The sequence below is a fragment of the Prionailurus viverrinus genome, chromosome X (genome assembly GCF_022837055.1).
Source record: "Prionailurus viverrinus isolate Anna chromosome X, UM_Priviv_1.0, whole genome shotgun sequence".
In the NCBI taxonomy this organism is placed as follows: domain Eukaryota; kingdom Metazoa; phylum Chordata; class Mammalia; order Carnivora; family Felidae; genus Prionailurus; species Prionailurus viverrinus.
In genome coordinates, this window is record NC_062579.1 from 109,141,754 (window position 1) to 109,213,842 (window position 72,089).

General features: G+C 42.3%; 2 protein-coding genes and 1 pseudogene across 8 annotated transcripts in view; 1 reads left to right on the plus strand and 2 right to left on the minus strand.

Moving 5' to 3' along the window:
• Positions 1–9,001, minus strand: part of LOC125157073 (cerebellar degeneration-related antigen 1-like) — a 14,900-nt gene extending 5,899 nt beyond the window's left edge. The window contains 2 exon segments of the mRNA XM_047843300.1: positions 6,857–7,050; positions 8,971–9,001. Of these exon segments, the coding sequence (XP_047699256.1) occupies positions 6,857–7,050; positions 8,971–9,001 (225 nt within the window).
• A 15,633-nt stretch (positions 9,002–24,634) lies between these two features.
• LOC125157425 (serine/arginine repetitive matrix protein 1-like) lies at positions 24,635–27,221 on the minus strand (annotated as a pseudogene).
• Positions 27,222–65,395: 38,174 nt separating this feature from the next.
• On the plus strand, positions 65,396–71,986 carry LOC125157398 (melanoma-associated antigen 10-like). Of its 7 annotated transcripts, none has more exons than XM_047844075.1 (6): positions 65,396–65,496; positions 68,043–68,118; positions 68,456–68,532; positions 68,891–68,994; positions 70,211–70,275; positions 70,352–71,986. In XM_047844075.1, the coding sequence occupies exon 6, from the start codon at positions 70,419–70,421 to the stop codon at positions 71,493–71,495; it is 1,077 nt and encodes a 358-aa protein (XP_047700031.1). In that variant the 5' UTR covers positions 65,396–65,496; positions 68,043–68,118; positions 68,456–68,532; positions 68,891–68,994; positions 70,211–70,275; positions 70,352–70,418; the 3' UTR covers positions 71,496–71,986. The 7 variants fall into 7 exon arrangements, with proteins under 7 accessions (XP_047700031.1, XP_047700032.1, XP_047700029.1 ...); XM_047844076.1 differs by lacking the exon at positions 65,396–65,496 and adding an exon at positions 65,893–66,118 and having other exon boundaries at positions 68,448–68,532; XM_047844073.1 differs by lacking the exon at positions 65,396–65,496 and adding an exon at positions 65,893–66,118.
• The last annotated feature ends 103 nt before the right edge of the window (positions 71,987–72,089 follow it).

Here is a 72,089-nt window from a genome sequence, read left to right on the forward strand (position 1 = left end):
GTCTGCCGCATACCACAAATGTCTTTCATTTGTCTTTTTCAACGTTTATTTATGGTGGTATTGCCCTAACAATCTCATTATAGAAATGGGCAAACATATTAATCTTTCTTTTATAGTTTCTTGGTTTTGTCTCATACTTAGGTAAGTGTCTGTATCTCAACATTATAAAAGTATTATCTTATGTTTTCTTCTAATACGTTATTTATTTTTTATTATGTAGTGCCTTAATCCATATGTCCATATGGAATTGATTTTGTGTGTGTGTATGGTGGAAAGTAAGGGACCTATGTTTATTTTTTCCTATGTTATTTATGGAATTATGTCTGCACTAATTTGGAATTCTTTTCTTTTTTTATCAGGAAGTATATGGGTATACTTATGCTTCTTTTCTGTCCAGTTTTGTCTTTTACTGAGCTGGTTCCTTTCTGCTTTAATTACTATAGCACTATAATATGTTTTGAAAACTGATGGGGCTGCTTTTCTTCCTCCATTATTCTGTTTGATTTTTCAGGATTTACTTAGCTATTCTTGTACATTTTCTTCAGATGAATTTTAGAATCAGCTCATCAACTTCTGTTAAGAAAAAAAAAATCCCTTGAATTGCCTCAGGCCTTTTGAGTAATGTGTCAAGAACTGATACCTTTATGACACCAAGTTTTGCATTTATCCTGTATCCAGGCATCATATTAAACTCTGTTCTTAGCCCTATGTTATTTTTCCAGTTAATTATCTTGAATTCCTAGGTACAGGAGCATGTCAGTTGTAAACAATGGCACGTTTGTCTTTTCTTTGCTAACGTTTGTATCTCATTTTTTTCCCCTTGTACAACATCGATAAAGATCTTATGACTTCTAGGACAATGCAGATTTATACTGATTCATAAAGAGCAAGCATCCTTCTCTTGTTTTTGACTTGAACACAAATACCTTTTTTCACTTTAAAACATGATGGTTGCCGTTGTTTCTGATAGATAACCTTTTTCCAGTTATGGGAATACTCTTCTAGTCTTGATTCCTGATTGACTTCTAGTTCTGTCAGGAACAGACAAAGAATGGTATAAAGTCTCTTCTGCATCTGCCAGGGCGATAATATGGTTGTTCTCTTTAATCCCTTAATGTAGTTAATTACACTGATAGGTTTCCTAATGTTGAGATATTCTTGCATTCTTGGAATCCAATTGACTTAGTAGTGGTGTTTTGGTTCTGTCAGTATTTGATTTCGGATGTAAAGCTCGATATTCACAAGTGCCTACAGCGCAGCCTCCTTACCTTTTTCACATGTTGGCACACTGGGGAAGATGGACAGGACTGCTCACGGCAGAGGCAGCTGGCTTCTCAGGCTCTGCCTGTTTGCCCCCAAGGCCTTAGAAGGTAAATTACACACACGCTTGTTGGGAAACTCTCATTTATTGTTTTCCTTTGTGTGATGTCCTTTTCCTGCTTTAATATCATGATTGTGTGTACTTGTGAATGAACTGGAATTTTTTTCTTATTTTGCAGTGTGCCTTAGACACAAGCTGTTCCCTTGAAAAGTTGGTAATACCCATAAAACCATTTCGTCCTGGTGCTTATATGGGAAGTGGGAGGGTAGAAATGCAAATCTCTCAGTTTCTTCCTTATGTGTGTGAATTTTTAGTTTTAAAAATTCATTTATATTTTTTTATTGAATTAACATGCGGTTTATATTAGTTTCAGGTGGACAATAGAAGGATTCAACAATTCTATACATTGAGATAAGTGTACTCTTAATTTCCTTTATTTCACCCATCCCCCCACCCCCCACCCATCTGGCAACCGATCTGTTCTCTGTATTTAGAAGTCTTTTTCCTGCTCTGAGGATCAGTTTATGCAAGTTTTCCACTTCTCCTTGGGGCAATTTGTGAAACTCTCCCATTTCATTTAGATTTTCAGATGTATTGATTAGAAGTTGTACATAATCGTCTAATGTGTCTTAACTTGCATATATGTGGCGATATCCTTTTTTTCTTTAATAGAGCTGTTCATAGATTTGTGTATTTTATTTTCAGTTTAACTATTTTTAAAAGTGGTTCCTTAATATCACTTTCTGCTTTTGTTAATACTTCTTTCTATATTCTTTGGTTCTGTTTGGTCTCTTTCTAGAATAATTAAGTGAATGCTTAGTTTATTTTTCAGTCTTTCTTATTTTATACTTACTGCATTTAAATGAGAAATTTTCCTCTGGATGTCTTTGACCGTGCCCCCAGTTTCCACATAAACAGTGTTACCATAAACAGCAGTAGCCAAAACGGTGTGACCTTTTTTTGGGGGGGGGTCACTTCATCTGTAGTTAGTTTTGTTTTCCTTTTTAGTCCAAGAGTTATTTAGAAGTATTCATCTATTTCAGCATGGTTACATTTTAGTTGACATTTTGTTTTTCTACCCTTTTTCCCCTCTTATTACTAATCCTACTGTCTCATGGATGGAGAATGTTTCCTGTGTGGATTATACGTTTTGGAAATTTTTTGTGTCCTAATGTAATAAACTTTTATAAATATTCCATGGGCAATTGAAGCAAATGTATGTTTCCTTTTTGTTTGGGTAATATTATATCATATTTCTACATATTAAATTGAATTGTTACTCAGATTTTCCCTTTTGATGTGCTCAATCTAAATTTTTGATGAGAGTATGTAAAATCTCCCACTTATTTTATCATAGTCTTCTATTTCTAGCCTTTTCTGCTTTGCAAATTTGAAATTCTTTTTCAGTGCATTAAATTTCATGATTATCTTCATTGGATTGTGTTAGTTCACAACATAAAGGTACCTTCTTTGACCCATTTGATGCTTTTTGCCGTGATGTTTCTTGGCCACCTTTACTTGATTTTTGTTAGCACTTGTCCAGTGTAACTTTATCCATTTCAGGATCTGCAGTTGTTTTGTTTTAGGTGTGTCTTTATCTTTTCAAAACGGTACATGATGATTTTTTCTTTGACTCCATCTGGAATGTTTGCCTTTTAATTCATAATTAAAATTTTCACATTTATTACAATTATGTAACCTTTATTTATAATTCTGTCATTATTTGAATTTGTTTCTCTTTTTGCTAAGCTTGTCAAGGCGCATGTCCTCCTTTCCTATAGTGGCTTAGGAGTTAGAAATATCACTTCTAGTAGTGGTTGCATATATACATATATGTGCGTACATGTATTCTTTTTACCTCGTGTACTTTTGTATCATTAAAACTTCTAAAGTGAGCACATAATACCTTTGTAATGAAAAAATAAAACAACACTGCTTTTAAGTGTGCCTAGAATATATTTGTTCATTCTTTACCGGTCTCCCGTCCCTTGCTCAGGCTGTCATCATCGAGATTATATATATCCTTCCACTGACCTCACGACCCCTCATTACTCCTGTCCATCCTGTTAATTGCTGCCAGATTATTGACTTAAAATACCATTTCCTTCCTAGAACTCAATTCCTAATGAAAGCTGAACCTCTGCGCCATGACTCCCCCATGGAGCCATTCCTGTTCTCCACTTGCCCGTGGACCTACTACAGCCACACTGCTTCCCTCGCCCCCTCATTTGTCAGCATTGGTTCCTTCTTTTGCTTTTGGTTATTTTGTCCTCGACTTTCCCTCTATATTTTCAGAGTCATGCCCAACCACAAAGAGTCTAGATAACCTGTCTCAGAAGATAGGTTATTCTTCTGTCCTAATAGTTTTCCATTATGGGAAGACATGCCTCTTCAGGGAGCAGGAATATTCTGGTCACAGGACTGTGGGAAAAGACTTCATTTTTGACCATGAAGCCTTAAAGCATTTGATGTTTATTGAAAAGGGACATTTGGACCATGTCCTAAAATGACTTAACTTTGAGACTGATATTAACCCCTCACCCCAAACCAAAGGTTTCTTTACGCTGTTTCCTCAATGACGATGCCGGTTAACATCACCTCGATTCAAACCTTTCCCCGGTTTCTGAATCCTCTCTAGCAGAGGATAGTCAATCTTCTATTTCCTTGAGAATTGTTTGGGGCCTATCAGAATTTAGTCGGTGCCTTGAGCTTCTCTGGAAGTTTCCATGAACTGCTCTGGGCCTGATGCCTCAGCAGAACCTGTGCTTGCATTTCAGTCAGTGTGGCCCTTCCTACCCTAGAGTGGAAGCTAAGAATGGGATGTAAGAACTCTAGGCACTGAGGAAGTATATTTTCGCCTCGATGCCAAAAAATAATCAGTTCTCTATTGCACTCCTACCCCAACAAGACAAGGTCTTTAGCATACTTTTTACTTTTATTTCCCCTACCATTTCTTCCAGATAACTCTGCCCCCAGAGTGCCTAGAAGGGAGTACAGCTGCAAGCAATATTTGCCTCATGAGATAGGGTTCCGTTGGATCAACAAAGCTGAATTCCTGGCGAACCCCTGCCCCTTGTCTAGACTTCAAAATATTTTTGGTTGCTTACACTATGCCTATATTTCTATTTTTAGGAAATAAGCACATTACCAGTAATTATGGAGACAATATGTTTTTCTGGTTTCATGGCACCAAGTCTTCTCCTTTCCTGTATGCATTTCTTATTTTTACTGAATAAAACATGTTTTCTCCTCCTAAAATGAGGAATAGAGTTCTTTTCCATATCTCAGCACAGCTTCTCTTGCATATGTAGGGTCCTTGGGAACATGTAACTGCAAAAATCCACTACAGGATGGGGTCCTGGCGCATCTGAACTCGTGGTACCACCAGGAGTACCACGGCACCCTATTTAGATATGGGTGTTACGTCATTCCGGAAAAACTCACCAAAACACATGCCTCTCTTTTGAGCCAAACTCAGCCTCAAAAAGGTCCTGTCCTCGTCAGCAAGGGTGAAACCAGATGCTCATGCAATATCTGCCCCCAAGTTCCTAGGTGAGAAAACTCACAGATCTAACACCCAGACTCAGGTGGTCCTGCTCCAGAGTTTGTCTCAGGATGGGAGTCACGCGTGCGTTTTACACAACTTGTATCTTGCTCACTTCATGTTGTCCCTCTGAGCATCATCACAGACATTTGGCCTTTCATAGACTCTACTGGTTCTAGGGAACCATGATCACTTTTTTTTTTTAACTTCAAATAGTTTTATTGAGGTAAAAGTGACACACAATTGCACATATTGAAGGTGTACAATTTTGATATGTTTTGATGTAATCACTTTTTTAATGTTCAAATTTTCACGGACCGTTAGGAATGATTTTACGCCAACTCTTATGTCACAGCCCAGGCGGCTTCCTCCCAAAAACAGAAGGTTCCAGGCTGATTTTAAAGTATGCTACTCTGTAAGGACCCCAATTTCTTTTTAGTGAAAAGTTGAGAGAGCCATCCCAGGAAGCTGCAAGTGGAAATGATTTCACATGAGTGCTTGAGGTGAAGCAGGTTAACACGGTGGTTGCTATATCCACTTTCATGAAGAATCAAAAGGATTCCTCTTTTCAAAACATACTGCAAGTTCACATTATTGCTTTTAAGTCACTGTTTCTTTTTACCTGGTTTAATGAGGGCTTTATTAATCCAATTTTTCTTTTGTGTTTTTGTGCAGCCAATTTTTTTCTCCTTTTCTAATGACTTTATTAAACCATGTTATGTGTTATGAAACCATATCCTAGTCTCCCAATTGAGCAGCCTTTGTTTTTCTATTAGCATATATTTCTTAAAATGGCTGCAAACTGTATAGCTCCAATCTCCATCACTATTCCTCAAAGCCCAGCTATCTGCAAAGAAAACTCTCCATCCATGGAATTCAAAAGTGCAGGACATAAGTAGTTCGAATAGAATATTGGGAAGTTATCTCAAAATTACCACGAATGCTTTATTGTTATGGGAGCTAGTGTTTTTTTCCTACTGTTGAGGACAACTTTAATGTTGAATCCCAGTTTATTAAAGACCTTTACATAAATATGGATATTTATTATCTTAGTACTATGCCAGTTTACCTTTGGATATAGCAATTAAGAATATCAGAAAGTGTAGCCAGTGTCAAAAATCGTCAGACTTAAATTTTTATTCAGGAAGTTCAGTGGGTTTATTTCTGTACACATGTATAATTAATATTTTTTTTTACCATACGCATCAACACAAAACACCAGAAAACTAAGATAACAAACTTCAATTGCAATTTTATGTTCAAGTTACACTTACTGTTCTTTTTCTCACCCTCCTTCCTGCTCTCCCACTCTCATCCAGGGGCTGACATTATTTGCATGTTTTCTTATTTAAAAAATCCATTTAAAATTTTAAGTCAAAGATCAACATGGATTAAGATGTCCCATCTCTGGAAGACCAATTTTGAATTTCATAGTAATTTAATGCCTGCCCAGAAAAGATACACAAAAGTCACTTCCTTCCAGGTTACGTTGTTGATAGGGCCTGTGCTGCTTCCCTATTGTGCTGTATCAAACCGCTTCAAAATTCACTGGTCTAAGTCAATAACCTTTCATTTTCGTGAGCCTATGAGCTGGACATTTCTTCTCATTTTTTGCTAGACTCCCTTATGTGTCTGTGGTCAGCAGTGGGTAAATTAGAAAGCTCTGTTGATCTTGGCAGGGCTCTCTCACATATTTGGGGGGTTGCTGGGATAAGCTGGCTCCCAATCACATGGCCTTTCATCTTCCATCAGACTAGCCCAGGCACGTTCTCATTGCATGGCAGAGTTCCAAGAGGGAGAGAAGTGTGCAAAGCCACTCAAGGCCTATCGATGGTGGATTCAAGACGTAGGGGGAAAAAACCCTTCATCTTTTAATGGGAAGAGCTACAAAGGTACATTGCAACAGGTATGGAGATAGGGCATCCATTAATGGTGGCCATTAGCTGTGGGTCACGCACATAACTGTGCTGCTCTTGACTGTGATCTCTCACATATTTGGGGGACACTAGCACTATGCTGCCCTTGGACAGCCCCAGCTGGGACAAGTGGGGTCTGTTCCACATGTTCTCTTGCTTCCCAGCAGCCTTATTCTTCCCACACAGCAGGAATTGAAGAGAAGATTTAGAAAGGACCATGATCTTGCGGCGTAGAGATGGAGCTGGCACATCATCACTTCCGCCACATTCTGTTGGCCAAAGTTATAGCGTGTAAGGAATGAAACTTTCCCCCAAAAGTCCTATGTTGAAACCAGATCCCCAGTGTGAGGGTATTCGGAGGTGGGGCATTTAGGAAGTGATTAGGTCATGAGGGTGGAGCCCTCATGAGTATTTCCATTCCTTCTATTTTCAATAGTCTCTGAGTTAATGATAATTGTCTCTATTCTCATGTTAGCAAGATGGCAAAGTAGGAAGTCCCAATGCTCATCTCTCCCACAAAACCAACAAAAACAATGAATAAACATCTATATGGCAGTAAGACTAGCGCTAAGAGAGCTCCAGTGTACAATAGAGAAGTGCAATAAAGAAGCTGAAAAAGAGGAAGAAAACAACTACAAGACAAAGCAGTGAACAAAATGGCAGCAGTAAGTTCTCACTTCTCACTAATTACTTTGAATGTAAACACATTAAACTTACCAATTAAAAGGCATAGAATGGATAAATAAACATGCTCTAGTGATATGCTATCTGCAAGAGAGACTGTATTTATTTATTTTTATTTTTTATCTTTAGAGGGATAGGGAGCACGAGTGTGGGACAGGGTCAGAGGGAGAGAGACAGAGTCCCAAGTAGGCTCTGTGCTCAGCACAGAGCCCGACATGGAGCTCGATCCCATGACTCTGGGACCATGACCTGAGCCCAAACCAAGAGTCAGATGCCCAAATGACTGAGCCACCCAGGTACCCCCGACAAATTTTTAAAATATCCATTTGGGGGCACCTGGGTGGCTCAGTCAGTTAAGCCTCTGACTTTGGCTCAGGTCATGATCTCATGGTTCATGAGTTTGAGCCCTGCATCAGGCTCGGTGCTGACAGCTCAGAGCCTGGAGCCTGCTACGGATTCTGTGTCTCCCTCTCTCTCTGCTCTCTCTGCTCCTCCCCTCCTCACACACACTCTCTCACTCTCTCTCAAAAATAAACAATAAGAAAATAAATAAAATATCCATTTGATTCTTTTAAAAAAGCAACAACATAAATATACATGTTTAAATAAACATGTTTTCAAACTTATTTTTATAAATAGTAAGTATAAATTCCAAGACAAAAAAAATAGAGTGGCATTGTCTCACATTTTTGTGAACGTATTTGTAAAAAGTTTCAACTAAGAGAGACTCACTTTAGAATTAAACATACATAGGCTAAGAGAACAAGTCCTTTCATGCAAATGGTAACCATGAGAAAGCAGAGGTGGCTAGATTTATGTTATACAAAATAGACTTTAAGTCCCAAACGGTCGGTCTCTAGAGACAAAGAAGGTCATTATATAATGATAAAAGTGTCAATTCAAAAGGAAGATGTAACAATTATAAATATATAAACACCCAACATCAGAGCACCTGAATTAATTAATTAGTTAATTATCCATATAAATATGCAAAACACAGCTGAAGGCAGAAATTGACAGCAATAAATAATAGTAAAGGACTTCAATACCCGCACTTAGAAAACCCAGACAGAAAGCCAATAGAGAAACAGCTGGCTTGGACAACACTGTATACCACATGGCAGGGGCGGGGAGGGGGTGGCTAGGTGTTGTGTTGATGATGAGTGTGACGGGTCTCAATCCAGCAGAATAACCTGGACCTGCGTGGCAGTCAGGGGTTTCAGGAATAGCAAGAGAGCAAGCCTTGATGTGCAAGTGCTTTTCAAGCCTCTGCTAATATTTGCTGACGTCCCATTGGTCAAAGCAAACAACATGGCCAACCCGGATGCAAGGAGTGGAAGGACAGAGTCCACTTCTTGATGGGAGGGTCTGTGGTATCCCACTGCAAGAGCAAGCATGCAGAAAGGGAAATGAGATGTGGTCACATTTGTACAATCGCCACACTCCTCTCATTTCATCCCCTATCCCTCTCCCTTCATCGCTTACTCTACTCCAGACAAACCAACCTCTTCCCCTTTCCTCAGAAATGGCAGACATGCTCTCACCTCAGGACCTTTGCATATGCTGATCTTACCCAAAATATCCTTCCATCAGATATCCATATAGCTAGTTCCTTTGGCTCCTTCAGGCTACTGGGTTGGCAATTTGGCCTGGACCCAGCCGGGCAATTTTTCTGTTCTTGGCTGAGATCTCTCATGTGTCTGTGATGATCTGGTAGGTCAGCAGGGTGCTAGGAAGGCTTCAGCTCTAATGGCTTGGGTCTGCTCTGCATTACTTCTCACCCACCAGCAAACAAGACTGGGCTTGTTCACATATTAATCATAGGGTTGGTTCCATGACAGTGTAGAAGCACCGTCAAGGCCTCTAGAGACTTAGCTTGGAACTAACACAATGTTACTTCCATCGCATTCTGTTGGCCAAAGCAAGTCAGAAGGCCACATTATCAGACTCAAGAGTTGAGGAAATAGATTCCACTCCTTAACGGGAGGAGCTTCAGAGTCACATTGCAAAGGGGCAGGAATGCAGGGAGGGGAATAAATGTAGCCATTCTGGCAAGCAGTGCACCATAATGTGCCATTTTCTGTATTTTTCTTCAAAACAATAGTCTCCAGCTTAAAGGAGTGTATCTTTCATTACTCCCGCAATTATGTTTGCCCATGTCTCCTTTCTCTTCTCTATCATTTGGAAGTTCTATCAGACAGACATTGACTCGCCTTTATGTGTTCTCCATACCTCACAACGTTTCTTTCCTAGCTTTGCTCTCTCTCCCAACACCCATCCCCAGTACGTTCTGAAAGTGTACTTTGTCATCTTCCAGACCTCTAATTTGCTTTCCTGCTGTGTTCCTTCTGCTACTTAGACTTTCGTTTGAGGGAATATTTTCTTTTTTAATCTGGAAATTATATTTATAGTGTTCACAAACTGTTTCCTTTCCAATATACTTTTTTTTTTTCATGGTCGCTTGTTCTATTCCTTTACGGATACAAATCCCCCCCCACACTTTTTTTTTTTGGTTTTGAAGTTTGTATTTAAACTCCAGTTTGTTAACATACAGTATAATATTAGTTTCAGGTGTAGAGTTTAGTGATTCACCACTTAGGTACAACAGCCGGTGCTCATCACAAGTGCCCTTCCTAGTACCCATCAGCCGTACAGCCCATCCCTTGCCCGCCTCCCCTCCAGCAACGCTCAGTTTGTTCTCTACAGTTATGAGTGTGTTTTATGATTTGTCTCTCTCTTTTTTCCCCTATGTTCATTTGTTTTCTTTTTTTAATGTTTATTTTTGAGAGAGACAGAGAGAGAGAGAGAGAGAGAGAGAGAGAGAGAGCAGGGGAAGGGCAGAGAGAGAGGGAGATACTGAATACGAAGGAGGCTCCAGGCTCCGAGCTGTCAGTACAGAGCCCAATGCAGGGCTCAAACCCACAAAGTACAAGATCTTGACCTGAGCCAAAGTTGGACGCTTAACTGACTGAGCCAGCCAGGGGCCCCACATTTGTTTTGTTTCTTAAATTCCACATATGAGTGAAATCATACGGTATTTGTCTTTCTCTGACTTATTTTACTTAGCATAATACACTCTAGCTCCACCCATGCCATTGCAAATAGCAAGATTTCATTCTTTTTGGTGGCTGAATACTATTCCATCATATATATATATATATGTACTATTATACATATGATGGAATACTATTCCATCATATATATATATATATATATATATATATATGATGGAATACCACATCTTTATCCATTCATCAGCCGATGAACATTTGGGCTCTTTATTTAGCTATTGTTGATAATGCTGCTATAGGTGCATGTATCCCTTTGAATCAGTATGTTTGTATCCTTTGGGTAAACACCAAATAGTGCAATTGCTGGATCACAGGGTAGATTTTGTTTGTTTGTTTGTTTTTGTTTGTTTACCTTTTTTTGAGGAACCTCCATACTGTTTTCCAGAGTGGCTGCACCAATTTGCATTCCCACCAACAGTGTAAGTAAGAGGGTTCTCCTTTCTCTGTATCCTGGCCAATATCCGTTGTTTCCTGTGTTGTTCATTTTCAAAATCCTCTTGAATCTGTCTCTTGAGGACATTTTCCAAAGTTTTCTTCTGTTTCCTGCGTTCAGCCTCTGGAGTCAGTTCCTCTGTTCAGCCTTGCATCACTTTTTCATGCTGTTCATCATCTTCAGGTAATGGGCAATTATTTTTCAGCTGCCCTCTTCTGAGCTGTTCAAGTTAATTATTAATGATCCTAATGTGAATACTGTCTCTGTTGTTACTCTGGATCACATAATGTTGAGTTATCTATTAGAGAAACAATTCAGTAGAAAATCCGTTATTGTAATTTGGAGTATCTGCTCTTGTGACTTTCAGAAAGGGGTTTCTGCTCAAGCGCTGTGTGATTTGTGTCTCCTTGGCATCTTAATGCATATGGGAGGGCTTTCCTGATTAGCAGTCTTAAAGGGCTCTCACTGAACCCCTGCTACAGCTGCTTTGAAGCAGATTTTTGTGAAGGTTTCCCTCCTGGTCCCCAAAGTGAAGCTCCTGTATTTCAAAAAGACCACTTTTTTTTTTTTTTTGAGCCAGACTATTGTAAACACACCTTACAAATTCGGTGAAAATTCATTCAGCCATTTTCATGTGATAGTGATATGTGTTGATAAATACTCGGCACTGCATTGGTTATAACTGCAAGTAATTGAAAACCTATTTGAAAATCATTTGGCTATATGGTGCACCATTACACTGTTTGAATTTTCTAACCATGTATAAGGTTTTAAAAAATGTCATCTGGAGTTAACCGGTAGTAGGGTTACATGGAATTTTTGTTTCCTTCCTTATACATTCAAAAAAATTTTTTTAATGTTTATTTATTTTTGACAGAGAGAGAGAGCATGAGGGGGGAAGGGCAGAGAGAGAGGGAGACACAGAATCGGAAGCAGGCTCCAGGATTCCAGCCGTCAACACAGAGCTCCTTCCTTATACATTTTAAACTAAGAGGAAAAAATTACTTAAAAAGCAAATTATGCAATATTAGCTCAACAATGTAAAAATGCATAGAAAAAAATAGCAGAAAAGAATGCCAAAATGTTATTGGTGGTTATCCTGAGGTTATGGATGGTTTTTAAAGTATTTTCTGTATTCTTCAAATTTCTTTACTGAATATGTAGTGTTTCTTAAGCAGAAAACAATTGAACAAAAGTAAATTTCACAAGATGAACAAACACATAGGATTTATGTATTATGCTTATACAACGTAAGTCATGAGTTTTTATCACTATAATGTTGGTGCCTAAAATCATTTAAATAAGGAATGGCTGGTGTATTTCTGGTATCGTTAGGGAAGACAACTGTGGCTTTGCTAAAACATATTGAGGCTTCAATGGAGACAATATATAGGTCCACACTCTGGCCCCAGGTCTCTCTTCTGAACTCTCGGAAGGTTTATTGAGCATATTACTCACTATGCACATGTCCTTTACTTCAGTATTCCCACGTAAGTGGTTTCCTGAAAGAAGGTTCATGTCTTACAAGTCACTGTATTGTCTAGAATGCCTAGCACAAAGCTGTCCTTAAGTAAGTGTTTACTGATATACACTATGTCAAACAGCTTGACAGATTCAGCAGGTAAAAAAACAATTAGCCCAGACAGATGTGAACAGTGTATTACTTACATAGACAGCAAAAGCAAGATCTTTATCCTGTCAGCTACCCATGTCACTTGTCCCACAGGGGGACCCTGAAATAAAAAGGGCCAGATAACAGACAATATGAGTAGTGGGGTACCTTGTTGCTGAGCGGCCAACACAACACCATAGCCAGGACGTGTTTATAGCCTGCGGCTAATCTCTACTCTCTAGATAAAACCTGGTGAGTGGGCGAGTCAAGCTCATTAGAGTAAGTGGGAGATGTAAGCGAAGAAATAGCAACAACTTCAGGTTTAGCTGGTAAGGCTAAGAGGCAAAATGCCCTGATGATGTGGGTGAGGAGTTTGGTCTCAGTTTATGGAGCATGATGTAAAGTTTTAAGGAAGCATTATGTCAGAATAGCTGTTGAGCCCAAATCAGAGAAAAAGTTTAAATGGTTATTATAGGATTATATTATCTGCTTTTGAGGGTTTAGGAGGATATATTGTAGCAATGGGCATCTATGAAGTCACTAAAAAGACCCATGCCTTTATTGCTTTGAAATTCCATTTCGAGATGATTTCTCCATTTACCTAGTTTCTTAGTTTGCCTAAAATAAATTAACTGGTCCAATTATCTTTAGAACGCAAGAATGAGTCTATAGATAATTTCTTAATATATAATATTGTAATATAAATCTAAGAAGCCACATGTGAAAAATTAAGTTTATAAATCATGGAAAATGCCTATCACGTGGAAGTTCTCCCTGATTGTATTTTTCTTGCAAATATGAATGTCATGGCTGAAGACCTAACATAAGTTAATATTCATAAGTGGGAAATTCTTGCAATGAAACCTGGTTAGATTATGATTTGCTTCAGAGAAAAGCCTTGGAATTAACCGACCTCAAACAGGGACAGTATATACTGAAGTGTGTGCGCGCACGCACGCACACACACACACAAAATCCTAACCTTAGAAGAGTACTAGACAAGGATCCAGAAGCCTCCTGACTCTAAGACTAACTCACTGACCTGAACCATTTCCTTGCCTTTGTGGGGGTTCAACTACTCGGTTTCTAACACATTTTCCAATTCTGACACACTGAATCTAAGACTTACATAATGTACCATGGTTCATTAACTTGTTTTTTTCTAATAATTCTTTAGAACAGTAACATATTCATTACATAATGTCCTACTGATATCTCCTTGTTGAACTGTAGTTGTTTATTGTTCTAATAGTGTCAAATATTGAGGAATACAAGACCCATAGAAGGAAATGCACGATTTGTGCAATTCACACGCTTGGGTAAATCTCAGTCACTGCTTCCTAGGAAGCAATAATGGCTGTGACAAACTAATAGGGCTTTAGTCCAAACAGAGAATCACGGTCTGTAATGAAATTATGTAAAGACTCCAATTAATGAGTTTGTTATTAAACATTTCATGTTTACAGATGTTAGCTCCCTGGGTTTTTATCAGTGATAAATATAAAAGTAAATGTGAATTTGAAAAGTGCTAGGTTTTCACTTTAGGAGGCATCTCCAAATCTCTGCTTTGCTTTTCAACAAATGAGTCTTGTAAGAGCTCTCTGGGTATTAGGAATACAGTATATGGATTCAAAATCCTGACTTTTAAGAAATGTCTTTTTAAAAACTGTAAGGCCAAGCTCTTCACTTATTTTTATTTTGTTTTAATTGACAAAGGAATTAAGAAGCAATTTCTGGTTTTATACTTCATTGCCTCTGAGCTGGCTTTCCTGTTTAATTCCTGTGCTGTATACATTCTTAATAATTTAATATTTGAAGTATAATAAAGCTAAAAAGATGCAGACATCCTGATATGGGGAATCAAAATTGCAATTAAACTATCGTCTGAGTCACTCATTAGGGAGAGATCTTTTGAAGTGTTATTGTAAGTAATAAAATTGCCTTAGGGGTTTTCTTGCAACAGGTTCGGTTTATTTGACTACAAAGGCATTGGTTTGGAATGTGTAATTGCTTTTAACTGAATATTTGTGTCCCCTCAAAGCTCCCATGTTGAAACCTAATCCCCGATGTGAAGGTATTTGGAGGTGGGGTCTTTGGGAGGTGATGAGGTCGTGAGGGTGTAGCCCTCCTGCATGGTAGTAATGCCCCAGAGAGCTCCCTTGCCTCTTCTGCCATGTGAGGATACCTTGAAAAGATCGCAGTCCACGAACCAGGAAGTGAGTGACCCTGAATCTGCTGGTACTCTGACCTTGGACCTCTGGGCCTCCAAAACTGTGAGAAATCAATGTCTGTTGTTTATAAGTTACCTAGTCTATGGCATTTCGTTACAGCAGCCTGAACGGATTAAGGCAGTAACAGAAGGAAATATTAATCTTGGTACTTAGTTTAGTCACATGACAGAGAGAACCATATTGGGAAAAGATTTGTGAAATAAGCAATATCAATGACGCTGAGAACCACAGTGTCACACATAACGTGTGACTCTTGTATGGCAAGCACACAATTTATTTTGAATGTTACTGCAAATACCATCTTTACTAGTATTATTATTTTGATCAATAATAAGTATCTCTCAGAAGATCTATTTGAAACTCAACCTTAGGAAGGCAGAGAGGCAGCTGGTAAGAACAGCAGTGACTTGGCTTCCATTTCTAACTCTGCCACATTTTCAGAATTGTTCCTTTGGTCAAATGCTATCCCTGCCGTGGTCCTTCATTACCTCATTTGTAACATGAGTAGGTTAGACTGGAGGCCCTTAAAGGATTCTCAAAATATGGTCCCAGACTTACTGCTAGGCAATAAGTTTTCACCTGATGGGTTATAAATGAATCTAAAAGTATGAGTCCTTTCCCTGCATATTGCTGACAATAGGCACATAGTTCCAGAGACTACCATTTTATGTTCAATGAGAACTTTCTTGTTTAATACTCACAGAGCTTCCTCTGTATCTGGCACTGCCCGAAGACATTTTTTAAAATTTATTTTTGAGAGAGAGAGAGACAGAGAGAGAACACGTGAGTGGGGAGGGGCAGAGAGAGAGGGAGAGAAAATTCGAAGCAGGCTCCTTGCTGACACAGCTCAGAGCCCGACACGGGTCTGGAACCCATGAACTGTGAGATCATGACCTGAGCCGAAATCAAGAGTCAGATCCTCAACCGACTGAGCCACGCAGGTGCCCCTGTTTTAAGAAATTTTTAAATACTGGTTAAGTGTGTTTAATCCTCATAACAACACTGTGGGTTGATGATGCTTTTATTGTCCCCAATTTATGGGTGGAAAACTGAGGTGCAAAAAAGTTGGGTAATTTGCTCAAGGACATGCTGCTAGTAAGTTGCAGGGTTGGGATTCAAATCTAGACAATCTGGCTCCAGAGTCCATGCTCTCGAACATTATCATGTACAACTAACTCATGAAGAGAGTGATTAATGGTTTGTAAAGCTTGATATTCATAAGCTAAAATCAGCACACTGCTTAAGTTAATGAAAACTCAAATTTAGGATTCTAAGTCTCCCACAGTGCATGCTCACACAACAGCTTGCTGCTGGAGTCCTCGTGGTTGCTGGAAGGATATTTAAACAGCAGCCCATTTTCAAAGCTGTCTTGAGTGGTTTGTATTTACCAGGGCCGTTTCTTTGCATTTTAATTTTAAATTACCATTGGTGTTTTGCGGTAAATATTTTCATAAGGAGTGTGCCTTCCTCCGTTCTTAGCTTTCATATTATTCCTCTTTAGGCTTTACCAACAGGAAGAAAGAGGCCCACTACTGAGCCATATAGGTCTTGATGACCTCTCTCTCAGCTATCGAAGACCGTTAAAGCTTTGAGGTTACTCACTTCTTGTAAGGGCTCAGTTTAGTGCTCTCATTCCCGTGAGGTCCTGTATTGGCAGAGTTAGGAGGATGGGGGAGGTGTAATTTTTCCAGCTTCAATTTATTCCTCCAGTGACTTGTAGGCAATTTTAGGAAGACCCCGTGGAGCGTAAGGTAGGCTGAGGAGGTAAACTACTATACGGTGCCATATTTTTACTGCTCAAGAAACAGTGCGGGTTGCTATTTGAAAATTCAGGTTCTCATTTTAGTGATAGAAAAAGAAATACGGTTCAGTTTATGCTTTTGGGGTCTCTAGCCATTATAAAGGTCTTCACCAAATCTATGACTTTCTACAACAAAATTTGTAGCTCCTATGAAGCCACATGTCTTAGATTTAGGGACATGTGGCAGGTACAGAAATGAAATATTGATGTATCTAGTAAGTCTCAAATTAGAACAATTTCCATGACAACTTATTCAGTCTTCTTTAATAAAACATTTGCACAGTTCAAATACAGAATCAACATTCTGTTGTTTGGCTCCCAGTGTATTATTTTGTGTATGAGATGTCATATGTTTCAATTATGGTATCACATGCTGGTATTTTTAGATATAACAAAACACTGCTATTGCTTGACCATAAAATAACTGTTGCGTGCCCGTCTCAGCCTATTGGTAACCAGTGTCGTGGCTGGACCGGCCTTTGTGACATCCTCAGCAATAACCATTATGAAACTTTGAAGAAAAAAGACTAATTACAAGTCCTAGAAATTACATGGCACAGTGGGGGCCACATGATGAGGCTGAGGGGTGTTGAGAATTGGGGAGTGGAATTCTACTTTATCGGGGTTGAGGGTGGGGGCTAGGATTTTGCTGTTTCATTCTTTATTGGTGAATTTAAAACATAAGAGCAGGAATTTAAATTTGGGGAGAGAAAGCACAAGAGACCCAAATGGTCAGCCACTGAAATCAACCAAGTTCTCTAAAACAAAGGAGCCTGCGGGGAAATGGGAGGACTGGCTCTTCATCTAGTCCTGTGGCTGTCAATGTGTTTTATTCAGGACAGTCATCTTGTTATTTATTTATTTATTTATTTGAATCCAAGTTAGTTAACACACAGTTTAGTATTGGTTTCAGTAGTAGAACCGAGTGATTCATCACTTGCGCATAATACCCAGTACTCATCCCAACAACTGCCTTCCTTAATGCCCATCACCCATTTAGCCCATCCCCCCACCCACGTCCCCTCTAGCAACCCCCTAGTCTGTTCTCTGTATTTAAGAGTCTCTTATGGTTTGCCTCCCTCTCTGTTTTTATCTTATTTTTCCTTCCCTTCCCCTATGTTCATCTGTGGTGTTTCTTAAATTCCACACATGAATGAAATCATGTGATATCTTTCTCTGACTGACTTATTTCACTTAGCATAATACACTCTAGTGCCATCCACATTGCTGCAAATGGCAAGATTTCATTCTTTTTGATTGCCGAGTAGTATTCTATTGTATATGTGCGCACACACACACACACACACACACACACCACATCTTCTTTATCCTTTAATTAGTGCTTGGATGGGAGATAGTCATCTTTGAAGTGGATGCCTCGGCAATTAAGCTTAAGTCAGGCACTTGCATTACAAAAAAGAAAAACATAATTGTCAGGGCTTACACTCTAGTAACTCATAAGGAAATTAGGTCATTGGTCTTATCACTAACAAAAATATACCCATAGATTAATTTGCTTATGTATGCCCCTACTGTAGGCAGTCATACCTACAGTATGCCACATCAGCCCTTGAGGGCCAAGGAGGTGCCATCCAGTTGGGAAAAGAGGATATATATATGAAGCAAGTCCGAGATACCAGGGGTCCAGAGCAGTGACGCAAGCAGTAAGTGATAAAGGAATTCAGAGGAGTGACTGGTTGTTGGGGATGGGGTGCTTGACAATGACCATGAGGAGGAGGTAACCCTTGAACCAGATGCAGAATTTTTCCTGCTTCTCCTACCTAAACCTATGGAAAGTGCCATATTAGGGTAGGAGTTCTGCTAGTAGGATCCCCAGACCAACACTGGGCCATAAGGATCCTTCTCATAGGATCTGAATGAATTCTCATTACAAATCCTCCCTTTGGTTGCTATAGACAAATGATAGCAAATTCCAAAACTTTCATTTTATGTATAACCAGAGGCAACCTATGCTAACTTCCTAAGTGAGATGTTAAAAGATTATCAAAGCTTGATATTCATAAACTAAAATGAGTGCATTGCTGATGTGTCCTGAGGACTTAACTTTGGGATTCTACCAAGAAGTCTGGTAGGTGTTGAGCAACACTGTAGAGCCCCCACTGGGCATGCTCACAAGAAGATGTTGGAGTGCCCTCGGCTCTCAGGAGTATGCCTGGTCGGCAAACCATCTGCATTTTTATTATTGTCTGAGTTGATTCTAGTTTTCTATGGTTGTTTTCTTGCTTTTTAATTTTAAAATGCTATTGGTTTATCCCCATTATTATCTATTTAATTTGTTGTGCATGTTTTTGTTAATCTTTGAAGTGTTAATGGTACATGGTTGCATTAAGTGTTTGTGCCAACGTTTTGCAATAACTAGGCTTTAAAATATGCATGTGATACAATCCAAATATGATTACTCATACTCTAAGGGTTATAGTAGGTATGTACGTAACTTCCTCCCAAATGTGTTTATATAATAAAGCTTCATTATTAAAATATTTAATCTTTCATCCTGTAAATATTTACTGAAACCCTACTATTGATCCCCTCACCACAAATGCACCCCAACAAGGCTTTTCATCCTACAAAATGACTTCACAATCTACTCAATTGCTCAGGCTAAAAACTTAGGAATCAGCCTTGAATTCCCCTTTTCTCCTTATATATCACATTCAACCCATCTATATAAGTCTTGTGACTTCTCTCTATCTGCAAAATATATTCTAAATTCAATTGCTTCTCATTATCTTCACTCTTACTCCCATAGTCCAAGCCATCAGGTCTCTTGCCTGAGTTATTGCAATAGCCTCAAAATTAGTGTCCTTGTCTCCTCACATGACCTTCCCTCCCATGAAGTTCATCCTACACATAGCAAAATGAATGTCTTAAAACATAAATCAGATATACCACTCTACCACTTAAAATCTTTTAAGCATATCTCATTCACAACCAAAGGAGTGTCCATTCTCTCTTTCTGGCCTTTCTTCCAAAGGCTCTCCATGGTCTGACCTCTGCCTAACATGCTCACCTCATCTTCTGCTGCCCCCCCCCCCCCATTTGCTTTGTTCCAGCCACACTAGCTTTCTCCTTCACTGTCCAACATGCCAATATTTCCACCTCAGGGCCTTTCAACTTGCTGTTCTTTCTACTTGGTATGCATTATTCTTCATTTTTTCATATGGGTGACTCCTTCTCATCATTCACGTCTCAAGACAAGCATTTCCCCCTCCTTAGACAAGCCTTCCCTGACCACGTAAGTTAAAGCAGCCCTTCCAGTCACTCTCCACAGCACCCCATTTTTGTTTTCCTCAGAGCATGCATCAATACCCGAATTTGTCTAATCTCTTCATGTACACATGTGTATTCCTGTCTCTCCTCAATGGAGTCTAAGCAGCAACTGTCCTTTTCACGGCTCTATAAGTTAGGAGGCTTTTAAATCAAGCAACAGAAGGCCTGATTCAAACTACCTTAAACCATAAGGAGATATATTTCTTTAATAATTTTTTTAATGTTTATTTATTTTTGAGACAGATAGAGAGAGAGAGAAAAAAACACAGCACAAGCATGGGAGGGGCAGAGAGAGAGGGAGACACAGAATCTGAAGCAGGCTCCAGGCTCTGAGCCACCAGCACAAAGCCTGAAGCGAGGCTCGAACTCATGAACTGCAAGATCATGACCTGAGCCGAAGTTGGATGCTTAACCGACTGAGCCACCCAGGTACCCCATAAGGAGATTTCTTATTGCATATTACACAGAGTCCAGAAGCAGAGTGGTTATAGCATTGGTTAAATCAGTGATTTAGCAATACTGTCAAGGACCCGGGTTCTTTCCACTTATGTACATTTGACCATCGTCAGCCTCAGACTTACCTTCTCATGGTGGAAAGGTGGCTTCAGTGGCTCTACAAAAAGCAGCCTCACAAGGCACTACCCAAAAGTCTGAGGAGACAACTTCCCTTTCTTGTGTCTCTTTTCAAGGGTGAGGAAGTCTTTCTCAGAAGCCTCCCAGTACCTTTCCCCTCGCATTTCACTGGCCAATAAACTTATTGACTGACCTACTCTGCTAGATACACATAGCTGAGAAAACAAGCAAAATCCTTAGTCTTATGTAGTGGTGTTTACTGGAATTACTGAGGGGACACCCTTCTTCCCAACCAGGTTTGGAACAATTCGAGAAAGCAAAGAAATGACATGTGGACTCAGATCATCATCTTTTGAACCTTTAGAGGCTTGGAGCATGTGGCATTAGGTCTGTTAGCTAACTGGGCTTGCTAATACAGAACCCTGAAGTAGGCAAGTCTGCTCACCCAGTCGCAGCAACACAAAGCTGGAAAAGCTCCCCTAAGCCTCCCATAGAGGCAGACTTCCTGGAGTAGCAGACAGAAGATAGAAGCAAAGAGAAGGAGGCCAGAGCTATGTTTGATCTTTCCAAATTGACCAATTGGATAAATCACTCTTCCTCTCCAAGGTAGACTGAGTAAAGGAATGGAAAAAGACCAGGTGACCAGGAATGTACTTAGGGAAAATCCTTCCACACTGAAATCAGAAGTGGGGAAAAACTATTCCCCATTTAACAGAGCTTGCTTAATTATTATTGAATTTCTCTTCCATTGGAAAAGCAGAATAAGTAAGGTAGGCAGGCCACAGTGTTCTTTGTTCATCCTAAGAAGGCTTTGGAAAATAATGTTTTGGTATTGCTTTCTAGCAAACGTTCTTTGTTACATAAAGCCACACTGTAATAGAGTGTGAGCCAATGCATGATACAAGTGTATTTTGTTCGCACAAATGTATGCATGTTACATACAAATGGTCCACTTTTTCTTGGCCCTCAGTGTTTGTTGTCTCTCCCATGTTTCACTTGTGGGGCTTCCACATGTGACAGTTTGGGCCAAGATAAACCAGGTTGGTACCCAGAGCTTCTGAAGTAGAATCAGAGGGTATAGCCAAATCATAGCTGAGAAAAGCACAACCAAGACTTCAGTGATGGAAAAACAGTATGAAGTTTTAGGTCCAAGATGTGAGGTGAGGCTGTAAATAGCATAACAAGTCATAAGGGTCAATGTTAGGATGAAAAGGATTGCTTAGGACACTGAATAAAAGGTAGGTTGTGAAGCAGATCAGAACAGAGATTGAAGATAAAAGTAAGGGTGCCCCTACATTGTGGGTGAAGGTGGAGGTGGCCTGAATCCATGCTGTGGATGTGATTTTCAAAGGAGCTTTGCAGGGCTAGATGTCAACTGTATTCAACGCATGCTCTATGAAATCTTGGGAAGGATTGGATCCATCATCCTTCCACACTCCCTTGTATTGTCTGTTTAAGCCAGGTGTGTGTAGAGTTGGGTAGCAAATGGATTGCTTACATGCTACAGCGGTTAGAGCAAACTTGTAAGCAGCTTTCACAACCACGTTGGGAGCTATGGAACAGTAGTGTTGCCCTGGAGGTTCCTAGGTTAACTATGTTAGCATCTTGTTCAGACTGGGCTCTAGAATTGTGGGGTAAGGTATAAGGGGATTCTGTCAGTTTCTCTTCATGACGAGGGCTTGGAAATAAGGCTCCTGTGTTTTTTAAATGTTTATTATTATTATTATTATTTATTTTTGAGAGAGAAACAGAGCATGAGCAGGGGAGGGACAGAGAGAGAGGGAGAGACAGAATCCAAGCAGGCTCCAGGCTCTGAGCTGTCAGCACAGAGCTTTACATGGGGTTTGAACCCACAAACTATGAGATCATGACCTGAGCTGAAGGGGGACACTCAACCGACTGAGCCATCTACGCCCCACCCCCTTTTTAATTTGAGTATAATTGACACACACTGTTACATTAGTTGCAGGTATAGTTATCCAACAACTCTATACAGGTTCATGTATTTTTTACCGTCATTACATACCATATCAAAAAAAGCACTTAGGTGAGTTTGCAACAAGTGCCCATTACTTCTACCCTAGTGAGTTTCTGTTAAAAATATTCACTCAGATTTATGTGCAACTACATACAGGAATGTTCACTCCCCTCCAAATGTTTCTGTTGAAGTCTCCAATAAGAATTACCTTTCAGAAATGTCACGCAATAAGTTTTTGATTAAGATTGTGATTTTCTTTAGGTGCAATCAAATTAATTTGTTATTTAGAACTGGCCATCCAAAGGGACATTTTTTGATCAAAAGTTTGATAGATAGCTGAATTGGGAGAGTTAAACGGTTAAGACCTACATGTGTTTCACTTCCTGCAAATTTTATTTTTTATTTTCATTGATGAGAAATTAGGCAAAATTATTGAAGTGCTAGCATTTTAATTTTAATTCCTTTGTTAAATAAATAATACATTAGCTATCCTGCCCCACAGGGAAGAATATAATTGAAATACCGAACTCATTTCTTTGATACAGAAATAGTAAGAGGTAATGGCATACATACTCTGACACTTTAGCCACTTTTTGGAATCCCTGGGAGACTGGGTGGGTTGATGTAACAATGTCACATTTTTGGTAGAAACAAACAGCTTCCTCCAGTTATTTCTGTACCAAAATCTATTCATTTCCACGGTAGTTTGTTTCAGAAGTTTCTATATCTAGCTAATGTAAGAGTAGCTTTGAAGTCTCTTGTGAAGCTTTGTATTACATGTGGAGATTTAAAAATTAATATTATATATTACATATGGATATTTAAAAATTAATATTATATCATACTTTGCTTTATAAAACGATGTGGTCCTCTAATGAAACTGAACACTCTGAGAGTCTAGGAGTGGTTCATTGAGGAGTAATTCAGGAAAGGAATGGATAGACACAAAATAGAACAATCTTAGTTATGAGATGGTGATGTCAATGGTGGATCTACAACATGGCCCCACTAATTCCTTACTAAATATAGTAGTGACAACTGCTATTATGGGGCCATTCATCCATGTATCACACTATTCTGTAATTATTTATGTGTCTACTTCCCTCTCTGCAGTGTGAGTTTTTCAGGGCCACAGTCCATGTCTCATTCATTTCTCTCTCTATTCCCTGCAGTGTTCAACTCTGTGCCAGGCCAAACACAGTTGCTCTGTTGCTTGCTGTTTGCTTTGTAAAAGAAAATAGAACTGTATAGATTTTTCTTCTTTTTTTAATTTAGAAATTTACTCTGTTTAATCCACAAGCTTTATATAGCTTTAGTTTAAAAACAACAACGAAACAAAACAAAACAGAAACAGTGAAAACAGCACACTATTTCAAAGTCTGGGCCCTTCCAGCCTTCCAAGTATGAGAGCTCTGAAAGTTGTATATACCAGTTGGAAGACCAAGACAAAATTATGAATGGAGCTGTGACATTTCATAAAACAAACTTTTATATAACTGAAGGATCCTTCCTGGAACTAGTTAATTGCCTTGACAAAAAAAACCCACAACAGAATAGAATGAAATTGCAGTGTTCCAAACCAACTTGTAACACATCCATATAAACCCACAGTGTCCTGGCAAACAACATGCTTTCATTTTCTGTCTCATCCTAGAGCTCAAATCCGGATTCATTTCACCAGGGACTCCACAGGCAACAGGAAAGATTGTGGCATTAAAATAGTCGTTTATACTTCTGTGGTAGTTCAACAGTGGTCTGGGCTAGCTTGCAAACCATATAAGGTTGGAGGCATTATAACTTAAATGGGTGCTAAGATTCAAATAAGAAAAAATAAAGAAAAAAAATGAAAAGAAACAAAAAACCTCTGGGAATAGCCAAGGCCTTTAACCATAAGAATGCCAACAATATTTAAACCCCATTTTTAAAAAAGGGGATTTTTTTTGGCTAAAATATTTCACTGTAAATGAATTTATGTCAGCTGTCAACGAAAGAATGTCACTAACACACTGTGGACACTTTTCACAGTGTAAATCCGTGCCCTTTTTTTATACAGTGAACTTCAATCTAGCAATTATTACAACAAATGTTATATAGTTTAAAGCTCAAACACACTCTAGCAATTTTGAAATTGAATTGCATACAAACCGAATAAAATGTACATCGTGACACACATTCCCACCTAAGACTGTGGGGACACTTGAGCCTTCCGCATCGACCTAGCACCTTTTCGCGCAGGTGGTTTTCTAAGTCGTCGAGGTTGTCTTTGGGCTCACTTTTGGTCTCCTTCTTAGGCTCAGGCTCTGCCTCTGATTCCTGCTGTGCTGTTGTGGTTGTGGGAGCAGCAATGGCTGCAGGGGTTACAGCAGCCGCAGCTGCAGTGGCTGAGGCCACGGCCTTTTCCTTCCGGTGTTTTGTGCTTCTTGTGTTTATCCTTCTTGTGTTTCTTGTCCCTCTTTTTCTTCTTTTTCTTTCCACCTCCTTTGGGGTCCGAGTTCCTCGCCAGAGATGGGCTTGGTGTTGGCCTTTTAGCCTTTTTGACCGGTACTGCTGGTGACCAGTTGGTAGAGGGTGACAGACTGGACAGGAGACTGAGGTGCTGGGGTTTTTTAACTGCTGGCTCAGGAGATCTTGAGACAAATCAGGAGGGTGAGACCTTCCTTACAGACTGAGGGCTTGGTGAGGGAGCCTTTTTTGTCTTTTTGGTTTTTCAGAGTTCTGGAGACGCTCCTAATGGGCCTCATATGTGGAGACGGGGACTGCCTTCTTTGGGCTGATGATGATGCTCCTCTTTGAATGGGTGGAGGACTTGAGGAAGCCTGAGGAGCTCGAGGCCATGGTGAGGACGAATGCCGTTTGTTTGGTTGTGGTGACTGGGGCTCCGAGGTAGATTAGCTCAGGGAAGACACTTTCCTATGCTTTTATGATAATGAAGGCGAATGTCTCTTGGTGACTGGGGAGCTTCTTCGGGAGGTGGAGAATGGGAGACCTGACAGTTTGGTGGTGAAGATGGCAATTTCCTGCATTTAGGAGGGGAGGGGGAGAAGCCATTTTTCCCTTTGGAGGCAGAGAAGGAGAGTATCTCTGCTGTACTGGAGGAGAGTATCTTCTTGGGGAAGGTGAGTGCTGATGGTGGGAGGGGGGGTGGAGAAAAGGAGTCCTTCATCGAGGTGGCAGCATGGGAGACCTGCGCCTATGAAGAGGAGGGGCAGGAGAAGGAGAACGGAGCCTTCTGGTGGATGGTGGGAAGGGGCTCCCCCTCCATCTACCACGAGGAGAAGTCTCTTTCTGGTGCTTTCAAGGTGATGGAGAGGTACTCCCAGAAGGGGAATGTCTCCACCACCTGCCTACCTCACTATTCTTCACATGGGCCCTCTTGGGTCACTCATCTTCTGAGGAAGAAGAGGAACGAGAATCAGATGAATACTGCTGGTTCTGTCATCTGTACTGATGTTTCTGCTGCACAGAATCTGCTACAGCTATTTTGCCACATTTATTTTCTTCCAATTCAGGTAACTCTACTTTTCTAGGCTTAGGTGCTGCTGAAGGGGAGTCTTTTTTCTTGGTACCTTTGTGTTTTGTCGCTGAAGTTCTCCCTGGAGAGACAGAACCAGGACTTTTTCTTGTACGGTTTGACTGCTGAGGTGTTTGGGAATGATGAGTTTTAGGCGGTGGAGTTGCTGGAGGTGATGGCCTATGCCTTCACCTCAGAGGACTTGCTGAAGGAGATAGCCTACCACTTTTTGAGGGGGGCTGGATGTCCTCTCAGGAGGATTCTTTGGCGGTGACCAGAAACCAGATGAAGAGTATGATGAACTACTTCCAGACAAGGACGCTGATGAACGAACGCCTTCGCCTCACTGGAGATCTACTCCTCCTATACCTGGGTGGAGGCGGCATTCCTCTTGGTGGAGTTCTTCTTCGAGGAGATGGCCACCTTCGAGGTGAGTTTGATCCTGATCGGGATCTATGACACCGTCTAGGTTGAGTATGAGAAGGAGAGCAGGCGGTGTCTGGGATCTTGATTTTGAATGTGACTGAGATCTTGGTCAGGTTTCTCCTTCTCTTTCTTTTTTGGAGTTTTTCTCCAGAGAAGATTCTTTAGACTCTGGTACAGGTTCAGGTTTGGGAACTTTCAGGATGTTACTGGTAGAAATGGCCTCTTGTACTGAAGGTCCTTTTACTTTCACTGATGGTTCTGGGAGCTCTGGAGTTTTTTCCTTCTTTTCTGGAGCAGGGGAAGGACTCTGGCTCTTGGTTCTGTGGTGGGCACACTGAGAATAACTGCACTTTCTCTCTCTCCTGACAGGGGAAACTCATATTCTAGGGGAAGGAGACCTGAATTTGCATCTTCTTGGGCTTCCAGACCTCTCCCTTTTTTCTCTGCTGCTTTCTTTTTCTTCCTTATCCCTCTTATCCTTGTATTCATCTTGCTTTTTCAAAGATGCCAACTTTTCTTCTTTAATTTGTCTCTGTCTTATTTCTTCTTTCTTCAGTTCTAGAGAAGCAGAAGGGATTCCAGCAATGTTTTCTTGTGCACTTAAGAGCTGGGGCCACAGTTCTCCCATAAATTCTCTGGCATTTTTTCCATTCAAAAGCCCAGTCAGGTTGATTTGCATTATTTTTGAGACTGGATTCTTCACTTCCAGATCATTGAATATAAACTCAATCACAACATCATCCTCAAACCCACGGATTTCTATTACTCGTTTTGTTACCCAAGGCTTTATAACCTCCAAATTTACTTTGCTCATATCCACCTTTTTTTCCAGGCATGCTGCAAATTTCAGCTGCTTCAGTAGCTTCTTCTGTTTGTTGCTGAACCGACTGTCCTTTTCTGCACTTGTTCCAGAATCCTGTGTCTATCTTGCTGCCTCTGTATTGATTTTTCTTATTGTGATGTCAGAGTTTTCATACCCCAAGCTCCAAACTAAGACTGAGATATTAAAAATTTGTACTGTCTTCTTTCCCCCATGCCTATTTTCTTTTTCTAGTAGATGCATACCCTCGATCTCAGCTATTGGATCCACCCTAACGTAAACTTTATGTAGTCAGGGTAGAGGTGCACGCTTGTATATGTTTTTAACTTGTGTATATATTGGGCTGATATTTGAAGGCCATAATAAGATGGATCGTGTTTAGATCTTCTAGGTCCTCCATGGGAAAGACTGGTGAAAGCAACCAGCTGTCAGCTCATCAAATTCTTCCCGCTCCTTCTGGCCCTCAGAGCACAAGGCGGCTGGTTTGCTGAGGCTTATGCTCTACGCTTGCTAAAAATGATTTCCAGCCTAAATCCCATTTTGTTAATTAGTGAATCAAATGTCACTTGTGCTTTCTATGAAGTTTTTCTGTATTTTGAAATACAAGTATATGTGATGGGGGTGGGAACGGGGTGATATTTTATGTGTTCCAATAGCATAAGTATAACAGTTTTCCGAATGTCTGGTTTTGGCAATTTCATAACTAACAGAGGCTACCTGATATAGAACCTGGTGTGAGGCTCTTTGCCTTGAATACTTTGCTATTCTTCTGGCATCACTGCCAGTACCCAGCACCAGGGGATCCCCTCTCATCTTCAGAGCCTTCATGAGTTATCTACAAATAGTAGTGCAATCGACAATTCAAGATACATGACGCCCAGAAAATAAACATAGCAGAACTTAGACATACACAAATATTCACTTCATCCTAAAGATCCTGCCATTGCTCAAAATATGTGCAGAATTCTTTTTGCTTGTAGAGGCAGTCATCCAGCTGAATGAAGACATTTTTCTTATAACTTTACTTTAAAATAGGGGTGCCTGGGTGCCTCAGTCGGTTAAGCGTCCAACTGTGGCTCAGGTCATGATCTTGTGGTTTGTGAGTTTGAGCCCCACATCAAGCTCTGTGCTGACAGCTCAGAGCCTGGAGCCTGCTTCAGATTCTGTGTCTCGTGCTCTCTGCCCCTCCCCCACTCGCACTCTGTCTCTCCTTCAAAAATAAACATTAAAAAAATTTAAAAAAATATAATAAAAAATATCTTGGGCTGAGGACATTATTACCTACCTGATTCAGTGGTTTGGTTGGGTCACTTTTACATATACCCCCAAATCAAAAATGGGTTCACAGAATAAAGAGTTCCCACCATTGAGGAGAAACAAATGAACTAACCAACAAACCCTGTGAAAGTTCATCCAAATGAGTGGCAAACACATTTGGAGTTCTGGAAGCATCACTGGAATCACTGTATGGCCTCCTAGGAGACAGACAGATTTAGAGGTAACAGCAATCACGTCCCAAACTGGATACTAGGGGAGAACGAAGCTCTGACACCAGGAAAACTGTGGTATGAGATTTATATAACTAGCTTATTAACCAGGCTGGACTCAGTGGGGTGAAATTATGAAATTAATTTGTCACAAGTGACTTTCTTTCTTCTTAATTTATTTTTCAGAGAGGGAGAGAGAGAGAGAGAGAACATACAGGCAGGGGAGAGGGGCAGAGGGAGAGAGAGAGAATATTAAGCAGGGGCTTGATCCCAAGACCCTGGGATCATGACTTGAGCCGAAATCAAGAATCGGTGGCTCAACTGACTGAGCCACCCGGGCGCCCCTGTCACGAGTGACTTTCAAATCCATTCCATAAGTTCTCCCTTCTTGCTCTTGTACAGAATCTCTGGCAGATTCCATCACTTTTTCAGTCATGTATAGTTTTTAATGAACAATCTCAATCTTAGGGATTAAAAAGCTCAGTCGGATAAAAATCAGAACTTGAGTCTCTTTCAATTTGAAGCTGCTCTCTGGCCTCAGAAGCTTCCAAATAGCGAAGTTGGAGCTGTCGCAGGTTGTGTTCCTGGGAAGCAGAGTCTGCGAGGGTGCTCTTGGGATCAGCACCTGTGGATAGGAAAGGAGGGGAGAGATGCAGGATTGGGTAGGGGAAAAAGTTGAGCTGCAATGCATTGTAGTGGTTTTGGCCAACGTTCTGGGGAGCTATGAAGCGGAGATGACCCTTCAGAGTTGTCCTGAGTTGGGTGAGGGCACCAGGCCTTTATACCCTGCCTTGATCAGCCATGGCACGAGGGCCACCCTTGAAAGAGCACGTGACCTGAGGCAAGGTGGCTTTTTTTCAGCTGAGGCCCTCTCCTAAAGGGGCTGAGAGCTGAGGGCTGTCAAGTGGCGGCACTGCAGGGGTAAGGGGGTGGGTCCTGCATTCCCGCATGAGGAGATGGGCAGCATGTCATGGAGTCCACCAAACGGGCACAGTCTTTCTTCCATGCCTTTCAGCTCTTGCTCTCCTACTCTTCCACCCATGATGCTGTTTCTGGCTTCACTTGGGCCTCTAGATCTGATGGATGGAAGGAAATGGATGAGATCCTACTTGAGTGGTGCAGTGGGAATCTGGCATTGGCATGCTCTGGGTCTGGTGCACGCTCCCAGTGCTGCCTCTTTTGCTTGTGAAGTGCTTTTAAGGACTCTCTGGAGTTACCCGCCACGGTGACATTGCACTGCACCATCTTTACCTGGGTGACACATCCTCAGAATTGACTACTTTTGACTCCTCCCACCACTCTCCTTCTGCTTCTGGCAGTACACCCAATGCTCATTTTCTTTGGAGATACCCCTGCCTTGGTAGCCAGATCTCTTGGGTTGGGTTGTTTCAGGGTGGCTCACACCCATCGACCTTCCCCAGTGTTTCTTGTTCACTGTGGAAAACACCTTTTCCCATTAAACTCTGGCCATGCCAGCAGATCCCCCTAGAGCCCACGCTACCCTGTCTTTCATCTTTAGACTTCCAGGTGACAGGAGGAACCAGCTCCTATGTTCTCCAGGAGATACACGTCACGACCTCCAGGTGGTTTTCTTGAAGTCTTTGTACTTGGCTTGTGACTACTATGTCCTTGGTTCTGGTCACTGTGCTTGGAGTAATATAGGGTGACACGGGGCTTCTTTTTGAGTAGTTAATGCATTCAATCCCGATGAGCTTTCAATTCAGCCAAATCCCCAAGTTTTGAGGGAACGTGTAATCTCTAGTGCATTCCTTAAATAATTGAGCACCATCGCCACTGGAGGTAACTCCTACGCAGGCCAGGCCTCGTGTATGCTAGGGACGGCGATAAGGCTGGAGGCTTCGCATGTCACAAAGAGGGCACTTGTACTCTGCCATCCATTTCCAATTGGGAGTCTAGGAAGTCCTGGCTTTGTATGTGTATGAAGTAGAGGCTGCCTGTACTGTGTGATCTCACCATCTCTTAAAGGCACGTGTAGGGAGCTGGAGTGGCTACAGCTTGTCAGTTACATAATCAGTGGTGTCTTGAGCGGTGAGGAGAAGTGAGTAGTTAGAGCTTAGGGATATATGTCCTAACTGTGGCAGTCCAAAAGGTTTCAGAAACTCTGATACAGTCAAATGAACATGCTTTTTACTGTCAGAAGATTTGGGTTTAAGCTCTAATGGTATGCTTTGGGCGAAATTGCACGACTTCCCTGAAAACCGTTTTCTTCATCTGTAAAGCTGAATAAATAATAGCAACTCTATGAAGCTTCGCAGGATGTTTTGAGGACCAAATGCAATGACACACGTGCAAGTAATACAGTAGGGATAGAAAAATATTATAATTTAAAGTGTTTAAAGGTTGAACCTGCTTTGCACAAAGGATGAGAAAGAAGCCTCTTATCTATTGTTATACTTTTTTCATGTTATTCTGGCTAAAATGTAGAAACTCAGATGGTTACGTACTTACACACTCTGACCACACTGACAACATTCTTTACATAGAAACGGGTAATTTTCCAGGAAGGTGTAGAAAATGCAACCAGTTTGGCAACCCGTGGCACGATTCGCAACTAATAAGACCCTGCATTATCTTAAAAAGTTACTTATTTGGAACAGTGCTCCGGGAAATCTAATTTGAGATCATTTAAATGTCAGTAAATTAAGGGGCCCAGATGATTAAATATAGTGTACAGATATTAAAAGCTGCAGGGATGAAGCGTAAGAACATTATTCTCACTCTGATTAAGAACTGCTACAGACAGTTCTTTTTCTAGTGTAGTAGTTATTAAAAGCTATACCTTTTATTATACATTTCTGGAAACTCAAGAGTGGATTTGGAAATGTGGAGAGAAAGGAGAATGATGCATTTTGAAATCCTTGAGATCTTTGAGTGCTTTCCCTTGTCTTCAAAGTAAAATTCACTGAAAGCGAACCTGTAGAAGGTGTTGTGGAACTCTTGAAAATTGCAGCCATGGCTTCCGTTCCAAGATGCCCTGGTGCCCACATTAAATTAGGTTTAAAGCCTTTACTGAAGGATTCCTATATCATGGGCAACAGATATGAAGGGAGAACGAATCCACAGAAGAGTGAGGCGTGATTCTTTTGGAGGGGTGTCTCAGTCTTGGGCAAATGTTCCAGAACTTTATTAGGCCTAAGAATTGCCTGCAGAGCTTGTGAAAATGCAGATTTTTGGCACTCAATGGCAGAGCTTCTGATTCCACAGGGTTGAAGTGGACCCCCGGAGTCTGAATTGCGACCAAGAACTCCAGGTGATGCTGATCTACACTCTAAAAAGCAGTGGTCTGGAAGGAACAGCAGGTGTGTACAGAGAACTGTGGTAAAATGGAATACAGAGCCCAGTGGGAGTATAGGGGATGGGTAGATGGCACGTGACTGGTAAAATCTAGGGAAGTCTGCAAAAGGAAGTGTGATTTGAGCTGGGCAATGAGGAACGGACAGGACGGCTGCAGGTGGATATAGTGAGGTGGGGGCGGGGAGAATCAGGAGGTGAGAGGAGGCATTCCAGGTGGAAGGTTAGGGAGCAAAAAGGTAGGCATGTGAAAGCGCGTGGGGAATGGCACAGTCTGATAAAGCTGGATTGTAAGATGCCTGTAGGATTGAGGTGCGGGGTACAATAAAGAGGGCCGAGTATAGACTGTGGAGTTCTTTGAAGGAGTCTGACTTCATTTTATTTATTTATGACAAATGTTTAAAAAAATTTTTTTTTTTAAATTTTTTTTTTTTCAACATTTATTTATTTTTGGGACAGAGAGAGACAGAGCATGAACGGGGGAGGGGCAGAGAGAGAGGGAGACACAGAATCGGAAACAGGCTCCAGGCTCTGAGCCATCAGCCCAGAGCCTGACGCGGGGCTCGAACTCACGGGCCGCGAGATCGTGACCTGGCTGAAGTCGGACGCTTAACCGACTGCGCCACCCAGGCACCCCTAAAAAAATTTTTTTAAGTAAGCTCCACTGGCAACGTGGGGCTCGAGACCACGACCCTGAGATCAAGAGTTCTTTGTTCTACTGACTGAGCCTGGCAGAAACGCCAAAGGAGCCCGACTCCATTTTAAAGGTAATGGGAGCCTTTGAGGTCCTTTATGGCAGAGCATCGCATTGTTACCTTTGCTTTCACTAGTAACTCCTTCCTTCCTCACAACCTGTTAAGAATGATAGTATTACCTGCATTTTACAGCTGAGGAAACGGAGGCTCAGAGAGTTGTTTTGAGGTCCTAATCTTGTAGCTGGTGCCTGACAGTCAGAATTCGAACTCAAGTTCCTAAGCGAGGTCATTAGGTGGTTCTTTCAGTGGTAGAGGTAACAGGCGATGTGGGTGCTGCTCACTCGCTACAGTGGGAAACACGTCCGTCATTCATCCGATAGTAAAAGGTTGTTGCGTACAATGTTAGGTGCTCCCGTTTGTTTCATAATTTTTTTTTTTAATATTAGAGAGAGAGTAAGTGGGGGAGAGGGGCGGAAGGAGAGAGAGAATTTTAAGCAGGCTCTATACTCAGCACAGAGCCCAACGTGGAGCTCGATCCCATGACCCTGGGATCATCACCTGAGCCAAAATCGAGAGTCCCAGGCTCAACTGACTGAGCCACCCACACGCCCCCATGAATTTTTTTTTTTTAGAAATCAGATCACACAGTTTAAAAAGGTAAATTGTGTTACATGTCTTGACAAGAACAACAGGAGTCCCCTACCCTCAACCTTACTCCAGTCCTGTTCTCCAGAAGCAACCACATTAACCTTTTTCAGCTTTTTTCTTGGTCTGGAGTATGGAATATTTCCACATTGCTTAGTAATATGCTTCTACAGTTATTACTTGTTTTTGACATTTTACACATCATCCGTTAAGTTGCAACTTATGGAACTTGATTTATTTGTTCCATAAGTTGCAACTTAAAGGATGATGTGTAAAATTTGTTAAATGGAAACAGTCTCCCTCTCTCTGCCCCTCCCCTGTTCACACTCGGTCTCTCTTTCTCAAAAATAAATAAACGTTGAAAAAATAATGAATTAAAAATCAGTATTATCTGTGCAAACATTATTTTGATTATGTAAATACTGTACATAGCTGCCAGTTTACTCTCCATAGAATAACAATTCCCTTGTTTGCTGTTTCTTTGTTTTATTTATATACTGCTCCCTACAATTTCCTTAGACCGCAAAAACCACTTGTTACAATCACACACATCAGGTGTTCTTCCATCCCTTCCTCCCTTCCTTCACTCTTCCCCCCCACCTCTTCCGGTCCTTCACCCTGACCTTCCCCACTCCAATCTGGACTGCTTGCTCTCTAAGCCAGTTCCACAACTGCCATCCTGGGGGCTCTCCTTCACCATTGCCTGGGGGAATCTTCTTCCCTTCTTTCTTCTGTCGATCCCCAGTTTCCTGGGCTCCACCTTATTCATTCTTGGCTTACTTTTTTGTTTTGGTGCAGACCAACCGCAAAGAGCTTGCTAAAAAGGTGTGATATTGCGATGTATAATAAGAAATGTGTATTTGGTCTGGTCCCAAGCACGGAACTCCTAGAACCCTTGTAATTTCCTAAGTGATGAGAGCAACAAAGGTGTCTTTTGTCATGTTAATGATGTAGCTTTTGGAAGAGCCCCTAGGTAATGTAACTTTGGGGGCTGGTAGCCAGGGGAACCAACCCAGCAAACCCTGGGTTGGAATTTTCAGTCCCACCCCCTGACCTCCGGGGAGGGGAAAGGGGGTGAAGATTGAGGTCAATCACCTACGGCCAATGATTTAATCAATCACAACTGTGTAACGAAGCCTCCCTAAAACCCCAAAAGGACAGTTCCGTAGCGTTTCTGGGTTACTGAACCAGGATGCATCCACGTGCCGCCCAGTGGGGCCCCAACCTCCACAGGGACAGAAGCTCCTTTGTTCAGGACCTCGCCCAATGTATGTCTTCATTTGGCTGTTGATTCATATCTTCTAATATCCTTTGTAATAAAGCAGTAATCTAGTAAGTAAAATGTTTCTCTGAGTTCTGTGAACCCCTGTAGCAAGTTAATTCAACCCCTGGTCGTTGGGACCTCTGATCTATAGCTAGGCAGCCAGAGGCACAGGTGACAACCTGGACTTGGAAACTGGCATCTGAAGTAGGGGATGGAGGGCAGTGTTGGGGGACTGAGCCACTAACCTGCAGGGTCTGACGCTATCTCGGGTGGATAGTATCAGAATTGGGTTGAATTGTAGGACACCCAGCCCACATAGGAGAATTGCTTGGTGGTGTGGGGAAAACGCACACATGTGGTGTCCAAAGTGTTGTGAGTGTGGCAGTAGTGGGAGAGTAACCGAGAAACACAGGAGGGAAGAGACTGAGGTTCTCCAACCTGGGCGACAGGTGTTTGCAATACCCTGAATCTTGAAAAAGTCTTTTATTCTGCTTTAACACTTGGTAATGATGCTTTGTGCTGAGCACGAGTGTGCCCTCTTAATATGCAAACATACCCTTCTGTTTCAGGAAGTCTTCTTGTTTTATTTCTTTGATTCTACCCCTTTGCTTTCCTTGTTCTCTATTTCTGAAACCTCTCTTATTTGGGCATGGGTTCTCCTCAATTGAGTCTTTGATTTTCTTACATTTAATCACTTTATTCTCTTTGTCTTTAGCTCTACTTTTGGGAAATAGTCTCAACTTTATCCCCTACCACCTCTAATGGATTTTAAAATTTGGCCAGTATGCTTTAAATTTTCAAGAGCTCTTTCTTATTCTAAATATGATTGTTTTTCTTTTGAAAAATATCCTCGATTTAATATTTTCATAGGTTTGACATTTCTAATCTTAAAACAACTAGTTATAAATATTTTGAAGTTTTTCTACTTTATGGATTGTCTAGTTCCACTGAGTTGTTTCATTTTGGTTTTTTCTTTCATGTTGGAGGCTTTCTTTAGATTTGCTCTCCATTGTATTTAACGGCCATGCACAAACAAACCGATAAGCTTCTGTTTATGAGTAGTGTTTTTGATTGGTAGCCTTGGAGGGCAATTAATAAGGGACTAGCTGTCAGTATCTCTCTCTCTTACTCTGGAGAGAAATGCTCCATTCTTCCTGGGTGATAGGAACTTGGCCAACAGCATTTTGGGAGCCAAGCAGGGAAAGGGGACTACTGAGGCTCCTTGCCATTCGGCATTTAGACTTTCATGTACGTCCTTTGTTTTCAGCCTGGTGTCCCTAAGTTGACTTCCTCAAAAGTATAAATATAAACTTCCCTTGTGTCTACACAGAGGGGAGAGAGCCTGGATTTGCAAGGAGGGAAGGGAGATCTGTGAGCATAGGTGCTTATGCAGGTTTTCAGCCCCAAAGTTCACCTCCTGAAAAAGAACGGAATCTGTCTTTGCTGACCTCTGCCTCTTGTTTCCACACGTGTTTATTGAGTGGCTGGTATGTTACAGATGCCACCATCCACCTAGAATAAAATGATGAATAAAGACAAATGTAGTCTTTGCCCTTGTGGAGCTTATAAACAAAGTGACCCTAATTATAACTAAGACAAGTGCCAAGAAAGAAAAGGAAGAGGTAAAAAATCCAGCAATAATAACCATAACCACTAATAGCCTCTTAGTCCCTATACTGCCGAGCATGTGCTGAGATTTGACCTACTTAGGGAGTTCTGAAGTTATGGCTGAGATCTGAAGGGAGAGGAGTTAATCAGGGGCCAGTGGGGTGGGAGTATAGATGGCCTCAAGGAAGAAGGAACAACTTGGGGCAAACACCTGTGGTGGGAAGCAGCCTAGAGAGGCCTGGAAAAAGTCTAGCGTGACTGGGGTGTGGTGAGGGTGAAGCTGCATTCAGTTGTGATCACATTAATGTTCACTAATCAGAGCTCTAAATTGAAAATCAAATTTGTCTTTAAGCCTTTAAGTTCAACATTCTAGACATAAATCTAGTATTTCTGTACAAAAATTCAAAAAATCACTTCACTTGTTCTCTGAGTAACTCTCAATAGACTTTCCCTTAAATGTCTACCCTAAATACATTTAGAAATTGAATAAATTCGATTCCCATAAACCTTCCCAATGCTTGACAGGGTAATCTTACATACCTCATAAGCAAAATGTTTCTAAGTCCTATAACAATGCTTACAAATTTAATTAGTCACAATTATAATGGTAATAAGTCACATTCTGCTAAGCTTTCTTGAGTTTTGTATATACACGTAACAAAATCTTACCCTTTCAATAGTTTAATGATAATTAAACATTTCAAATTAAAGCTACCACTTTAGAATCTTTAACAGGTCCACTTCTATCAAATGTTTCAAATACAGTACCTTAAATTACAAGCACATACACAGATTATCATAATAACAAAATGTATTCCTAAAATAAGTTATTTACTGAGCGTTTGATTTGCTTCAATACTTACATATACTTACTGCTAGATTTTACTACCTGGGTCGCCAGATGTAGCTGATAAAACATAAGATACCTAGTTAAGTTTGAATTTCAGATGAACAACGAATAACATTTTAGAAACTGAAATTCAACCGGGCACCCTGTATTCGATCTGGCAACTCTCCTGAGTTTGCAAAATCACTTATCCAACTAGGAGAGCTGAGTCACCATCTTTGATGGGCTCTACTTGTTTGCTCAAAGATTTGTGGCCATAATATTGTTAGAGGGTCAAAGACTTGTGACCACAGTATGGTTACAGATTAGGGATCTTCGTCAAAAGTTAGAGAACTGGGTGCTACTTCATGGATGATTCTACCTAAGTCACAGCTTAACATGCTAATTAACTCTAATTACCTCAGTTTGACCTGCTAGGTCACTGGTGGCCCTAAGCCCATGCATTTTACCTGGGATATAGTTCTGCATCCCTGGATATCATGGATTATTTGGATACCTTCTAGGTTTTGTCATTACCTAATTTTTATTGTACTCGGGTCAAACATTTAATATCATTTGAGTTGATGGAGTCATATGATTTGAAGCGATGGAATTCTGTACTACTCAGACACACTCTGTCCCAAAGACCTTAAGACCTTAGAAGCCATTGGAATAATTTGGCTCTTTTCCCCCCCGCTAAGAGCAATGGGGAGCCATCAAGGAGTTTAAGCAACAGGGTGACATGGCCAGATTTTTGTCTTTGGGGGGAAAAATCAGTCTGGTTGCTGCACAGAGAATAAATAGGAAAGGTTTGAAGTGAATGACAGAGACCACTTAGGAGGCTTTTGCAGTAAAGGAACTGAGAGATGATGATAAACTTGGCTGATGTTGATGGAGAAACAGGTCAAACTTAATCTATTTTGTAGGCAGAATCAATCGGACATGATGGACTGAATACAGGCAGCGAGAGGGAGGTGTTAAGCATGGCTCGCAGGTGTCTGGTGGGAGTGACTGGATGAACACGGACACCATTCTTAGATAAGAAAATGAGGAGGAGAAGAGTAGTTTGCTTTAAGTTTTTGTTTGCTTTGCTTTTTTTGTTTTTGGCAAGGTAGGGAAGAAGCAATGAGTCTAATCTGGGCATACTGAATCGAAGATACATATGGGGCACACGGTGGATATGGTCAGCAAACAGCTGGAAATGCATTTCTCGATCATCCAACTATGGCTGTAGAATCCAGAACTTCCCATGGCAACACAATTACAACCTGTGCTTTTGGAGGCTTTCTACTATGGCCATATTTCACAAAAGAAACCTGTAATGTGCAATGTGTCCAAAATAAATTTCAGCATTAGAGCTGCTATTCTGACCTTGGACATTCTGCTCTCTTGTTGGTTGGTGATGGTATTTAAAAAAATGTTACTTCATCAATAGATTCAGGGTAGTACCCATATTTTGGGAATCGAGTGTATTTGAACCAATATCCAGGAGGACACTATTTATATGACTTAATTTAGTCTTGAATTTTTTGCCTTGTTACTCTGTTTAAAGATGCTAAACTATTTAGAAGAAGTAGGTAAATAATAAATCTCTAAGCTTGAATGGCCTGTTTACAGTCAATTAACTTCTACCTTCAGGAGATGGGAAATTAATGAACTTTGTCCTTTCTGTGACAACAGATTTTACTCAGTTATTTTCAAATTGTTGTGAGCAATTCTTGTACCTTTTTCAATTAGCCAGGACTTCCTGACTATGTTTTCAGCACCAGGTAGTGGATCCCTGCTCTTCAGGACATGGGTCTGTAGTTTGTCCACTTTGCTGGTGTTTTGTTTTTAAAGTTTTTATTTATTTTGAGAGAGAAAGAGAGAGAGAGACACACAGAGAGAGAGAGAGAGAGAGAGAGAGAGAGAGAGAGAGAATGAACAAGTGGAGGAGGGCCAGAGAGAAAGGGAGAGAGAGAAAGTTCCAAGCAGGGTTCACAATGACAGCACGGAGCTCAATGGGGCTCGAACTCACGAACTGTGTGGGATCATGACCTGAGCCAAAACCAAGAGTTGGACGCTTAACTGACTGAGCCACCCAGGCGCCCTTTGCTGGTGTGTTTTATGTGGACGACATTTTGGTCTGTTTCTCACTTTGTTTTTCCAAGTCCAAGCATCTTTCATTCTTATTCAGAATAAGTCACTGGAGCTGTTCATGGCAGTTTTCCTTCTTTCTTCTTTTATTTATTTTGTGTAGGGTATCTTAGGATATTTGCAAGGATAGAGTCCTAAAAATAGATTGTCTCTAAAGTGAACTTTTATGATACTATGCTAATTATTTTGATTTTTATTCAGCTGTGGGAAACCACTCATCTGTTCTATTCACACTATTTTTCAGATTACTGAAAATGAGGATATAATTATTATTTATTAACTACCACCAGTACTTTTTCTGGAATACAAAGTATTGCTATTTCTATACAACTTTTGACTAATTAATTAGAATGTATGCTCATATTATCAAGAATGTTTATCTCTATATTTGGAAAGAGAACAAGAACACTTTTAGACTTCTTAACATAGAAATTCTTTGCAGGCTTGGTTCCATAGTTAGTCTGGGACCTTAACAAATCATCTTGAGAGTAAATTACTCACTGATAATAGATGTGGAATAATATTCAGTGTCCGGGAACCTGAGTTCTCTTCCTAAATGATGAGTGGTTAGCAGAAAATGAAAGATAATCCATGATATCATTAAACAGTTTATCAAATGAGTTGTGATATAGTTTTCAGGAACCAGGAGAGTACAGCAAGGAGCCTTTCCAACCTTGTGGTTCAATTTTAGAGTGCACTGTTGGTTACAGCAGGATCAGGGGTAAGAGGATTCCAATCAAGTTTCAATGATCTACAAAGAATCAAGCCGGGAAGGGGTGAGAGTTGGGATCAGAGACAGAAGAAAAATGAAAACAACAACAACAACAAAAACCAGGTCTTGAGAACAGCAATCCAATGGGAGGCTAAAATCCAGTGGCAGAGGCAACTAATACCAGATGTAAATAATAACAGAGAGGTCTCAGGAAGAAGGGGGGCAGGTCTAAGAGAAGTTGTTATACTATAAGAGACCACTTTGGGGCCAGCATGTGCATCTTGGGCTTAAATCTTCCCTTTATTCACCTGGTCACAGAAACATCCCCATGAGATCATAGGTGTAGGTTGAGGGAAACCTAGCAGTATGATAGGAGGGAGATCAAGACCATTACCACTCTGGGGCACCTGGGCAGCTCATTCAGTTAAGTATCCAGCTCTTGATTTCGGCTCAGGTCATGATCTTGTGGTTCATGGGACTGAGCCCCCGTGAGCCTGCTTGGGATTCTGTGTCTCCGTCTCTCTCTCTGCCCTTCCCCTGCTCGTGCTCACTCAAAATAAATAAATAAACATTAAAAAATAAGACTGTTACCACTCTGTTCACGCAACTTGTGCCTTCAGTGGCTGGAGGATGACACCTGGGAATTTGGGGCCCACTAGGCAACCAGTGGGACAAAAAATTAGGCTATTTTGGGGGGGGATGATTGACCTTATATAGGAGAATAAGGGAGCTGCAACATGGTGGGACAGAGAAGCTCTCCTATCATAAGCTCATGGCAGACATCACTAATCAATTATGATATGCTTTCCCATCCAGCTAGACTGGCTACACACTCCTCAACACAGTGCTCCAACAGATGTAAATTGTTTGCCTTAGAACTTGAGATGAAACCTATGTGATGTCTTGGGTCTATAGTATCAGGACAAAGAATCAGAAACAACTATAGGAAGGCCTGATCACCTGCTCACGGGCTTCTTTGTATGCTGACAGTTAAAAGTATAAGGACAAACAGTCGTGTCTATATAGTCTGATGCTAGGAGACCAAAGAAAAACCTGTGGAGTCAGAGCAATAGAGCAGAGAGCGAAATCAGCCATTAACTAAATAAGGACCCAGTATTAGGAAGGATTGCTTAAAAAGCAACCATGATGTTAAATCATAGCTTATTACTCATTTGATATCAGTGACCAATTAAAAAGTACTAGGACCTGTATGGACACTCATCACCCAGAGAAGAGGTAGGGTGATTATAAGCATAAAAGAAAACCTACTAAAGCATACTTAGAAAGTAGTTCAATTATACTATGGGATTATAATACAAACAACTAATAATAAAAATACACTATTAAGAATACTAGAAGCCAAGGGGCGCCTGGGTGGCTCAGTCGGTTGAGCGTCCGACTTCGGCTCAGGTCACGATCTCGTGGTCCGTGAGTTCGAGCCCCGCGTCGGGCTCTGGGCTGATGGCTCAGAGCCTGGAGCCTGCTTCCGATTCTGTGTCTCCCTCTCTCTCTGCCCCTCCCCCGTTCATGCTCTGTCTCTCTCTGTCTCAAAAATAAATAAATGTTAAAAAAAAAATTAAAAAAAAAAAAAAAGAATACTAGAAGCCAAAAGAAAAACAACTCAACAATTTCCTTTAATGTCAACCCTAACTAAACTTTCTTCTCCCCTTACTAAACTACAGCAACGATGGCACTAACCATCAGTATCAATGGAATCAAGACCCTTCAGACCCAGGTGTCTTTTCCAGCTCCACCAGACTTAACAGCCCACACTTTCTGAAGGGAGAAAACTCTCTATACTGACATCTGATAGGAATCAAGAGCTGAATTTTGCTAGACTATCTAAATTCAGTGGATGTCATTATCTTGGCAATGTTGCAAAGGATGAATGCAGTGCTTAAAAAAAATCCGAACCCTTAACTTCAAAAATGTTCCATTAGAAAACCACATACCAATTTAAACTTTGCAGCAGGCAGATGAAATGTTTTTGGAACTCCTTCCCGAGAACGGCTTTATGACAGGCCTGTGAGCCAAAGAATTAAACATGATCTTGTAATATCAAAATTTATTTTTCAATGTAAAATGATAATGTCCAATTTGTTCACCTTCTGTTTTGACTATCCTTGGCTCTGAGAGACTTCTGGTAGTCTCCAAAAGGTAAATTCATCCTTAAGGACAAAGACCTTCAGACCATGTCCCTAGTATCTGAAGACAATCCTAATTAAGATCTCCCCCAAAATGTGTTTTTTCATTTTTCTCCCCACCCCCAAATATTTTGTGCAATGGCTGCTTCCCTGATGTGTGTAGCTTCCTCATATAAGAAACGTGTAGTATTTATTTATTCATCCACTTAGTCATTTGAGAAAAGTGTATACCCATCCCTACTCTCCAGGTAGGTCCTACATGGAGGCTGGGGGTGTAGGAGTAAGCCAAAAGAAAAAAAGCTTCTGCCTTCATGTAACTTACAGCCAAGAGAGCAGAGACAGACAATAGGCAATAAACATAACAAGTCAATAATATAGAATATGTCAGAAGGTGATATGTGCTTCAAACAAAGCAAAAGAAAGGCAAGGGTAAGGGGAACGGGGGTGGGGTGGGGTGGAAAGTTGTAATGAAAAGGTGACCTGTGAGCTGAGATTTAAAGTAGGGAGAGTATGCCATCTCCATATCTGGGGTAACTGCTACAAGTGGGGTGTGGGGAGAGGTGGGGGAAGTAGAGAAATGCCTGATAAAGCAAAGGAATGACAAGATGAGTGAGGATGAAATGGGGTGAATAAAGGGGAGAGTAAATGGAAATGGAGGCAGAGTAGTAATAGGGCCAGATGACAGAGCGTTATGTGAGTCCCTTGGCTTTTATTGGGAATGATATGGGGAGCTCTTGCATGGTCTTGAGTAGGGGTGTTTCTTGACCTGATTTGCATTTAAAAGAATCACCTTGGGCGGGGCGGGTGCCTGGGTGGCTCAGGGTGTTAAGCCTAGGATTTCATGACATGGGGCGAGATTCCCACTCTCTGAAATCCACAGGGTGAGGAGGGAGAAGACCTGGGACGGCTGGAGAGGGTGGGGAAACAGAAGTCCAGGCTTTGGCAGCACCATGGCCAGAAACTCAGAGGCACAAATAAGCCTGGTGTTTCCCGGGAAATGAAGGGAGACCAAATGTGGAATATAGCAGTGGGGGAGGGGGCAAATTTATAGTAAAACAATAAATGCCCTAAATATTTATTATGTACCATCTCTACAAAGAGCTAAAGAAAAAGCATTGAAGTTGATCTCTATCTTCAAGGAGCTTGTATCGGGGAGACAAAACTGCTAATGTCAACAAAACAACCAAACTTCAACCTGAGACAGCCTGCAGTTGGCCAATGCTTTGAATTTCCGAATCACGTCTGCATGAATCTTCTGACTTGACCCTCGTGATAGCCTGATGGCATCTCCCTGATGGCAGAGAGAATTACTGCTGCTGTGCTCAATCAACCTGTTTATTCTCTCTCTTCCCTCTGATGATAAGCCTCATGAGGGCAGGGGCCATGCCTGTTCTACCATTGTACCCCCACACCAGGCACAGCTCCGAGTTAAGAGAAGTGCTCAGGAAATCTTTGCTAAATGCATGCATTTCACAGATTGGAGACTCAAGGCCTTGAGGGGGAAGGACTTAAGTGTTCAAGGGAACACAGCATGTCCGAGAAAGAATCAACTAGAATTCATGGCTCTGGTTTCCCAGGCCAGTGTTATAACTTGGCCAGTGATGTCCAAATCTCCCTTCTTTCTCTTCTTTCTCTCCTCCTTTCCTCTTCTTCTTTTCCTCTTTTCCTTCCTTCCTTTTTCCTTCAAGTAGCAGAACCCTATGTTCTTAAATTTTCATTCATGATGTGAAAAACAGACAAAAACCTGTTATAAATGCATTATGTATATTTTTATAAATTCAATGTCCTACCATTCATTACATCCCTCACTGAGAATGATGAAAGTTGTTTTGATGGACATAGAAATTAGGTAGCTAGGCATCTGGATGACCGTGGCATTCATATAAAAGTCTTATTGTCTACTTTTATTAATGGATTTTGTGTTGAATGCCCACATGAAAATCCAGATGAATCATAGGAAGTGTAGTAGTTGCAAATGGTAACAGGTGTTAAATAGCATGCCAACAATCTCAGGACACTTACACTTGACTGATCCTGAAACACAAAAGAGGATTAGGAGAGAACATCTTTATTTAAAATCTGAATCACTAACAAACTCTGTTAACTCCCATGCCGCATCGTTAATGGGGTCTGACAAGAAGCCCCTACAGAAAGCCTGCTGAAATACTTTAGAGTGTGATAATATCCTCATAATGCCACATATTATATGTACCTTTGTAATCCTACAACTGACTATCATGCAGAAATTAGGCAGAAGTGGTGATCATGTGATGACTGTGCCTTATCTTGCATTTCACTGGGCCCAGTATTTGTACTCTGTGACCCTCTTCTCGTGCACAATTTTATAGGAGTGGACCAGTACGGGCCTAAATCAAAAACGTGAGTGAAAACCTAGAGTTCCTCCAGTCAGTGACGTATGTCCAAGAAGTTCAAATCCATGTTGGATCTGACAGGAAGAACTATATTTTGAGATCTGCCCCAAACCTGTTCTGCACTACATAAAGAAATACACCTATGGCTTTCATTGTGCTCACACATGGTGCATTTGTGTGAGCATATTATGTTTACTATAGTTTTAACAAAGAGTTTAGAGTGTTTTTCTAAAATTAAATTCAATCCAATATATTTGTACCCTTGAAGCACTTCAAGGTGGTCCAGGAGTTCTAGAGAACTCTGTAATCCAGGCCCGACAGCAGTATTCTTTACTCTAAGCTGCTGCAAACTTCGTTAGGCTGACTTTGTGGTGGATAGGAAGATATGGTCAGGCTAGCACTAGCAATGGGGTGTTCATGGGAATTTTCCCGTGGTGTTCAAGGCACAGATGTGCATTTGGCCTACTGTCTCAAGCACAGCCCCCTAGAAACAAAGCAATAGCCTTTTGTTCTCCAGTTGAAATAGAATTGCTCTGTGTATAAAAATTTAGTTGGGGGAACTGAAGGAATATTTGAATTTTTATAGTGTTGTTACTATTTCCCTTTCTAGTCAGTTTATCATCGATTTGTAAAGAGATATTCTGGGATTTCAGAGTTGAAGGCTATGGGATCAAATGAGGTCATTTGGTTTCATTAACTTAATGTTGCATACATAATTTCTCAGAAAGATTTGTCACTAATGCTTATTCGCCTTTATAGTGACATTTTTTTTTCAATAAAATAAAGCTGTTTCTACTGTTGTGGAACGTACAAGTTCAGGTTTACAAGTAAAGACAGTCACACCTATTTCGTGGGGAAGGGTGAATGTGTGAGGGAGATAGACACACAAAGGAGCTGAACTGTAATTAGGTGGCTTGCCTTTTCCTGCTTCAACAGACCTGAGGTACAACACTTCCCTCAGTAAGGGTGGTTCACACTGCAGTAATTCTCAGAGTGGGAATGGGGCCAGAGCAAATTCTGAAGGGCCTTCTGTGTGTAGCTCCAAAAGCCCCCGCCCCACACCTCCCCAGGGAATTTTAATATGAATGTTCTCTCATTGTTTCTCAGCCTTCTGGAATCCTACCTAGCTTTCTGGAGAGTGTGCCTCCATAAAGATTTCTCTGACCTTTCTCATTCTTTTATTTTTAAGTTTTTTTTTTATGTTTATTATTTTTGAGAGAGAGAGAGAGAGAGAGAGAGAGAGAGAGCGAGCAGAGGAGGGGCAGAGAGAGAGAGAGAGAGAGGGAGACACAGAATCCGAAGCAGGCTCCAGGCTCTGAGCTGTCAGCACAGAGCCCAACGCAGGGCTCGAACCCACGAACCATGAGATCATGACCTGAGCCGAAGTCGGATGCTTAACTGACTGAGCCACCCAGGTGCCCCTGACCCTTCTCATTCCTTTTCATCGATCATTCATCCCTTCTCTGAACTTCTACAGAACTTCTGAGCCCATACCATTTAACATAGCTGAATGAGTAGACCAAACAGTATGATAAAGAAAGTGTCCTTTATTAAGTGTTAGAAGACACAGATTTTGGTTTGTGTCCATGTGCCCCCATTGGGCAAATAACTCAGTTATTCTGATTCCCATCTGTTAGATGAGCATGGTACTAATAATTCTACCTGCCTCATCAGGCCATCTTGAGGGACAAATAGGATTCTTACAAACATTTTGGAAACTCTAGTGTTGAAGTTTAGTTTTTTTATTGACGTTAGCAGTTTTATCTGTCTGACATGATTGTAAGCACCTTGAGGATAGAGATCAACTTTAATGTTTTTCTTTATGTCTTTATAGTGCTGTATATATAACAAATGTTTAGAGCATTTGTTTTTACAGTTATCACATACACATAAATAGTGCTTCCCAGTTGCCAAAGCATTTTCACATACATTATAACCTATGGTGTACCTCCATTTTTATATGTCAGAAGACTTAGATTTCAGAAGTCACAGTGACTTTCCCAAGGCCACACAGTTAGAGTTCCTGGAACTGTCACACAGGCCTGCAGATTTGTAGTCCGTGGCTCTTTTCACTGTAGGATTAGACCTTTTGTACCTGGCTACTACCAAAGAGGTACTTTATTCTAGGTAGCTCATGAAGTTCTCGTTATGGAAGGAACTTAACTTTGTAAACCATGTAAATCCTCTGGGAGTGACATTGATTCTCTACAGCTGGCTGCACCAGTGCCTTTGAGCTTTACTTTCTTTCATTATAACAGCAAGGGTAGTTAGTGCATGGCACATGAACAGAGTGATGCATGGTTTGGGGCTTCTCCATTTCAACGCAGCCAATTCTTAATTTTTGAGATTGTGGATTTTCCAAGGCCTCTACTGGGCTGTTTTTTTTCTTCTGCTGCCCACTGTTTGTACAGTGTGAGCTTCAATTCCAATCAGAAGGTAACCAAGTAAGGATGAGAGAGGGTGACTGATTTCAGTCCAAAACGTGATCTTTTTCCACCACCCTACACAAAATTTTTTAAAGAAGAAATTATTGGGGGCTCCTGGGCAGCTTAGTCAGTTAAGCATCTGACTTCAACTTAGGTCATGATCTCATGGTTTGTGAGTTCAAGCCCTGCATCAGACTCTATGCTGACAGCTCACAGCCTGGAGCCTGCTTCAGATTCTGTGTCTCCCTCTCTCTCTGCCCTCCCCTGCTCGTGCTCTATCTCTCTCAAAAATAAACATTAAAAACATTTTTTTAAAAGAAGAAGTTAAAAAAATTTTTTTAAAAGAAGAAGTTAGTAGGGGCGCCTGGGTGGCGCAGTCGGTTAAGCGTCCGACTTCAGCCAGGTCACCATCTCACGGTCCGTGAGTTTGAGCCCCGCGTCAGGCTCTGGGCTGATGGCTCACAGCCTGGAGCCTGTTTCCGATTCTGTGTCTCCCTCTCTCTCTGCCCCTCCCCCATTCATGCTCTGTCTCTCTCTGTCCCAAAAATAAATAAACGTTGAAAAAAAATTTAAAAAAAAAAATAAAAGAAGAAGTTAGGGGTGCCCGCCTGGGTGGCTCAGTTGGTTAAGCATCCGACTTTGGCTCAGGTCATGATCTTGTGGTTTGTGAGTTCAAGCCCCACGTTGGGCTCTGTGCTGACAGCTGGGAGCCTGGAGGCTGCTTTGGATTCTGTGTCTCCCCCTATCCCCCACTTGCTCTCTCTCTCCCTCTCTCTCTCTCAAAAATAAACATACATTTAAAAAAATTTTTTAAAGTTATCAGACAAGAATGCATTTTTATTTATTTTCTTAAGAAACTTTTTTATTGGGGCACCTGGGTGACTTGGTCAGTTAAGCAACCGACTTCAGTTCAGGTCATGATCTCACTCACAGTCTGTGAGTTCAAGCCCCGCGTCGGGCTCTATGCTGACACCTCGGAGCCTGGAGCTTGCTTCAGATTCTGCGTCTCCCTCCCTCTCTGCCCCTCCCCCTGCTCGCACTCTGTCTCTCTCTCAAAATAAAATAAAGACATAAAAAATGTTTAAAAATTTTTTTATTAAGCTTATTTAATTATTTTGAAAGAAAGAGCAAGCTGGGTAGGGGCCGAGAGAGAGGGGGGAGAGAGAATCCCAAGCAGGTTCTGCCTGTCAGCACAGAGCCTGATTTGGGGCTCAAACTCATGAACTGTGAGATCATATCCTGAGCCGAAATCAAGAGTCAGACACTTAAGGGACTGAGCCTCCTAGGTGTCCCAAGAATGCATTTTTACATTGTCTGGAAGTTTTTTCCCTGCACATTTGCCTGGTCCTAATTTAGTACTGATTGTGCCATCCAAATTAATCCCAAACAAAAGTAAACAGTCATTAGAAAACACTGTATCCTAATTATTGTGATTAGAATCTGAATTTAGGTCAAAATCTGCTCCTTAAATCACCCTGGAGTTTGACTAGGGATGAGCACAGTAGTGATCCAATAGGCTACTGACAAGTCCTTCACACAATTCTCATCAATTTCTGTAATGATTTTGACATTTCATCAAAGCTCAGGAGGAAATTGAGCAATTATTTATTTGACTTTAAAAATCACCGAGTGTCAGAATGTACTGAAGTGACTACAAATGAAATGCCTTGAAAAAGGAGAACTGCAGTGGGTGCATCACAACTGAAATGAGAGCAACTGTCAATATGTCAGCTGCAAAGTGACAGGTCTTACACAAGGTACTTAAGGTTAATGAGTGATATTTCATTTTGCTGGAGTAACCAGGAAACTGCAAAGATGTGAGCTCACCTTAGAAAAGAGCTAGTTAAAACAGGAGTCTAGAAGGAAGCTGATATAGTTTAAAAAGCAGCCAAATTTTATCACAATGGTGTTAAGTCATAATAAAGCAACGGCCATTTGTTTCGTGCATACTATGTGCCAGGCACTTTCCTCTAAAGTCTGACCTGTATTATCACATTTGTCCTCAGCTCAACCTTGTGAGGTTGCTCCATTGACTACTGAGCAAACAAAGGCTCAGGGAGTGAAAAGCTGGGATTATCTGAACCCATGGCTATTACATTCCAGAGCCCAGTTTTCTAACTCTTCGCCTACGACATGCCTCTTCAGGCAGATCTAACATTTTCTACTGTGTGACCCTGGAGAAGATACCTCCCCCCTCTGAGAATTTCTCCATCTGTAAAATGAGGGACTTGACTGTGGGTTTTCCTATCTCCATCTAAAGTCTTTTAAGAAAAACTAGGTAGGTAGACTCTTGAATGGGGTAAAGTGTTGTGGAGAAATGGGGGAGCTGGTGCGAAAAGGGTGTGCAGGCTACACAGGAACGTAGAAGGTGGACGGGCACTCTTACTCTGTGATGGGAGCCCCTCCTCTACTTTGAGTCAGTCTGTACCTTTCTCACTAGCCTTCTTTGTCCCGGGCTTTAGAAAGCCCTAAAGGAAGGGAGAAGGGTATCTGGCCATGAGGAGAGAAGGCTCTGCTTTGGCTTTTCCTCTTATTAGCACAGTAGCCTCTGCAGGTGAGCATAGCCTAATGGTCTGGATCTGAAGGAATGAAGACCAGGAGAAAGCCCTACACTGAGAGCCGCGAAACTGGTAGCTGAGAAATGCTGATGCGGAGGCAAAGAAAATACTTCCTTTCTTCCTTTTTCTCCAGGAATTGACAAATTTTCAACGTGATTTAAATGTAATATATAACGCATCTTTCATTTTGTAGAAAAATCATATATGTAAAAGACAAAAAATAAAAACATCCACAATCCCAGTACTTAGACAACAATTCTCAATATTTTTGTGTATATTGTTCCAGACTTTTTCAATGTCCAGATAAAAAAAACACAATTAGGCTATCGCTACAGCATTTTATACTCTGCTTTTCCCATTTGAGGAAACCTTCCTGATCATCTTTATAACCGTACCCGAGGGCCTTGAGTGCCATAGGGATACATACTACACCTACGTCCTTGATATTACAGTCTAGAATACTTGTTATTTACACAAATACCAAACTGTACTATGGAAATTCCTATGGTGGGTTCCAAAGAAATGTATGTGACCTATTCTGAGGCATTTTCCTTTCTCATTCAAGTATTTCCAGAATGCTTTTCTATTTCTCAGCACCTTTGGGCAAGAGTGGGGTGGGGTGGGATACCCAATCCCATTTTTTCAGATTGCTCTTTTATATGGTGATTGTTTGAGATTAGTCATCCAGACTGAAAATGGAAAAAATAATATGGATAATTCTATATCATTAGTCTCTGACCTATGACTGGCAGCTCACTGTTTACTCACAAATTGTCTCATTGATAATACCTTCAAATCACTTAGTGACTGATTATGCAGTTTTTCATCACATCTATGAAAAGAAAATTCTTCAAGAAGCTCCTCCAAGTTTTACTCTTCTTCTTCTTCTTCTTTTTTTTTTAATCTCAATTTGCCTTCTCTCCTGAGAGATTTTTAAAGGAGTAATTGGTGTTATTTTGTGTAGTCCTTGTTCTCTAAGGTGGGTCTCTTTAAGTTTTAAGGATGCCTTTGGTCTTTTCGAGGTCAGGCCAGTTTTAAAATACAGTTTTCCTGCATAATATATTTTAGTGTTCTGAGAGAGGCAAGGATTCACACTCCTGAGGGGCAAAGATTTCTGAAAACTCTTTTGATGGAAACTATGGTTCACAATGATCAAAGTCTCCTCCCAATCTGTTACTTTCTTTGAAAAGTTAAAAGCACGTTGTTCCTCCTGAGCGTATCCCCTAGAGAAACTATTGCACATCTGCACAGAAGACATGTACCAGAATGTTCATTTTAGCATTATTAGCAATAGCAAAAAAAAAAAATTTTAAGTATCTTAAATGATCTCTCAATGGGAGAACAGATACATAAATGACATATATTTGTATATGTGATGAACTACAGCTACGTCCATCAGCATTGGTGAATTTCAAAACTGTCCAGCAAAAAACTGTTGAATGATAAATATGATAGGATACCATTTCTACAAAGTTTAAAAGCATGCAAAACATATTTGGATAAGCTAGGTTATGGTGCTTTAACAAACATTTCCAAATCTCCATGGCTTATAGCCATCATATGTCTAGCACAGCTTATCTGGGGCCTCTGTTCATGAGTAACTCAGAATCCCAGGCTGATATAAGCTTCATCTTATCAATGCTTCACCGATCACTTCACGGATGGGAAGCAAATAACGTGCCTTGCGTGGTAGTTCTTAAAGGTCCTGTCTGTAAACGATACATTTCATTTTCACTCATCTTTCATTGCCCAAAGTAAGTCACATAGCCTCGTCGAACTTTAAAGGGACTGGGAAGTCTAATCTTACCATGTGCTTTGAGGAGAAAATCACCCCCAAATATTTGGTGAATAACTCTAATAACTACCAAACTAAATAATACTCTATAATGCATATGGAAATATGCAAATATAGTAAAAGTATACAGGTTTGAATGGCAGTATTGAACACCACATGTAGATTAGTGATACCTCCATGGGAGGAAGGGAGGAGGGAAGTGGGATGGGATGAGAAAGCTGGGTAACTGGTGTGCGCCACCCCAGTTAACTCTCTAGCCTCCTTGACTCTGCTCTCCGCCTGGAGGGGCTGACCTATATGAACTGCATCAATGGATTCTCCAAGTTCTCTGGCGTCAGGTTGGGCTTAGACAGTGGGAAAGCCAGTAGGAGATCAGAAAGAGGGAGGAGAGTAATCTCCTGGCTCCTTTCTCTTTCTGTGAGGTCACCTCATACTGTGTCCTTGACCAGAGGTTTCTGCTACTCTCAAAAGTGGCCAATGTTACGCGATTATTCTTTGGGTTCTAGGTACCTCTCCCTTCCTTATCCCTCTGGGCCTGGGGGTAGTAACAGCCTAGGGGTGGTAACAGCTTGGTTGCTACCAGATCCAGCTTTCTAAACGATCCACTGTGCTTCTCTTACTCCCCACACCTTTGTAAATAGTCCCCTCTCCATCGAACGCTCCTGGAATGACCTTATAGTGAGTGTTATCACCATGTTTCTTGTTGGGACCCAGATGGACACATAAGGATAAAGAGGAGGTTTCACTTATATCTGTAATATATATTTCCTACGGCGTATACAGCACATATTAATATGCTAAGTTATAGGTACATAGATGTTCATTATAATAGTCTCTGCTTTTTGTATGTACAAAATAGTTCATAATTAAAAACAAACCAGAAATTATGTCAAAACACTTTAAACATCGCAACCCCCCCAAACCCTTTAAAATGCCTCTTTTATTAAGATAAAGATTGTTCTATTGACAGTTTCTGCAGCATAGTGATCAAATTTGATTTTTGTTCATTTTTCCTTTGTGATTTCTCTCAGTCTCATAAAAAAATCTCCAGCACAAGTTCTATTAGGTAGCCTCTGCGAGGCTTCTGGTTACTCTATGAAACATGTAATACTTGTAGCACATGTAGAGCTCATGGCTGATAGGCATATCCCTGTGTATCTAAACGGCCCTTTTCCTACCAGTTGAGTTGTATGCTTACCAAGAATCATTTGTATGTGTTCACAAATCCTTTTATATGTTAATTAAGCTTTATATCTTCATTGGTTAATTAAATATCATGAAAACCAATGAGATATACCTGTAAAAAGAAAGGGTTTTTTTTTTTTTTTCGTATAGGAAGTCTCAGATAAAAGCCTTGGACAGACACAATAAAGGTGAGCCTTTAAAATCAATCTGTATTAATTAAGTGTGAGCAAGATAACGAATAGATTTGGAAAAAAAATATAAACAATAGAAGCCTTCTCACAGATTGCTTGGCAAGTAATTTTCCAAGTTACTGCTCCAATTCAAATAAAATGTAACTAGAAATTACAGTGTATTTGCTATGAGCATGCATTTCACAAGAAAAAATGAACAGAACTCCAATCACTGGTTGCATCTCAAAGAGAAGACCTTGGCTTCACATCAAAGGACTGATAAAAGAATGTACACTTTCATGTTTTATGTTAAAAATATGAAGACAGCTATAAAACTCTGATGAAAAAATTTTAAAAAGATCTAAGTGGAGCTATTTCACGTGCATGAATAAGAAAACTCCATATTGTCAAGATGTCAGTTCTTTCCAATTTCATCTATAGAGTCAATGCAGTCCCAACTAAAATCCCAGGGAGTTATTTTGTAGACATCAGCAAAGTCATTATAAAGTTTACGTGGAAAGTCAAAAACCCAGAATACTAACACAATACTGAAAGAGAAGAACAAAATTGGAGTTCTGCCACTACCCAATTTCAAGACGTACTATAAAGCTACAGGAATTAAGACAGCATGGTATTGGTAAGTGAGTAGAAAATGTATCAGTGGAACAAATAAAGAGCCCAGAAACAGACTCCGTTAAATAGAGTCAACTGATCTTTGACAAAGGAGCAAAGGTCATATGATGGAGAAAAGTTCCAACAGAAAGTGATACATGCACCTCGATGTTTATAGCAGCATTATCAACAATAGCTACATGATGGAAAGAGCCCAAATGTCCATCGATTGATGAATGGATAAAGAAGAGGTGGTATATACAGACAATGGAATATTACTTGGCCACGAAAAAGAATGAAATCTTACCATTTGCAATGACGTAGACGGAGCTAGAGAATGTTATGCTAAGTGAAATAAGTCAGAGAAAGACAAATACCAGGTGATTTCACTCATATGTAGAATTTAAGAAACAAAACAAATGATCACAGGGGGAAAAAAGAGAGAGGAAAACCAAGAAACAGTCTCTTAACTATAGAGAACAAATTGATAGCTACCCGAGGGGAGGTGCGTGGGGTGATGGGCTAAATAAGCGATGGGGATTAAGGAGTGCATTTGTCATGTGGACCACCAGGTGTTTTGTGGAAGTGTGGAATGAGTATATTATATACCTGAAAATAATATTACACTATATATGATAAACTAACGAATTTAAATAAAAACTAAGAAAAAAGTGATGGAACAACTGGCATCCACATGTAAAAAAATGAATCTAGATAATAGATCTTACACAAAAATTAACTCAAAATGGATCACAGACCTAAATATAATATGCAAAACTATAAAGTTTAGAAGATAACGTAGGAGAAATCCTAGATGACTTTGGGTATGGCAGTAACTTTTTAGATATAACAACAAAGGCATGATCCATAAAAGAAATAACTGATAACCTGGATTGCATTAAAATTATAAACTTCTGTAGAAGATGCTGTCAAGAGAATGCAAAGGCAAACCAGACTGGCAGGAAATATTTGCAAAAGGTGTATCTGATAAGGAACTACAATCCAAAATATGCCACAACTCTTAAAACTCAATAAGAAGAAAATAATAACCCAATTAAAAAAATGGATAAAAGATCTAAACAGATACCTCATGGGAAAAGGTACATATGGCAAATAAATAAATAAATATATGAAAAGATGCTCAACACCATATATCACTAGGGAATTTCAAGTTAAAGCAATGAGACAGAACTGCACAAGTATTAGCCAAAATCCAGAATGCTGACAACACCAAATGTTGATAAGGATGTGGAACAACAGGAATGTTCATTCACTGCTGGTGGGAACACAAAATGGTACAGCCACATTGGAAGATGGTTTGGCAGTTTCTTACACAACAAAATAGACCCTCATCCTATGATCCAGGAATCATGCTCCTTGGTATTTACCCAATAGAGTTGAAAATTTATGTCCACGCAAAAACTGTACATGGATGTTTATAGCAGCTCTATTCATAATTGTCAAAACTTGGGATTAACCAAGATGTCCCTCAGGAAGTGAATGGATAGGTAGATAAACTGTGATACTTGCAGACAATGGACTATTATGTAGAGCTAAAAAGAAATGAGCTCTCAAGCCAGGAAACGTTATGGAGGAATCTTAAGTGCATATTACTAAGTGAAAGAAGCCAATTTGAAAAGGCTACCTACTATATGCTCTAAAAAATAAAGCCTACTAAAAATATTTAGTATAATTTTTGATTCTTGTTTCAACTGACTCTTTAGACTGTTTACATTAAATAAGGTCTTCTATATTTACATTGAATAAAAGACTGAGAGGAAATATATCGATATTTTTACATTTTATTTATTTATTTATTATTTATTTATTTATTTATTTAAGAGAGAGTGCAGGGGAGAAGGGTTGAGGGAGGCAGGGAGGGAGGGGGAGAGAAAGAGGGAGAGAGACACACACAGAGAGAGAATCACAAACAGGCTCCATGTTCAGCACAGAGCCCGACCTGGGGTCTGATCCCACGACCCTGGGATCATGACCTGAGCCGAAATCAAGAGTTGGATGCTTAATTGACTGAACCACCCAGGTGCCCCAAAATATATCAGTATTTTCAAGACCCTTATCCCTGAGTGGTATATTATAGGTGAATTTTTATTTTTTCATTTTTTTCATTACATGTTTTTTCCTGTTTCATATTTCCTATAAATATTTGTAACTAGAAGGTTATCTTAAAAATATTGAAAATGACATGGAAGAGTAAAAGTAGCCTCGACTACAGGGTTATTCTAGCATTGACCTCAAGAATCTTTCTATTATTCTAACAGTCCTAACATTTAAGCTATATTTGAAATTAATATCCTGTCCTGGTGTAACTACTTTGATATCCCAGCAGGTTTTTGGTTTGTTGATTTGTCCTTTTGCCATGAGGAAATAGCTGCCTGGAGTTCCTTTCTGATGTCCATATGATGTGTTATGGATTCTAGAAAATTTTATGTCTTCTTGTAAGTATGGCAAAAATTGCCTGCTTGTTGTAAATACCAGTTTGTTGGGAGATATTCATAATGTTGGGTTTATGCACTGTCTGTAAATCTACTCCTTCCTCTTTTGCCTGAAGATACACTTGGAAATAGAGTGTTTCATCACTTAAGTGATTTTCCATAAAATATCAGAAATAAATAAGAGGAGAAAGGAATACACTCAAGTGAAATGTATTGAGCATAATTATGTAAGTGTACTACAGAAACTGAACTTGGGAGAGAAAAGAGCAGATTTTTCACAAGATGCTCCAAGGGAACCAGAAAACGTTACTTTTTAGTATATAGAGAAAATCTGGCGTAGAGTGTTCAAAAGCTGTAACAACCAACGGGTGCACCTTTTATGAATCTACTTGTTTCTAATAAAATACCAGTTAGTGCCAGAGTGGAGCTAGGATGCAGTCTTTCCCAAGTTGCCTTGTCCTCAGTTGGCTTGTCCTAGCCAGCTACCAGAGGTAGTCACCTTTGGCTACCACCATGCAATTCAGACTTCTAGCACAATGATTCCTTTGGCAAGAAGAGGCATGGGTATTCTGATGCCGAAAGCAATCTTCGGTGCCCCCATCACAGTTTATTTCTACCCCTGACTAGTTATGTGTCAACCTGTGCACTTAATTCTGGAATTCTAGAAGGGAAGACTCACATCTACAAAATCGTGCCAAACCCAGGCAAACTGTGATTGGCAACAGAAGGCAAAGTACTGCCGGCACATGTGGGTAAAGAGAGAATACCGTTTGGAGAACTGAGGGTAGTGGTGGCATCCGAGCTGATCATCCTTCAAGGATGAGAGTCACTCAGGGTCTGGTGACAATCCTATTTCATCTGGCATTTTGGCTTCCTGAGGCTTGATCATCTCACCAGAGCAAGAAGTTTGATTTTTGAGACACAGGGATGCTAAGAGCTATGCTTTAAGAAGAATGCTCTTGAAGGTGAAGTACACTGGGGAAAGGGTAAGACTGGAGAAATCTTTTTCTGTTAACCCTCCAATCCTATCATACCCACTATCCCAATATGCCTCCATTTGGCTTACTTTCTGGACAAGTAAAAAAATCATAGCACTTAGACTCTGTTCCAACTAGCATCTGATTTTTGATTAGATGCTCACATTAGAACATTCTTCAGATTCTCATTTACCTGGATCCTGTGAGTCCAAGAGGAAAGATACAATCGTGTAATATTAAAAAAAAGTATCAGGAAGATCAAAGTTCCTGGTTCTAGACTTCATCTTCCTCATCTATAAATACATTAACAATGTACAAAAGAATTATTGAAAATACAGCTCATGTAGATTTTCTGGGTGTGGAGTTCCTACTGTTTTTTGTTTGTGCTTTATTTGGATATTTTTTGGCATCTGTGGTTTGCTCTTTGTTATTAGATTTAATGGAGGTGAACAAAGGGTGGACAACCCAAAGAGATAATTACAGACATCTGTTATTCTGATTTGGGGAATCATTCTTGACATATCCCTTCCTCATATCAGAAGAAAAGCCTGAGCACAGGAAAAGCAAGATGTAAATTTGGCTTCTTCCCCCTAGGAGGAATAAGGTACTGCCCTCTAGCCTCCATTTCTATTTATAAAACATTGGAAAAAGTGTGACATTTGTTTAGAGACTGTTTCTGCAGTTTCTATTGCCTGGCTCATTGTCTCAGCATCTCTTTCCTTCTCGGGAACATCTCCATCTTCTTGGAAGGAAACTGCTTCTTCCTCCCAGTCAAACCCAATAGTCCTAGTAGAGCATCCAAGTGTCCTTGGTCACAGAGGCAGGCACACAAGAGAGAACAGGGACATTAGGGCAGTCAGGAGGCAGTTGAGGTCTCAGTTCCAGCTGTTCTGACACCAGACATACCCTCTCATTTGGTTATGTGAACCACTGACATTCCCGTTTTGTATAATGTTAGACTTGAGTTTGTTATTTATACGAAGAATCTCACTCTCAGAAGAAGAAAACACTCTTAATCTGTTCACTCCTTTTCATTCCTACTGCCCAGTTAATATTCCTACGACCTCGTGTTTCTACTGTTAAAATAGTTGCCTGCCAAGCCTCCCCATGTTCACTGAAAAGGTGAATATTTAATTGTATTTCATTTTATTGCAGGTTTATCTTCATGGATGTGTGTCCCGTACAGATGCATAAAGCCTCATTCTTAGAAGGGCCTTGTTCTTGGTTTAATGCTCTGCTGTTGATATCTTAAAATTCTTAATTTTATCTTTGATCTTGTTTTCTGTACGTGGAGGGTGATGGGGCAATGAAGCTTGTGCATGAGGAAGGGAGATGTGCTAGGCGTGAGCTCAGAACTACAGGCTCAGTGGGTGGTAGGCAGCGTGCTCGCCAAGCAGTTGGCATGGCCGCCTAGTGCAGTCCAGGGTGCCATGGATCCTCAGCAGGGTGACAGCTGGAACCTGAGCTCCTACTGGGGGCAGTGATGGTGGCGGCGGCAGCAGAAGCAGTAACGGTGATGGCAGCAGATGTGAATCAGGGAGAGAGGTATTCTACAGGGGTGAAGTGTGGGGACCAGAGGTGGGAGCTCAATTTGCCTATCTGTCCTCATAACCTGTCACTGTAGCATGTGCACAGATATTAACTCTCTGGCCTGAATGCCAGGACCGGAGTTGCCTGTGCTTAAGCAGCACATGTGAATAAATTATCATAGAATAAAAGCAGTTAGATATGTATTGTAGTAACCATTTCGGGAACTTATTAGAATTCTTCAAGGAGTTTGGAATTTCTGGTTTTGAAAACTGCAACACTGCAAAGCAAATATCCACAGGCTTGGAAATAGAAATCAAATTGATAGAACATATTTCACAGAAAAGAATACTTCCTTATGAAGACTTGGATCTTAATGTTTCGGTTTCTCTGGCTGAACAGTGAGGAATACAGTGATCTAGGGCGAAAATCCACAAAGTGTAAGTGTTTCCAGAGGGAAGATACTAAGATAACGAAAGGCCTGGACCAGTGCTGAAGAACAGTACTTTTTGCAAAGATGATGACGATGGAAATGTTCTCTTTATCAGTGCTTTCCAGTACAGTAGCTACTAGCCAAGTGTGGCTATCGAGCACTTGAAATGTGGCTAATATGACGGATGAAGTAAATATTTTAAATTTCAATTTCAATAGCTACAGGTGGCTAGTGCTAATGTAATGAACAGTAAAGGTCTAGACACCATGATATATGGGAATCTCCTGAAAAAAATAAATGTTTACTTTGGATAAGAAAGACTGGAGGAGAACATGTTGACTATTTGCAAACATCTGAAGGTTTGTCATGTGGTTGCTTGGGCAGCCTCATTGTGATTTCACAAAGCAGAAATAGGACTCATGAATAAATGGTTACACAGGGACCAGTTACTGACATTATATAAAGAACTTTCTAACAACCAGTGTGTCTAAAAACTTTAATGGGTGACTAGACTAGATGCCCCCTTCAAGGTCCCTTTCCTATGCTGTGAATCAATGATTATAAGATCTAAAGGTTGGGAATGATGTATTATGGAGAGAATTTCTTTCCAGCCAGATATCCATGTAATACTAAGGTCATTTAGGACACCCAGACTAGGTGGCCTTGTCTATTTTTCTATTAAATTCTGGGTGAAATATATTCTGTCAATCTCTGAGATTAATAGTTCTATTTTCTACTCACTGTTTTTGAGAAAATTCCATTACTAAAGTAATTTGTGGGGAAAAAGAACTAACTTTTCAAGACCTTTTCCTTGAGGCTATCAACATATACATTCCATGATTCCTTAACCTCCCAGTCTTCGTAGGTATCTAAGGGTATCTAAGATTATGTCTCTAAAACATTGACAGGTAAACATTAAGAACGATGCAATTCCTAGGTTAGATAATAGTTGATGCGAATTACTTGAAGTAAGAGTGTAATCTGACTAGATGGAAGCAGTTACCATGATCAATTTCTATGTTTACGTTTGTACAATCAGGTCTTTTGTGGGATACTCAACTTAGGAAAAATTATAAAGTAAAATAATTACACATTTTATTTAACAATTAAAAGGCATCAACAAATCAAATGATTCAACAAGAAATATTTTACAGTGCATACTCTGATCCAAGCAATTGCAGACACTGGATATAGTGGGAGACGTGGCATGGTCTTTACACTCATAGAGCTTATAGTCCAGTGGAGGAGCTAGATGAGTAAACTATCAATTACAGCTTGGAAATCAATGCTATGATGAGAGGGGGGCACGAAAGGGGTACGGGAGCATAGAGATGGGTGCCTAAACTAGCCTGGACTTGAGAAGGTGTGGGATGGGGACAGGATATCTTATTGAATGCTTTTCCGTATCGGTTTGGGTATGATTTTTCTCATTTAATCTGTCAATGCGGCATGCTTGTTCTAGACTTATCTGCCCTTACATCCATCCCTCACTTGTCCTCTGCCTTACAGTATACACAGGCTGAATCCTTGGGCTGGTCAACAAATGCTATCTGGGTTCTGCCAAAGGCAGACCAACAGAAGATTAGAAGGTAGGAGGATGGAGCAGCCAGAGTTTTCTCCTCCTTCCTCTGCATCAGCTGGTTTCCTCTTTAATGGCTACATATTTTCCATGGCTCCAGCCCCGTCAGGAGCCCCATGGCTCCAGATCCTGTTGAACCCAACGCCAAGGCTCCAGAAACACTATCTCCTCTTCTCATTGTTCTTCCAGCCTAGAAGTGGGAATGACTTCTTTATGTTGCCGGTTATTGGATTCCTTGGATTGCCCCTGTTTAGCTTCGTCATCACTTATGTAACTAATTCCCTGAATTAAATCATTTCTGTGTTAAATGTCTACTATGGTTTCTGTTTTCCTGAATGATTCTTGACTGTTACATGTGTGGCCAATTATAATGATAGATTTTCTAGTATTAAACTTCATCACATTCCTGGGACAAGGTCAATTCTTTTACCTGCCATTAAATAGGTTTCAGTTTCTCCTATAATTAATAACTAAAAGAAAACAAAACCCAAAATACCCTTGGATATTGAAACCTGCTCTAAATACCATTCTATGTCTCTCATCCTTTTCATATCCTACTCAAAAAGTTTTTACACTGCCTACTTTTTGTATATATTGAAAAAATTCCAATAATGCAATAGGGTGATATATTTAACTTACCTGTGTGATGCAGCCCAAGTGCTCCTCAGAGGGAAATATTATAGAATTGAAATAAATGTCTTAGAAAAAAAATATTTAAAACATGTAAACCATTCAAGAAGCTAGGGAATCAATAGCATTAAAGCAAAAGAAATAAAGGGTAGGAAATAGTGACGATAAATGCATAAATAACAGAATAGAAAATAGAGCCCCAAAACAAAGCCAGTTCTTTGGAAACACTTATAAAATTAGACAAGTTTTGTAAATATCAGTTACTGAAGAGAAAGGCAGAAATAAACAATAGAACTTAAATTGTACAAAATATAGATGCAGAGGAGATTTAAATATTATAAAAGAACACAGCAAATATCTTTCCCTCAGGATAACCAAATGGTGGACAAGGGACAGTTTCTACATATAGAGGTATTTCAGTTAATTAAGCTACGAAAGAATGAGAGAATGATCATTTTTCAACCCCTAAGGATTAATGGATAAACACGATGACCATTGATGACCCAGCATCAGCACAAGGACAAACAGCATCATGTACCTCCTAATGGAAGTGAACAGCATCACCTATGGAGTAGTCTTGCAAAACTAAAGACAAAAATTCAAAAAACATCTGCTCAAGCTTCTACTTCTAATTAGCAATGTAAAGAAATACAGGGCGCAGAGGAACACAGTCTCAAAGGACACCGAAGTGTTAGAGTCTGCAAAATCCAGACTACGGGAACCAGGACAAAACAGAAGACCTGTATTGTTACTGTGTAACAATAAAAATTGCAGCAAAAAAGAGGTGATGTGTAGGTGATATATAGGCCTATAGACTAAAATGATTTAGGGGAAAAATGATCCTATTGGGGCACCAATTCAAGGAAACAGATTTTTAAAAAAGTATGTAAGGCCTTCAGTTAAGTGTGAGAGATAACTGGGTGTTTGATATCAATGACTTGTTTAATTTTGGGGTATTGTATTGGGTTTATATTTTATAAAAGAGTCCTTATCTTTTAAAAATGCATCCTGAAAAACTTAGAGACGGAATGGTATGATGTCTTGGATTTGCTTCACATTATTCTAGCAACAGACAATTGGGGGTGGGGGTCGGGGTAGGTGAGGGTATAATTTAGGACCAGATTGGCCATGCATTGGTGACTGTCGATGTTGAGTATCTGGCATATTGGGTACAGTATACTATTCTCTTTACTGATGTGTAGGTTTTAGGACTTCTGTAAGAAAGGTTTTATTATAAATATGCCATTCAATTTGAAACCTTAGTGAAATAGACTGCTTTTTAGGGAAACAATGGCCAAATTGGTTCACCAAGAAACAGAGAATTCTAACAAGTGCTACAGACTGAAACTATTCAAAGACCAGGCAACCCTTACATACTCCAGGTCAGGCAGTCTTGAAGGCCAGTTCTAGCAAATGGTCAGGGAGAAGTAATTCACTATCTCATGCAATCTCTTCTAAAGCACCCAAAATGATGGGCAATTATTCAACTACTTCTCCCAGGCTAGCTCTCCTTGATTCAAAAGCCAGATGAGGGCTCCCCATGAACATACCACGCGAGCTAAGCTCGCTCACATAGCAGTAAATATCTTAAACAGATTAATAGCATATTCAGCATAGCAGTGAATTAAATGAATAAACTGTGTCTTAGGAGCGAAAACATGATTTAACATTAGAAAATACTTTCCATTGTAATTCCCTACATTAACAAATTAAAGGAGTATATGCGTTTGCTAGGGCTGTCATAACAAATTACCACAGGCTGGGTGGCTTAAACAATAGAACTTCATTTCCTTATAATTCTGGAGCCTAAAAGTCCAAGATCAATGTGATGGCAGGGTTGGTTGCTTCTGAGGCCTCTTTTCTTGGCTTGCAGTTGGCTGTTTTCTCCCTGTGCCTTCAAATAATCTTTCCTTTATGCGTCATCTAAAGGATGACCTAACTTCTTCTCATGAGGACACCAGTCATGCTGGATTTGGGCCCACCCATATGACCTTGTTTTTACCTTAATTACCTCTTTAAAGGCGAGATCTCCAAATTCAGTCAAATGCTGAGTTACTAGGATTTAGGAACTCAACGTACGAATTTTGGGGTACGTAATTCAGTCCGTAACAGGAGAAAAGAAAACATTATTACATCAGTGGGTACAGAAATAAAAAACTTAGAAATTCAGCACAAGTTCATGGGAATTTTTTTTTAAATCTTTTAGCAAGCTAAGATTACAAGGGAATTTCCCTTTCCTAAAATCTACAGCAAACATGCTTTCGTGTGAAATGTTAGAAGCATTTCCAGTAAGGTCTGAGAAAAGATAGAGGTATATGCTATCACCTCTACTGTTCAAAACTACACTGAAATAAAGATACTATTTGGCGATATGATCACTTATGTAGAAAATTCTAAGGAATAAGCATGTGGAATATTCAAACGAATACGAAACCTCAGAAAGATAGTATAAATTCACTCTAACAAACAGCCAGAGCCTAGTCACACAAAAACAGTAACTAATTAGAACACGCGATAGAAGACATCCCAACAGCCACAGGATCCAAAAATTACCTTAAACGAATCATCACAAAAATGTATGAGATCTTTACGGAAACAACTATAAAAGTTTACTGATAGATTCCGGTAAAATAAGTCCCAAACAAACAGAGCAGTATAGCATATTCATTGGTGGAATACACATCATAGTAAAGATGTCAATTCGTATTTACAGACTTAGCGTCTTACCTGTAGATGTCAAGATGACTACAGAGCTTGGGCTGCTGTCTTCTCCCAGAATGAAGCCCAGAAAACTACGGAAGGGAGGATAAAAACAAATATCAACAATAAAATCGAAACAACCAAACATGAGAAACCCCTGGGGGAGACTGAGGACTGTGTTGAATAGGTACTTATGTTTGGGGTGAGGAAGTTCTGGGCCTAAGCTGGGGAGACTTCGTAGCTTGTAATAACAGAAGGCAGATGGCAGGACAGGGAGGAGCAAACCTTTTCAACTTCTGCTCCTGCTTCATTGCAGAAATCTGAGACCGTGCCTCAGGGCACAAATGCCAGTGGCCCCCCGGGGGGGGGGCAATGTCAAGATGGCAGGGAAGATGGGGTTCACTGAGGCACTATGACTCCAGTCTCCTAATAATCATCTGAAACCATGCTAATGAGTAAGGACTCATCTTCAAAAAAATTAGTTTAGCAGAATATAAAGTATGAACTAAAAACGGAATACTCAGTATCACAATGAATCACCCATAGTAAGGATAAGTATTTTTTCATGAAAAAAATATTACATAAACACTTTGGATAGATGCACAATGTATAATATATTTCTCGCTATGAATGACAGTTATAAAAAAAGAAAATCACTGCACTGGACAATGCAATAGCCTGGAACCTGAAACCATTCTCAAAGAGTTGCTGGCAGGCAGGGACGATTTCTAATTTCCCTCATGGTATTTAACTGAGAAGCCAGGACACAAGGTGAGGACCCTTAAGAGAGAACTAAGGGGCCCACCCATTCCAGAACAGAGGGTATCCCACAGAATTCTGCTTTACTGCTGATGTGAGTCCTGGGAGACTCCGAGCAGGGGTCCCAGGCTGAGCAGCCCCCTCATTTCCAGCTTGAGGGTCTCGGGAAGGTGGAGGCCTTGGTCTGAGGGTGGCAGACATAGGTCAGCGAAGGCAGGAGTCCAGATCTCGCCAGGTGACAAGGTGAGGTCCTGAAGGAGGATTTGAGGGCCAGAAGAAGCCTGCCCTGTCTCTGTGGTTAGCCCTGGGACGCTCCAGGGCATGGTCACTGGATGTGCTCAGAAGGGAGCAGCTGGTCTCCGCCAGACATCAAGGTGAGGACCCTGAGGGAGGACTATATAGCTTGGCCCCCAAAATAGAGGAAGCACCACAGAATCTAGTCCTTGACCTGCTTTCAGCCCTGGGAGGCCCTAGAGCTTGGTGGCCAAACGCGGTGTCTCCTGATGCCCCTACTAGGGCATCAGGGAAAAGTGAGAACCTTGATGTGAGGGGCCCAGCTTCATGTCAGGAGAAGGGAGGGGACCCAGGTTCTGCTAGGCATCCCGAGGATCTGGAGGGAGGACTGAGAAGACTACGTCCCCAGACCCAGGGCGACACACAGAAAGCCGCCCATGGTATCAGAATGGGAGGTCCCAGGCAGGTCGGGCAGGCAGAAGCGCTGCCTCCTTGACTTCCTCTTTCGAGAGAGGGAGTCTCAGGGAAATGGCCTTGGACTGAAGGCCGCATCAGGTCCGCAAACAGGCTGACAGGCAAGCCCTATCAGTAGTAAATGTAAATACCTTGGACATGCCCCAGGGTATGCCTACAGCCTCAGATGGGAGGGTGGTGGCAGGGAGCTTGCCCTGCGCCCGGCGTCAACCCTCCGTCGCCCTGGAGCAGATGGCCATCGGTGCTTCCTCACGTCCACCTTGAAGTTCTCGGGAAGGGGAGGGGCTTGTGCTGCAGCCAATGAGCTCAGCTCCAGAGAGGAGAGCGGCTCAGCCAGAGCCCAGAGCCAAGGCGAGGACCCCGAGCTAGGACTGAGGGGTTTTTCACCCCAGACATCGGGTCCTGGTCTCGGACGACCTGTGCGGTCATCCTGGGGAGACCCCAGGCAGGGTTCCCGTACCAGGCGCGGCTGGCCTTCCGTCTCGGGCGCGTGAGGGGCGTGAGGCTCGGCCTGACCGGAGCCCACTCCGGTCAGAAGAGAGAGGAATCGCGGGCTGCGCCAAGCTCGGAGGTGAGGACCCTGAGGGAGAGGCGGGAGGCTTCCCCCCCCTCCCCCCCCCCCCCGCCCCGCGTAGGGAGGGGGGCCAGGCTGGGCCCCGCCGGTGCCGTTAGTTCTGGAAAGCCCCGAGCACGTGTGGTGGGCTGTGGCGTTTGGCGACCTTGGTCTTGGGTGTCTGGGGGACGCGAGGCTTTGTCTGGGGGGGCCCGACTCAGGTTCGGGGAGGGACGAGTGCCAGCCCTTGCCAGCGATGGATACGGACCCCGCGAGAGGAGTGAGGCGAGACCCCACCACAGATCACGGGGCCCCCACTCCCATCCGGCTCTTACTATCAACCCTGAAAAGACGGGGCAAGGTCCCCGGATGTTCTGCTTCGCGACTTGTATCCGGGGAGCCTGAGGGGCGGGGCTTCAGAGCAGTTAGGCGTGAGGCGCGGAGGCACCGCCCACTCGCGCATACGGAGCGTCTAGCCACGCCCGCCCCTGCGGTCATCCCGGGGAGACCCCAGGCAGGGTCCCCGTACGAGGCGCGGCTGGCCTTGCGTCTCGGGCGCGTGAGGGGCGTGAGGCTCCGCCTGACCGGAGCCCACTCCGGTCAGAAGAGAGAGGAATCGCGGGCTGCGCCAAGCTCGGAGGTGAGGACCCTGAGGGAGAGGCGGGAGGCTTCCCCCCCCCCCCCCCGCCCCGCGTAGGGAGGGGGGCCAGGCTGGGCACCGCCGGTGCCGTTAGTTCTGGAAAGCCCCGAGCACGTGTGGTAGGCTGTGGCGTTTGGCGACCTTGGTCTTGGGCGTCTGGGGGACGCAAGGCTTGGCCTGAGGGTTGCGGCCTTAGGGCACAGGGGGAGGAGGCCTGGGCTCTGCGAGGCTGCAGGGTGAGGAGTGAGGCGACGGAGGGGGAGACGGCCCAGGGCCCTCCGAGCCAGCCGCCCTGGGGAAGCCCCAAAGCGGGATGGGCGGATACGGCGGGCGGTGATGTGCATTTGGGGGGTGCGGGGCCCCCCGACTCAGGGGCCAGCAGAGGGCCGGCCGCCGGGCAGCGGGTGAGGACCCGGGGCGGGCGAGGGGCCCGCACCTTCCCCCGAGGGGTCTGCGCGCCGGGGGCCTGTTCGCGGGGCGGGGGGACCGGCGGCGACAGGCCCGACAGGCGGCGAGGGGACGACGCTCCCGCCACGGAGTGCGTGCGCCGCCCCTGCCCGCAGCCCCGCGAGGCCCCGCGCGGGGCCCCGGATGTGGGGCGGCTGAGGGATGGGCGGCTCTTTGTGCCGAGGTGGCTGCGGCTCGGCAGTGGGCGAAGCCCGGGCCCCTGGCGGGCTTCGAGGGGCAGACCCGGGGGCAAGTGATCGGACCGTCCAGTGCGGACGCGGGGGGAGGGGCGCAGGGGGCCCAGAACCCCCTGCGCCTCCCGTCAGCCCCGAGGAGCCGGGCTGGACCGTGGAGCCCAGGTGGCGGTCCTTTACGGCCCCCCCCCCCCCCCCACTGCCGTCCCTGGCATCTCTAGGGGACGGTGGCCAGGGCTGAGGGACTGTCCCCAGGTCAGCAGGAGGGAGGGGATGCGGACCCTGTCAGGAGTAAATGTGACTATTTGCAGGCTTCGTGATGGGCCCCACTCAGTCCCCGCAGAGGGAGGACTCGGGCATCGGTGGTCAGATGGGGTGTCCCCTCCCTTCTTCCAGGGAGTCGCGGGGCCTGTGTCACGGAAGTGAGGCCTTGTCTGTGGGAGCATTCTGAGTGCTTGAGGGAGCACAGAGGCGATGGCCCCCCTGCAGAGCAGAGGGGATTCGGCTCCTGCTGGGAGCCCTGGGAGACCCAGGGCAGGGGTGGCAGGTTGTGGCTTCTATTTAGTTTTGCTTGGAGGTTGTCAGGGGAATGAAGGCGTAGGCCTGAAGGGGCAAGGGCAACTTCGCGGAGGGAGGAGTCCCAGGGCCCAGCGGGAGTCAGGTCAAGGACTCAGGGCACCCCCTTCCCCAGAGCAGACGGGACCCAGTGCTGTTCTGCCCTTGCTGGCAACACAGGAGGACCAGGGCGGTGGCTACTGGATGTGGCCGCCCCTCCGTATTTTCTGGTGCGGGGTCTCAGGGAGGTCGAAGACCTTGATCTGATGGGTGTAGCCCAAGGGCAGCAGGAGGAGTACTGCCCTTTGCCAGGTATCAAGGTGAGGACTCGGAGGGAGGATTGAGAGTATCTCTCATCCTGCAGAAAGGTGTCACAGAAACAGCCCTGCTGTCAGCCGTGGGAGGCCACACAGCAGGGTTGCCAAACGCAGCGTTTCCTGATTTCCACTTTGGAAGTCTGAGGGAAGTGAGGCTTTTTCTGAGGGTTGTAACATCAGGTTACTAGAGGGTACAGTCCCAGGCCCTGCCAGTCATTAAGAAGAAGACTATGAGGGAGGATGGAGAGGACCCTCCACCTCAGATAGATGGGGTCTTGGCCTGCCTTCAAAATACCCCAAGAGAGGGGAGGCCTCAGCCCTGTCCCACCCCTCGTGTCCACCCCAGGAGTCCACAGGCAAGGTTGGCCAGATGTGGCATTTCCTTACGTTGTCTGGGGGAGTGTCTTACAGAGGTGAGGACCTTGGTCTCAGGAGGTGACACAGCAGTTCAGAAGAGGAGGATTCCCAGGCCCTGTCAGGAGTCAATGTAAGGATCCTTGGTGTGAAGCCTGAAAGCCCCTGTCCTTGAAAAGAAGGACCCACAGAATCACAGCCCTGGGATGATCTGAGCAGGAGTAGCCAGGTGGGAGGAACTCTCACTTCTGCCACAGACCCTACCAGGAGTCAAGGGGATAGAGTGTCTTACAGAGGTGAGGTCTTGGTTGGAGGGGGAGACTTTAGGTCAGCGGAGGGTAGGACAGGCCTTGCTGGGAGTACAGATGAATACCTCGAGGGAGGATTGGGTGTATTCCGCACACTGGAATAGACCCTGGGCAGGAGTGGCTGGATTTGGTGTCTTTTTACTTTTGTTTGGAGTATCCCAGGAAGGTGAAGAGCTTGGCCTGAGCTGGTGACATCAGCAGAGGGAAGAGTTCCAGGATCTGTGACGAGTCAAGGTAAGGTAAGGATCTTGAAGGAAGACTAAGAGTGCCCCCCAACCCAGACAGAAAGAGCCTCACGGAAACTCTACCTTGTCACCACTTATCCACTCTGGGAGGATCTGAGTAGGAATGCCCAGATGTGTTATACCCTCACTTCCTGCATGGGGTGGGTGGAGGGGGTCTCTGGAAAGTGAGGCCTTGGTCTGAGAGGGTGATTTCAGAGGAAGTGAGCCCAGGCCCTACCAGGAAGAAAGAACACCCTGAGGAAAGACAGAGGGAAACCCCCTGCATCTGGGGCAGATGAGGCCTCGCCCCTGATGTCAGAAAGACCCTGGGAAGGTGTGGCTTGCTGTGATGTCTCTTCACTTTTGTTTTGAGGGACTTGGAACTGAGGTCCTTAGTCTGAGTGTGAAGGCAGGGGAACTGAAGAAGCCACATCAGATCAGAAGAGGGAGGAGTCCCAAGCTCTGCTAGGAGTTAAGGTAAGGGCCTTTGGTGAGGAACAAAGGTACTTCCCACCCCAGAAAGAAGAGATCCCATACGGTCTGGCTTTCTCCTATTCTCAGCCCTAGGATGACCCAAGCAGGGTTGCCTGGATATGGCACGCCCTCACTTTCTCCAAGGTGAGGGAGGTGTCCCAGAGAGGCGAGGTCATAGTCTAAGGGAGTGATGTTAAGTCAGCAGCAGGTAGTCCCGGCCATGCCAAGAGTAGGGATGAATGCCATGAGGAAGGATTGAGGTTAGCCTTACCACAGAACAGATGGGGACCAGCCCTTGCTGTCAGCACTGGAAGGACCTAGCAAAGGCGGCAAGAGGTGCTGCCTCTTCATTCTTGTGCAGGGCTTCTCAGGGAGGTGAGAGCGTTGCTCTGAGGAGGAGCCACGTCAGGTCAGCAGAGGGAGGTGACCCCGTTACTGCCAGGATTTAAGATAGGGACCCTGAGTGAGGACTGAAGGCACACCCAGCCCTGCCTGCCCCTGCTGTCTGCTCTGGGAGGCTCTAGCCAGAGTGAACAGATGTGGTGTGCCGCCACTCTCTTGGTGGTCCCAGGGAGGTGAAGGCTTGTTCTGAAGGGACCAGACTCAGGACAGCAGAGGGAGGAGTCACAGGCCCTATCAGGCATTAAACTGAGGAACGAGGGTAACGCTCGCCTAGGAGGGAGGGATTCCCACAGACTTTGGCCAGCCTTTGCTGTCACCCAGGGAGGCCTTGGGCTCATAAGGTCAAATGTGTTCCTCTTTCATTTCCTTCTCATTGGTCTCAGGAAGGTGAGTTCCTGTGCGGAAAATTTTGCCTGAGGCTGGCAGAGGCAGGGAAGTCGGGGAGGGTTTGGCCAAGGTCAGGGGGCCAAGGTTGGGCAGGTCTTGTTAGGGAAAAGGTGAGAACCTTAGTGAGCACAGTGGGGGTCATCCACTGCAGGGCAGTAGGGACCTCACAGAGCCTGTTCGGGGCTCTGGGAACGATGAGGTGAGGTCTTGGTGTGAGACACATGTCCTCAGTTCAGCAGAGCAGAGGAGGCCCAGGCAGTGCTAGGAGCCAAGGTGAGGTACACATCCTGAATGTCTATCAAGGACCCGCCCATGTCAGAACAGAAGGGACCCCCCAGTGCTCGACTCCACCTGCCCAGTGTTGGCTCTGGAAGCCTTGAGCTGTGCCGGCTGGCTGCACCCTCAGGAACTTTCTCACATCCTCCTACAGGTTTCTAGGGGACGAACTGTCCAGGAAGACGGGAGCCCTGTGAAGCCCAAGAGCCAAAAGAGCCTGTAAGTTGGCCTTTGTCAGAGCTGCCAAGGATGTGTTTCTCTACTGAGACTGTTGATCCTCTCCCTCTGTCTCCAGGCCTGTGGCACCCGATCTCCCACCATCCCGCTCACACTTCTACTTGTTGCTGCCAACCAGAGTCATCATGCTTCGCTCTCCAAAGCGTCCGCGGCTCACATTGGAACCAGACTTTCAGGCCCAAAATGAGATACAGGACCAGGCAGTGGCCGGTGTTCTCAAGGCTGAGGAGGAGGAGGAGGAGACTTCCTCCTCTTGCTCTTTCAATTTCTCCTATCCCTCCACCTCCTCCTCCCTGTCTTCCTCTCCTGTGATGCCAGTTTCCAAAGAGGAGAAGGAAGTGGAGGAGGAGGAGCCTGAGAAGGAGCCCGCCACAACACTGAGTCCTCCCCACAACCCTCAGAGCCCCTGCTTCTTCTCCGTATCACGGAGCACATCAGAAGGAGGCTCCAATAGCCAAAAAGAAGAAGATACATGTTTCCCGCAGACCTCAACAGACATCGAATCTTTGCCCACAGACCCACTAGATGAGAAGGTAGCTGATTTAGTGAATTTCATGATCCTTAAGTACCGATTGCAGGAGCCTGTCACACAGGCAGAAATGCTGATGGTTATCATGAAAAGGTACAGGAAACATTTCCCTGTGATCTTTAAGAAAGCTTCTAAGTTTATGGAGGTGATCTTTGGCATTGATATGTGGGAGGTGGACATTTCTGTCCCCTCCTATATCTTTGTCAACTCACTGGACCTCACTAGTGTTGAGGTGTCTAGTGACACCCACGGCATGCCTAAGAACGGTCTCCTGATAATCATCCTGGGTGTGATCTTCATAGAGGGCAATTGCATCCCTGAGGAAGACCTCTGGGATTTCCTGAATATTATGGGAGTGTATCCCGGGAGGGAGCATTTCATTTATGGGGAGCCCGGGAAGCTCATCACCACAGATTGGGTGTATGAGAATTACCTAGAATACCGGTGGGTGCCTGACAGCAATCCTCCACGCTATGAATTCCTGTGGGGTCCCAGGGCCCATGCTGAAATCACCAAGGTGAAAGTTCTAGAATTTTTGGTTAAGATCAAAGGGATTGACCCCCTTTCCTTCTCATTTTGGTATGAGGAGGCTTTAAAATACGAGAAAGAGAGGGCTCGGGCCAGAATTGGATCTGGGGAAAGCACTGCTGCTATGTTCATTGCACAGCATTGATCAGCAGTTCCACCCCAACTGAAGAGGGAGCCCGAATATTCACTCTCTATTTGAAGAGGGCAGTCCTGGCTCTGAGTAGAGGGTCAGGGTCAAACTGGGGAGAACACAGTGTGCAACAACTTTGTGTTCCTGTTCTACATAGATGATTTGGAAGTTTATCTTTTTTTACCTTTTGGTGTTTTTCAAATGCTGTTTCTTTTACTGGAAGGTTTTTTAGCTTTAGAATCTAAGTGTGTGAATGAATTTGTCACATATCTGTTGATGTTTCTCATATTTAAGAATATGACTTTTGATATTTTACAAAATAAAATATCAAAATATCAAATATCACAATATCAAATATTGTGATCTGGGACAAGATAACAACACTGGAATGGGAATTTCCTTGGAAATGTGAAAGAAAATGGGAAAAAAATGGAATGTAAAAGGTGGTTCATTTTTGGATTCCCTTAACCACTAATTTATTGTTCTGTAAAATTAAAAGACATATACCTGGACTTGCTTGGCTTACTGAAGAAAGTAGGCATAATCTTAATAAATCTTATTAAATGAAAGATCCTGCTTACTGGCTCATTTATTTGCCAAATGTTAATT

Excerpts from the sequence above, each read along its gene's own strand:
- LOC125157398 (XM_047844075.1), top strand. The coding sequence starts at position 70,419 with ATGCTTCGCTCTCCAAAGCGTCCGCGGCTCACATTGGAACCAGACTTT.